Source organism: Camelus dromedarius, chromosome 2, assembly GCF_036321535.1.
Source record: "Camelus dromedarius isolate mCamDro1 chromosome 2, mCamDro1.pat, whole genome shotgun sequence".
NCBI lineage: Eukaryota > Metazoa > Chordata > Mammalia > Artiodactyla > Camelidae > Camelus > Camelus dromedarius.
Genome location: NC_087437.1, coordinates 31,455,118 through 31,527,206, shown reverse-complemented (window position 1 = coordinate 31,527,206; position 72,089 = coordinate 31,455,118). Strand labels below are relative to the sequence as shown.

Below are 72,089 nucleotides of genomic sequence, written 5' to 3'. Positions count from 1 at the left end.
TGATAGCCATTCTGACAGTTGTAAGGTGAAATCTTTTTGTTTTGTTTGGGGTGGGGGAGGTAATTAGGCTTATTTATTTATTTATTTAATGGAGGTGCTGGGGATTGAACCCAGGACCTCGTGCATGTTAAGCACACACTCTACCACTGAGCTATGCCCTCCCCCCTTAAAGTGATATCTTATTGTGATCTTTATGTCTTAACTTCACATGGAGTTCACCTTTGCATTTTTTATTACTATGAAAACAACATGGCTTTCTTTCATGCTTTCTGTTTTGAAGTTGCTTTATTCATTATAAATTGTCTCATCACAATATTTATAATTTCTCCGAGTGAAGAAAAACTGGATAAAGTGGGAGATACAAATTTAACCATTAACTTCCACCCCTCCCCCATATCTGCGAGTAGTCACAGGACCAAACACAGTGCCTCTTCCACGCCCTACTTAGCACAGCCAACATCACCGTATCAGAGAATTTGTTGGGGGTAATTCAGGTAATGGCAGCTTCCACTTGAAGTATCTGGACAAGTGCCCACAGCTGCTGGCTCCTCATGGCTTCTTGGAAAATAAATGCCTGCCGGGGTAACTTTGTTTTTTTCTGTGTGAATGAAACGCACCGATACTGGGAACTGTTTGCCCACATTTGGTAGGTCATTCCTCCCTTGAAGGGATTTGAATAAGGAGCCAGAGAAAAAGACTCCTTGTCTCCCAAAGCCTGCCCAAATGTCTCGCTTTTGGGCCACCTGGCCCTCCTCGACCCCGTGCCTTTGTTCAGCTAGTGTTGACATCAGGTTAATTACACGGTCCTGTGTTTACCGCAGATCTCCTGAAAGGCAGGGAGCAAGTTTGCTGCACGAAGTCAAGATGCAAAGCCCATTTACGTGTCCTTCAATCTAAGTGGACTTTCCAGTCTCTGACTGGTGGGTGATTCACACAAGTGTCTGGGAGGCAGGCAAATGGCATCATCCCTGCTTTGTCAGTGAAGATGGGCACACGGTGGGACCTCCGGTCCAGGGCCACTGTTCAGTTAGACCACTCAAGATGGCTATTTTCTTGCTGTCTGTATACCCCCAGCTTGAGTGGGTTCTGCTTCTCTCACATGACTATCCAATCCTCTTAATGATAGGGCTTAATTAGTTCCTCTTAACTGGGCCCACCTGATGACAGTTCCCCCTATAAATGGTAGCCTCCTCCTCCCCAGAGTAGTGAAGGCCGCTGTCATGTTCTGTCCGCTGTCTGCGGTACAGACGCTCCAGGGCCCTTTGTGTAAGATCTCCTGTCCAGTAAGCCACTGATGTCTCTGTCACTGTCTCCGGGCTCTTTCTTCTGTCTTGAGGCCGGGCAACTACAGGCTTGCAGGCCTGCAGGGTGCAGCCCGACAGTCAGACAGCAAGCGTGTCAGCCACAGAGCCAAGCAGCTCTCGTGGGGTGAGGCTCACGGTCCTCTGCTCCTACCCTGGGCAGCCCCGCTTCTGAACAGCATGTACTCCTGGAGTGTCTAAAACTTTACAAAGGGAGGAAACATTAAACAATGTTCGTTTAAAAAAACGCAGCACTGATAGAGTGCTCACACCTTAGCTTTTCAACACCTCTATTTCTGGGTCGGAATTATTGAGGGCCAGACTTGATGCGATACATAATTGGAAGCCTCTTAAGGGCAGGGAGTGTTGATGATTTTTCTTGGCTGCTGTGCTGCTTCTAGACCTGAGCCTGGCTTATGGTAGTGGCTCGGTAAATACTAGATGAATATAAAGGACTCTGGGCTGCATACGGTTAGCCTTCCGTGCTAACAGCTGGGCCCTACCTGGCTGGCGCCATCGTGAGCCTTGCGCCCTGCAGTCTGATGGTATTTGGAGAGTGGTCCTTGGGAGAGGTCCTCATGTTCTCTTTTCCTTCTCTCTCCCTCTGACACAGTAAGAGGATGGCCGGATGGCCAGGAAGAGTTGTCCCCAGAATCTGGCCAAGCTGGCACCGTGATCTTGGACTTCAAGCCTACAGAACAGTGAGAAAATAAGTTTCTATTGTTTAAGCCATCGAGCTGTGGTGTTTTGTTATGAGGACCCAGGCTGACTTAAGACAATATCCCATATTGGCTTTTCTAATACAAACTTGACTCAGGCTGAGGCTATAGTCACAACTGCACGGGTCACCCAGGGCATAGTCCTTGACAGACAGTTATGCAGAGGACTGAGAAACTACAGGGAAGGCCGTGTCCTCACTACTGTGCCCTCGGCTCTGAAAAACTGAGTGGAGACATGGGTTCTTATGAGATATTCATTCAAAGGCAGGCATTGTTAAGACACTTTAAAGCCGGGCTTGGCAAGATGAGCCTTTTCAAGGAACAGCCGTCTTAACTACAGGGCATTTTGCTTCAGAAACCACCCCAGTGGGTCATATGAGCTGGATTCATAACCTCATTCCTCATTCCACATACTGGGAAGTATTTGTCTCTCCCCACCCCCTTTCCCCCTATGCAACTAAGTTACTTGTGGGAAAATTCGTATTTCCTGGACAGAAAAATTTAAGGCAGGCAGATGGATGTTGGATAACCTGTAAGGAAATAAGTTGGAGAATCTTCAATGTGACCAGATTCTAGCATTACCTTTTTCCAAAATCTTGTATATTTCTTAAACACAAATATGTCCTTCATTTTTCTTAGAAGGGTGTTTTAGAAAAGGTCTGGAAAATATATGCTATGAAAAGGAGTTATCTTGACTCCTACCAGATAAACTTTGGTTCGTCCATCTTAGAAGTCATGTGATTGAAACAAAATCTGAATGCCTCTCTGCACCCCCCACCCACCTTCGTACAAGTTTCTTCCCAGCTTTGGAGAGGACACGCGCTCAAATGCCCCAGTCTAGAGGGATCAGGGCTTTGCACCCAGAGGAAGGGGCCCGTGTGACTTTCAGGCACCTTTGCTAAGTGTTAGTATTCTGAAATTTCCATGGGTAGAGCCTGGGCCTGAGAAGAAACCACTTGGCCAACTGGGCAGAGTTCTCCTGAACCTGGTGCCGCTGGTTCCGCCCCACACAGGATCACCCAGTCCCATCACATTCTTCCATGGAGTCAGAGGTTCACTTAGGTCCCTGGGTTTGCTAAGAGCAGAGCAGGGAACACTAGGAAAGGCTGCCTGAATGGGTCCCCTTGAGGCAGTCTAGCTGATGGGAGGAAGTAGAGAGCCGGCGAACGGGCCATCTTGGGACAGACGGCCTGTGATGGCTGATTTTCCCAGTGTCCTCAGATCCGGAGGCCCAGGGCTGACTTCAGAACTGCCGCCGGTGGAGTGGGCTCAGGGGCAGCCATGCAGCTGGAGGCAGGGGCCGGCTGGGAGACTTGTCTTAGATGCTACACTTTAAGCTTGAGAAAACACTCCTTGTCCAGCTAGAGAACTGGTGAAGGTGATTCTAATGATGATTAAGGGGGTCTAATCCGCCAAAGCCTTGGCACGGCACTGGCTCGCGAAAGCCCAGATGTAATTTCTATCTCAGCAATTGGGTAGCAGGCTTCCCCGAGAATTTTGAGAAATACAGTTTCTTTGGCAATGAAGATGAATCTACTTCCTGTAATTACTTAATCAAGGCTGAGAAATCTTTTCCAATGGGAAAATTCACATGGTATCGCCTGCATCTCCCAGAATACGTAACGCCCAGAAAGCTCAGATGACATTTTCATGTCTTCCTGGTGCCAAGCCAGTTAAAGAGCAGCAAGAAATGTTCATACTGACAGTCATTACTGAGGTTTCCCACACGACTGAATCCAATTAATTAGGCCTAGCCAAACCTGCCAGCCACACCCGGGACCCAGGCAAATACCCAGAGAGGACTTAGAAACACCCCTTCGACAAACACTCATTTATTACCACCTGTATTCAGTGAATCACCTCTCTAGCTGATACCGCCTGACAAAACTTCCTCAAAACAGGCGGCTTTGTGAACTGAAAGTCAAAGATCTCTGTGCTATTTTTCACTAAAGAATCTCTCTCTCTCTCAATAGTTTTAGCAGTGGTGCTTGACACTCTTCAAACTCCTTTACAAATACTAATTTCTATTCTACTTTGACCCATAGTTTGCTCAGAACTGAGGATAATGCGATTTATTTTTGTTCAGGCCCGAATCAGAGGACTGGATAGTCTCCACCAGCCCCCTTTGTTTTCCTCAAAATCGTGTGAGCCTTGTCTTTTCTCTGAAGCCTGGAAGATGTTCCCAGAATGGGTTAGAAACTCCTCTGAGACCCTTCTTAGCTCCCTTTTCTTGGAGGGCTCTGGAAGCTTATTCCAGAGTGAACTCACACCTTTGAAGCCAGAGTTTCTTTCAATACATGTACTGAGGGCCGATTCCGTACAGGTTGTGTTCCGAGTGCTGGGTGAACAACATACTTCACCATGCTTCCTGCTCTCCCAAGGCTTAGCGTCCAGTAGGGGTGGCAGAGGAGGGGGCGACGATAAACAAAGAGGCAATGTCACTTCTGTAGCCACAAGTGACGGTGAGACACACAAGGAGAGCTAGAGAGCAAGTGGTGGGGGGGGGTGTCGGGTGGTCTGGGAACTTTGCTGAGGGAACAGTATTTGAGTCGAGACCTGAATGATATGCTAACCGTGTCATGTTCTGAGATTCTTCACAGACATATAAACTCGAACAGAGCAAAGAGACTGATTAGGGAAGTGTTGTCCTTTCATACTTTTTTTTGAGTGGGGGGAGGTATGCAAGTCATGCTGGTTAATTGGTTCAGTTTCTAAAGAGGTCAAAACGGCAATACCTACCAAAATAAAACACACGTTATCCTTTGACCCAACAACCCCACTTGTAGGAATTTAATCTGTAGAAACAATGGCATATATGCAGGAAGATGTGTATGTATGTGTGTGTGTGTGTGTATATATACACACACACATATATATAAGGATATTTACCACAGCATTGTTGGTAGTAGCAAAAGATCAGGAACGGCCCAAAAGTTGATCACTAGGGGATTGGCTAAGTAAATTATGGAACATTCATATGAAAGAACACTTTGCAGTCATTAAGAAGAATGAGGTTGAGCTCCAAGGTAAATTAAGTGAAGAAAAAAACAAGATGCAAGAATGATGTTCAATATCCTATCATCTTTGAAAATATATATATGTACATAATATCTTTGCAAGGGTGCATAAAAAACCAGTAACAGTTTTTGCCTCAGCAGGGGTTAGGGGAGAATTAGGAAAACTCTATATATTTTGTAACTTTTGCATTTTTACCTTGTGCGTGCAGGAGCTGTTTGATGAACAGATATGTCAGAAAAAAACAGCATTGCAGTAAACTAATTATATATGTAGTTTTCATACAGAGTTCTTTTTACATGTACTTACACATCACAGTTCCGGCTGGAATGAATTTTAAGTGTTAAAAGTGGAAAAACTCCTAAAATCTGTGTGTAGTCGCTGCCTTGGCTGGCTCAACACGTGGGCGCTTCTCAGCCAGGGTTTGGATGTGGTCTCTGTATGAATGAGTTTAGGGAATGTTTCAGGAAAGGCATTTTCTCTTAGGGTGGACAACCTTTTGGGGAAGACAGTACACTCATTTCTATTCCACTTGAAGATTTGAACAACTGACCTGACCAATGTTCAGATAAAGAATTGGAAAAAAATCTTTTTCTTGAAAAATATTTTCTGGAACTTGGTCTTTTTTTTTTTTTTTTTTTTTTTTTTTTGAGGGGGAAGGTAATTAGGCTTGTTTATTATTTAAATGGAGATGCTGGGGATTGAACCCAGGACCTTGTGCATCCTAGGCACACACTCTACTGATAGCTATACCCTCCCCCTGAAAAATATTTTCTGATGCACATACAATATTTTAATTTTTCTCCTGAGTTGAAACAGGCCTTGGTTTCTAAGAATGAACTTGTTCTAGCAGGAATGTTTTTCTTCGCTCTCACAGCTATCTCATGTTCTGGTCCATTTATAATTATGGACTGATAAGAGTCTTCAGCTACCAGTAAAATTTTTGAGAAATATGATGGAAATCAAATGTTTTTCAGATGGTCAGTATTCAGAGCACAATCTCTGGTTTTCTACAATGCTGTGCCAGGGCAGGGCAGCAAATAATACTTTTAACCTCTATTTCTCATGGTACTAAAATCTGCCCCATGTTAAATAAATCATTTATGCATATAAAAGTTTTATTGAAAAGAAAATTTCCCATTGATAATCTGCAATAGCCATGGAAATGACATTCAGTATCTATTTTAAAAATGCATTAAATATGTATCCAGTAGAAGGGTGAGGAATTATCTTGCTCGCAGGCAAGGTTTTCATTTGCTGCGAGGTGGACGCGTGACTCCAGGCCGGGGCAGAGCCTGGAGAAATGGGTGGAGTGGCCTGAGGTTTGAGTCCCCGTGGGGCTGCAGGGCAGAAACATGGCTCATTAGAAAAACCCGTGGTACCATCCAGGCGGGCAGCTGCACGTGCAGCGGGGTCAGAGAGTACAGCCTGACCACGGAGGGCACACGGGACGGAAACTGCTCACCTTCAACACACGGCAGGGGCTTTGAATGCCCCATTCAAGAGACTGTCAGTTCTTGGCAGAGCTTCCCGCTCTGGGAAGCCGGTGTGGATGAAAGGTGTCCCCAGCTTGGGCTCACAGGCCATTGGGCTGTTATCTGTGTGGACGAACCTGATCTCAGGGAGGAAGTTACTAAATAGTGGGTCACTGGAGAGGTCGGGGCTAACTCGGGATAAGGGTTCCCTGTCCTCATGAGCAGGTTGCAGGAAAGGCTTTGGTGGCCCTTGAAGACACACACCCTCTGGTATTCTTGGAGGAGGGAGGGAAAGGGCTGTGGTGTGGACACTGGCTGGTGGAGATGGACAGAGAGAACCCTGAGAAAGAATAATTCAGAGAGACCTCTAGAAATCCAGCCTGAAATGGGCTCTGTCCCAAGGAGGGGCTGCTCTCTCATGGGCAGTAAGTGTGTCTGAGGGTCTGGTGGAGATGAGGGGTGACAAGTGTGAAGGATCGTGGTTTCCTCTTGTATTTCCCGCCTTCTATTTTGAGATCCCTCTTTGGAGACACTAGGCCTGGAATCAGATGACTTTCTTGATGCAGCCCTATTATGTCACTAAGGTCAAGGTCTTTAGGGTTAATGATGGACTTATTATTTCTTAATTTGTCTTAGGACCACAGAGTTGGAAGGGATAGTGGGGATCTGACATTGTACAGATGAGGAAACTGAGGCCTAGAAGGGTTAAGTAACTTGGATGCATCTATCAGAAAAGCTGGGGCTAGAATTTAGCTTTTCTTTCTCCAAGCGGAGTCCTTTGCTGCCTGAAAAGTAACATGAATTTCCTACCTTCACATTCTACTCACACCTCTATTCACTCTGTTTCAAAGTGTGTGGTCCATTTCCCTGTCCTAAAGAGAAGTGAATATGTTGATTCAGCAGGAATTTTCAGAGAGCTGAGCTGGGAGGGAGGGGAATAAAGAGAGAGAGCGAGCCTATATGTAAGGCCCACAAAGATTAGTGTGGCCAAAAGAATCTTAACTGACAGCTAAGGTCCAGGTTGAACAGCACGCGACATATAAAGTGACAGCAACTCAAACACGAAACACAGAAGATGGGAGTAGCCTTCGTTGGCAGGGGAAGCCATGCCTGCTTGAGGATAATAGGTCATCAGCTGGCTGGTATCTTGACCTGGTCTGGGATTCTGCTCTTAATCGTTGCAGGTAATATTGATGCAGTGCCAAGTGAAAAGGGATTTGGCATTTTCCAGTTCAGTAAGTCTAAACAAACCACATAATTTGGCATTAAGTCGATTGTGTTTTATCAGAATTTTCCAGTTCTGTAGTCTGTGTTGGTTAAATCAACTAAATTACTGCCACTCGGGCTAGCTGTGAAAAAACACAATTAAAACAACCGGGTGCCCTGCCTACACCTCCTCCTCATGCAGCACATCTCCTGGTGGTGGTGAAATGTCCCCTTCTGCCGAGTCATAGTAATTTCTGCCCTCCCTCGCTCGGGGTGGGTCTCTGATGCGCAGGGACACTTTGGAGACGTCTACCGCCTCATATTTTTATGTGTCTGTCTGATTTTAGCTAATCTTAAATTAGCCTTATTCCTAAAGAGTGGGTCCCAAATCTTGTGGTGGTTCTTCTGCATGTCTGCATTCACTCACCCAACAAACATTGTTCATTGAGTGTTCATGACACCTGGTCTCTTCAAAAAAAAAAAAGTTACCGAAGATACAAAGACACCCCCAGGAGCTCCTAGCCTAGTGGTAGAGACATACCTTTAATTGAATCATGACAATGGGGTGGGTGAGAGCATGATCAGCTCTGTCTGGATGTTGATTAGAAAGTCTGTCCAAAGCCCACAGCCTGTTCTGTTTCTTCTTCCATTAGTTCATCGTTACTCCTTGACCTTCTTTCTTCAAGGCAGTCATCACATTGCACCCCCGACCCACCCATCTGAAAGCGGGCTAGTGTTAGAGACAGCAGAGGCCCCACACTCCCTCTCCTTCACTTCACCTCCCACTGTATCCCAGAGACCTGCTTTCACAGGCAGATGTGCAGTAGCTTTGAGTCAATATCTTGAGAATATGGTGTAAACAGTGATCAACTGAGATGAAAGACAAAAATATAGGAACGTCTACTTACATTCTTTTTTATCTAAAAATAATTTAAGAAAAATCTTAAGTTTCCCCAACTTTGAGCTTTGGTGACACTGGCACCCTCATCAGGCCTGTCCATTAGAAGGACACGTATCACGCACAGTAGGTGCGGTACCCTCGGTCAGAAGTGAGAGGTTCCCAGAGCCGACAATGCTCAGCACTCTTCTCTTTTGGAAGAACATATGGCAGGTTATCTGTGCTGGGCTGAGTGGATTTAAGGATTATGTCATCCTAAATCTCGGGGGAGCAAACTACGATCACAGCCAAATCCCACGTGATACCTGTTTTTGTAAATAAAGTTTTACTTACACAGCCATATGCCTTGGTTTGCATATCATCTACGGATGTTTCCAGGTGACAATGGCTGAGTTGAGAAGTTGTAACACTGTATGGCCTGAAAAGCCTAAAACGTTTACTGTTGAGGCCTTCACAGAAAACACTTGCCAAACCCTATCTAAGTAGTTCAATTTTTATAAGATGTTTTGAGGTGGGTGTGGGAGGATTGTGGCCGTGAGAATCTGGCTCACACCTAGGTTCACTGGTTATCTCATGATGAAGTTCTTAAAAGAAAGGGATGTTGAAGATGAGTTATACATGTTTATTTTCTGAAAATGCTAATGTTTCAAAGTTGCTGACTCTTTCTGATGACAAGCAGTTGATGCTGGTGACCTAGAAAATATTTTTGGAAAAAAACCACAAAACAAAAAAATGCCCACACATTTAAATTATCTTTTCAAGTGAAACTGTCTTTTCACTTTTATTATTTATTTTTAAAATTGAAATGTAGTTGATTTACAATATTTGTTTCAGGTGTACAGCAAAGTGATTTGGTTATACATGTATATGTATATATCTATTTTTCGATTCTTTTTCATTATAGTTTATTCCAAGATACTGAATATAGTTCCCTGTGCTCTTTTCACTTTTAAACAATGGACGAGAAATGCTATGTATTTCACAAGAAGCCTACTATGGAGAGTACATTTCGAAAAAGAATATTTTGATATGTTTCCATTTTATATGATTCTGTTTCTTAAAAAAAAAGGTAAGTATGTCACATAAAAATATTCTCACATGCACTCTTGGAAACATTTGGAAGTGAAATTTTCCACTTAAAAGCCATTTAAGTGAAGCGTTTCAATGAAATTTGAAGCTGTATGTTAAAAGTGTAAAAATACAACACTTTTCTATTAGTTTCCAAGAATGACATCTGAAAATATGAACATTTGACTAGCTGAATATTTGACTAGCTAAATTTCAACAAATCTTTGTCTAAGGAGGTTACGAATAAAAAGATGAGTATCATGGTTTAGTAAACTCGGTCAGTGGTGGATGATTTCCATTTGGATATATTTGTGATACACTTTTTCCAGCTACTATTGTTTTTTTAGTTAGAACAAAAAATATTTTGTGCATTTAATAATTTCTTATTTTTAAAACTTAAATTTTTTGTTTTTAAAACTTAAAAAATTTACTTTTTGTTTGACTTCTATTTTTATGTCTTTTATAATGCACATAATTAGTGGAGAAGATATATACATATATAATTTATGAGTAAATAAATATACATAGATTGGGGTGCATGCCCCCAAAGTCTAATGGTAGGAATGCATCATCACAATGTTCGGAGACTTGTGAGTTTTCAGCGTGAGTTTGGAATTTAGCAGAGAGGTTTAAAACTCACTGGCTACATTCTCTTGATTTAAATAATTTGTTATAGGTCTTATTTTCTCAACTGTAAATTGAGATGAGGCCCGTAAGGCACTTAATACAGAGCCTAGCACATAGTAAATGTTCAATAAATATCAAATGTTCAATAAACATCAGTAAATATTATCATTATACCTAAAATATCTCCAAGTTCTCCAGCCCTCCAAGGTCACCTTTTAATATCCCAATAAAATGACTCAAGTCCTCCCATCTCATTTGTGAGAAGACAGGCATATGCCCCTGAGTTTCTGCAGAGGGTGTTTACATTCTTTTGGTGGTTGCATTTTCCTGCTGGTTGCCTGATGTCTGTTTCCCGGCCCAGTTGTCCATCACCTGTAGTCTTCCCAAAGTAGTTCATGATCTTCCCAGGTAGTTCATGATCACTACCTCCGTAGCATCACTGCCTCCTTGTTGGCTTTTCCGAGGCCCTGGGGCAATTCTATGAAAAGCCACCAAAACTCTCTAGAGTTCTTTATTTGGGGAAGTCTATAGGCATGTCTGTCAGCCGTCTGCTTCCAACGTTTTTTGCTCATCACTTTTTCCCCCCGTTTCTGGAAGAAGGATAGAATAAAACCCACATCCCAGTCCTGATCTCTCACAGATCTGACAGTGGCTCCTTCAGACTCGGGGCTGATCCTGATCCTGGTCAAACATGTGGTCATGGTTTTGTAATATCATTTCTACCTTTTCCAGCCTGTCATCTCCCTTTGTCTTTAGAGAAAATGCCCTGCTCTATTTCCTGGCTCTCGGGAACCATACCTCCACCCAGATACCTCTTGAAAAAGGGGATGGGAATTATTATAAGTGACTCTTTGCCTTTAGGAACTTCTTTAGGCCCTTGGCCATCCTATGACAGAAAACCCCAAAGTCAGACTTTTCCATCCACTTGGCACCCTGGTAAGAGACTATCTGCCACTATTAGATCCAGTTGGTTTATCATCTGCTCTGCCCTCTGAAGGGATGTTTCTGTTGAGCCAGAACAGCAAGGACAGGATTGCCTCTCAGCTGGTAGGTCTATCAGTGCAAGGATGGAAGTCTTCTCATAGCCGCCTCATGATCCATCACTGCCCCCAAAGTGGAAAACAGACCCTCAAAAATAATGTCAGGCACAAAGGCACAACCTTCCTAAGGGTTTTCAATTTTCTTTTCGAGCTGAATATGGCCTAATAGAGGAAGGGGAAAAAAATCAGATGTTAACAAGCAATGATAATGCTTTCCCTATAACTAGGAGCACAGCTAGTAGGAGCTAGAAGCAGAAATTTGATTCAGTACCTGGACATCTCAAGTGACAAATGAAATAAATGAACTTTGGTACAAATACTTAGGCTGAATGAAAAGTGGTACATAGGAGGGGTGGCAGAGGCTAGGAGTAAGGTTTTATTGGAACACAGCCATTCTCATTCACCTACACATTGTCTGTGGCTGTTTTTGCGCTACGGCGTCAGGGTTCAGTAGCTGTGAGGTTCTGTATGACTCACACAGTCTAAAATATTTATTATCAGGCTCTTTATAGAAGAAGTTTGTCAACCCTTGCTCTGAATAATGAATATTTTCGTCTTCTGGAGCTAGCAGGAAAGTGAGTTAAACCGGTCTCTATATCATAGAAGTAAAGGCTAATAATCCACTTAAGGCGTGAGAAGGAGGGGGTAGTTGAAGGGCGTTTGGTCCTAAGTAATAATAGACGAAGTAGCCTTCCACCTTCCAAACTTCAGTCCAGTTCATTGCATTAAAGGTTGGAGCCAAGACCTGGCTGATAATGAAGAGTCTCTTTGCTTTGCTCCCTTTGGGCAAATACCTCCTCAGAGATCTGGTGGGGAGAAGTGATGGATCCAGGGCGGAACCAGGCATACCCAGAATGGGGTTTGCCTGAGTTTCTTGATCAGATACTGCCACGTATAACCTGAATGCCATCAGATGTCTGTCTGCATTAACGGAGAGAGCTAGCTGAGTTTGCTTGCTGGTAACGAGTTAAATTAACTGTATCCTCTCCAAGTAGGTTTATCTCACCACCACAAGCTCAAGGCCCATGGTGTCCCAGCATATTCTGAAGGATGAGTGTCCATTTCTCCTGCTGCCCATTGCCAATCCTGCCTCCCATCCCAAATTCTGAGTGAGAAGCCCAGGCTTCCGTGGCACTTCCTTAAAGCTGAGGGGTTGGCTTTGATGCTAAGAGATGGGGTAGACAGACTTCATGTGTTCATTATATCCTGCTTAGCTGCGTTTTATTCATTTTTTTAGTTTGTAGTTTTAAAAATGTGACTTCAAGGAGGAATTCCCTGGGTTCTAGGAACTAGTCAACAAATGTTTTCTAAATAGTTGTATATTCTTCTATGTAAGAACAAAAATCACTCAAAGGATGCTAGAATCTTCAAAGTAAACCCACTATTAGACAACCTCAATGCTAAAAGTTTCGACTCCTACATCTTTTTCACCAGTCGTTTCTCGAAAGTAATTTGCTTTCTCTCCCTGCCTTTCATGAAGACTGGGCTATCCGACTAGTACAGTGCTTGTCTTTATTCAGTCTTTGCCCCGTAGAAGCAGACTTCTTTGAAGCGAGGTTTGTCTTTGGCATGTGTGTTTGCTACTCTTGGAAGCCACTGGTAGTCTGCTCTCTTGGGATTTCATATAATCTTTAAACATTTCCAGCAAGCCTTGGGATGTTTCATCTTTGTAGTGCTCTTTCTAATTACTAATCTACACTAGAGCATCCTCCTGATGACTCTCCAATGTAATTTCTGTTATATTTACTACCCGAGTTAGTTTCCTATTGCTGCTGTCACAAATTACCACAGACCTAGCAGCTTAAAACAACACAAATTTATTTTCTCACAGTTCTGGAGGTCAGAAGTCCTAAAATCAGGGTGTCCGTCAGACTGCATTCCCCTGGAGGCTTACCCTTCCTGTATCTAGAGCCACCCACGTTCTTTGGTTCATGGACTCACCCTCCATCTTCAGAATCAGCAGCAGAGCATCTTCCAGTCTCTTTCTGACCTTCTGCCTCACTCTTATAAGAACCCTCGAGACTCCACTGGGTCTCCTAGGATAATCCAGAACCATCACCCCATCTCAAGACTTTAATTTAATCACATCTGCGAAGCCTTGTTTGCCATATAAGGTAACATTCACAGGTTCCTGGGAATAGGACTTGAATATCTTTGGGGCCATTATTCAGCCTACTATACCACCACTTCTGTTATTACTACCACTGGCTAAAATTTGATTGTATACCATGAGCCGGGCACTGTGCTAACTGCTTTACGTTCTTTATCTTAATTAGTCCACGAGCCACATACTAAGATTGTGTTGATTTCTCAGACAGGCTTGTGACTAAGCCATTGCTTTCTGATGACAGTAATTCATTGCAAAATTGAGTAACAGTGATTCACAAAATCTGCATTCCCACTTCTATGTAGCACTGACTTATATGCCTACAAGTTAGTTATAAATAAAACTACAAACTTGTATTTTTAGAAAATGTAGTCATATGAGTAGAAATTTACATTTAGAAGAAATTCGGCTACATTTATGAGTGGTTGGAACTCAAGTTTGTAGTTACTAGGTTCAGCTGGCTTAGATCATTGAGAGTAATGCTAATTAGATTTATGGTTGCTACTCCTAACAGCAACAGTTCATTGCACTCAGCTTAGAAATTTTGACTTAAAACCTTGACCAAGATACTACGAAATGCAAACCTTCAAGTAGGACCTCTGTCAGGAAAGTATGAGTTAATGCCCCAAATCCATCAGAGCTACTCAGAAATCTTACAAACTGATGGTTGCACAAGAATTGAAGAGTCTTACATTATCAGGTAGTTGAATAGCATCTGTTTAGTGTACTCGTGCCACTCCAATCTGTCCATGCAACCCTTAATGTCCTGTGAAACACTCTGAAGTGCAGCCGATGTATCTAAACAAAAGACCCAAGTGACGGCAATTTGGTACCTAAAACTTGCTAAGTATTAGAAGGGTTAGAGGCTCTTGAACACTGGGTTGAGCCTCTTAGCTGGTTTGATTAAGGCTATTTTAGGACTGGATATTATTAAGGAAATATAGTTACAAAACTTGAATATAGAAATATAGTGGTTTCCACCTTGCTGTTGATAAACCTTAGCGGCATATGGAAGTTATTGTAAAGAGCCCATTAATCCATTTGAGCCCCAAATGCTGTCTGTAGGCTAAGTGTATCCTACGTATCAAACATAGATATGGTTGTGATGATAATACAAATTTGCTTTCAAAGATCACTGAATTCATAGCAGTTTTTGATCATTTTTCATTTTATTAGTCATTAGGTACTTAACAATTAAGTCCATGAAATTCTGACATTGTCAAAGTGGCTGGGCAGCCCTGCTTTAGTCTGGAGAATTTAGCATTCTTCATAAAATACTTCTAACACACAAACCTCCCATTCATGTAAGACTAAAGCCTTACAAGAACTGCCTGAGGGTTCTATTCAGGAGTTAGTCTCCCCCAAAATATGCTGAGGGAGTAAAGCAATAAAATAAAGACCAACTAATAATGTTGATGAAACTTTGATAGCATCTTTTTCTATGAAAACGTAAGGTTAGCAAGCTAAGGCAAAATGCTGTTTCATTTATTTTACTTGCCGAGAGTTCCTAAATGGATAAACTAGACGGGTCTGTTTTTAAAACCCAACACTATCGTTTTTAACGAACCTGTTTCTGGCTTTTAATTTTTAAATAAATGCTATCAGTTTGTACTTTACCCAAAAAAAAGTTTGCATTGTAGGGTCTCAAAGTCAGAACAGTCTTATCATTCATAGACTTTCATTAAAAAAAAGAAAACAAAACTCAAAGATGAGAACACTAACCAAATAAAGGTTAAGTAATTCGTCCAAGATTATAACACAGTTATGAGCTTAAGAAAAAAGGCACAAAATAGCACAACATAGGTGATCATAGGTGATGTGGATTAGATTTCAGAAAAGTGCCATACAGAACTTTCTAAACACATTTTGATGATCTTATCCCAATTAAGGAAAACGAGAAACCATCTTACCTTCCTTAAATAAGTGGGAAAAAGCCCTCTGATTTAAACTAACTGTACAGGACCTGTTTAGGTATTGAGTATTTCTTTTTTAAAAGTCATTTTCAGACCTTACATTGAAAAAAAATTTCGTCTTTAAAGATCAGTATTTCAGGCCCTAACGATTATTTTTACGCCCAAATAATCATTTAATATGAGGTCTGTAGCAAAAGGCAGAGTTGGGTTTTAGAATTTACAATGACAAAGGGCTCAATATTTATAAACTTTGTGCACACAAGAATCCTTCCTGTCTACAGAACTGAAAGACACTGGAATGTCTTAGGGCATTTGGAGACTTCCCCTGGAAATCTTAATTATAGTTTAAATTAAGAGTAAATTCCAGCTCTCTGAAATAGCGTAAGTACAGCTGTGCTGGTAGGGAGATAGATATGCTGAATGCCTTTCAGTATGTTGTAAATCCATGGAACCATTACAAAATTTAGTCTGACTCCAGAGTTCTTGCTTAGTTAAAACAACATACAATACTATACATGAATTTAAAAATCATCACACTGCAGGGAAGGCCGGTCTGAGACGCTTGTGTTCACCAATCTGGTGCTTTAAGTTACCTGAGAGCTAAGGCGCTTGAGAGCTGACAAGATTTCTACAAGATTTTTATATTTCCTTCAGCACCTGTTGAAGGGGACAGCCTGGTTATACTATTTTTTTTTTTTTTACTACAGCTGTTTGCTGATATAAAACTTGTCCCTTTCCCTTAAACATTTACAAGAGAATAGTGAATATTTTGTAGGTGACTTACAGTCGACTGCTAGATAATGTGCTTTCTGCTGATTCTCAAAGCACAAGCGTCTAGGCAGCAGTTTCTGGTTAGGTCCGTTCATTCAGTCCCTCAATCCCACATTCATTCCATCACCCGACCATCATTCACAGATCATCCACTATGTGTTGAATTCTGTTGTATTAAATGGAACCAAGACAACAAGAAGTTTTAAAGAATTACCAGAACTTTTATTTTTGCTTAGTTTTATTAAAAAAATAAATATGTCATAAAGCTTTTTTCCTTTAGGGAGAAAAAAAGGAACAAGTTTCATAAAATCAAATAAGCAATGGTAAGGTGTCTTAACTTGAAAAGGTTGGGAATCACTGGTTTACAATTCGTAACTGAATGAAAGGACAGCTGTACCAGCCACAATTGGCTGTTTCATGCCAATGGCAGCAAACAACAGGACCAACTAGGGCAAAATAAATAACTGTGGAAGCCCCGACAAGTGCTTGAACAGGCTGATTCACTGAGACATCAGTATAGATATATCTTGCTCTAAACAACACTAGTTCCTGAAGAGTTGTGTGTGAATGAAATAACCACAGACATACTAGGAGAGCTTGGTATCTGAGAGAATTCTGTGGTGAATTCTCTTGTGAACAACTACTTCCACTTTTGTAAATCCCGGGTATCTGCTGAGGGCGAAGCGCACGGGGCCACGAGGCTCCGAGCTGAGGTGTCGGCACGCTCACCTAACGCCATCCCTGCGGGGCCAGGGCCTCACTTTCCAAACTTGTGTTTCTGTGAAGCAGTGTAAGACAGAGCTGGCTGGGGAACCCAGCTGCCTCTGGCTAAGCAGGTGTAGGAGTGGGCTCACCTCCTTTAACAGCATTTCCATGTCAGTGAGTGCGTTCTGGAGGGTCTGCCTTGTGCAAAGCACAGTAATAAACCTGATCAATCCAGTTACAGATGGACTCCCTTCCTCTAAAGCCTTCGGTCAGGGCCTGAGTCTGCAACCCTCATCAGAAGTAATACTTCTAATTCTCAAGACTGGCTTTAACCAAATAAGGTGCCCACCTCCTTCAAGCTGGGGAGGATGGCAATGAAAGAGACTTGAGTTTTCCGAGGCTGAAGTTTAACAACACAAGAATCACATTTCATATAACCAGTTAATGAAAAATTTTGCTGGTGACAAAAATTTTCCACATGTTTCCTTTTTTCTTACTTCCTCTAAAAAGAACCCGAGTTCTCAGGCAAACTCTGCAGAACAGTGAAAGTCATGGATGCTCTCTGGTGGGGTGACACGTTTCAGTCCTACTGACAGAAGCTTCTTTCCACCCACCAGGATGCCATGAACTCATCCTACCCCACAGCACTGGTGCTCTGGACAAGGAGTCAGTGTGGTAGTACTAGTTCCAGGCAGTTTTATCTTTGTAAATAAACAGAATCCGCACTTAGCTCGCAGCCTCCATGTCATCTGGCCAAACTCCTACCAGACTTGAGTCACATGTAATTAGTTAGGCTGCTCGGTTTCTTTAAAATGCTCCTAATAACATTGCTGCCTATATGTACAAGTGTGAGTGAAAAGAGTGTGCAATATGTAGTCTTTTCCACACTGAGTACACTAACAACAATTAGTAAATAATTAAAGAATAAGTGGTCATTTTAAAACCTGTGTTTTTCTTAAAAATCTCACTTTCTAGCACTTAAAAAAATAGCTCTTAAAAGTGCCCTATTAATGTCCAATGCTGTTCCCCCGCTCTGTCCCACCCGTCCAAAACCTGCTACAAATGCTGGATTGAGTTCATACAAATAATTTAGCAGTACCAAGGTTTTTCAAATGGAAACAGTGTTACTGACTTCTTCATACTGGATAACAAAATAAGGGTAACTCTGGTCATCATTAAAAATGACAAAAATCTGAGGCTCAAAGAAATTATCCACACAAGAGTCATACAGGTCGCTGGTGACACTGCCGGGGTTGACGGGCGGGGGCCTCCTCATGCCATGGCTGCCCATCGTGTACCTGCCAGTCAGCACTTTGGCCAGAAACATGAAATGGACTCCTTTGGAGGACTTCTTAGAAAAGTTATGAGAGTAGCTTGCCTTCTTTGCAAAGTAACTGCCTTGTCCAAACATCGTAGCGTGCTTTCCACAGACTCGAGGGTCAAAGTTGTGCTTACAGATTCCGTCGACCACATCCTGGGATGTTCCATGAAATAAATGTCTCTCATTTATTATTCTGTCACGGCCAAACATTTTCCTGTTCATATATTCCTTTTTCCTAATGCAAAGAGTGGTCAGGAAATTCAGAAAAAGGGAAGTATAGGTCAGTTCAATAGGCATGATGCAGTCATAAACGTCTCTATGGTTTCAGCGGAGGTATCGAGGGCAAAATACCATCAAAGATCATACTAAAAATTTAGACTTTTCCACCACAGACAAGAAAAGCCCTTTTCCTTTTTTCTCCACCAGCCGTTTGTTCACTTGTTTTCTCTCTTGCATTTCAAATCTAGTTCATTCTCACATCTTACCTTCTCAGGATGACTTCCCTGTCTAATTACACCTTAATTCTGAAGTTTCTCAGAACGACCTGCATCCCCTTTGAATTCCATTAATTTGTTGGGGACTTGAGAGGCCACACAGTAAAGTGATTAAGAACAAGGCCTCTGGTGCTAGACTGCCGGGGTTCAAATGCCAGCACCGTATCTTCTCAGCCATGTGACGTGTGGCAGGCTACCCAACCTTCCTGTGACTGTTTCCTCTCTGTAAAATGGAGACTGTAAGAATCCTACTTACAGGTGTGTTATGAGAATTACATGAGTTAATATTAAAAAGATGACATATTAAGTTCTGTGTAAGTCTTGACTACTGTGTCACTTGTCATCAGCTACATGAAGAAAAGCTCTCTTGAACTTTTCATACTGCTGACTCACCTTTTATATTTCTCCCAAAGAAATTGGTTTTGGACTCTCAATATTTGCAAAATTCTATATTTAAATTCAGGCACAGTCTTATGAAAAAGATTATAAATGATTCGATAACTTTTGTCCTCTGCAGAAACAGGCACTTGGATGAAGTCCTGAGATGGATGCATATAAACCCAAGTTTCAGGGTAAAAGTTTGCTGAGGTGACTCCATCAGGGCATATGATCTGTGATGAGGAGGTTGCTTCAAGTGGCGGAGGAGCCTGTGTGGGAACACCACCAAGTGTCCTAGAAGGGAAAGGGAGGAATGGCAATGTCAAACACTCAGCAGTGAGTACACCTCACATTAGAGCACTCCATCGCAGTGTCTAATGTTACAATTTGCATAGGCCAAATGCTTTTTAAAAAACAATATAGAAAATGATATCTATTAAAAAAATCTTACAGCAAACACTGATTGTACAGAGATAACCTATTATTTATTGGCTTTCCCTGGCCTCCTCCTTATGGAGAAAACTCTGGAATGTAATGCTGCAAGGCTAGCAAGCAAGAACTAATTTATAAATAACTTCACATTCTGATTCCTGGATTCCTCTTTTGCCTATAGATTTAAACTCTGTTTCAAGGGAGGAACGATAATCTGCATGCATTCTTCAAACTGCTGTACTAAGCAAAAAACACATCATTACTGAAGGCTACGTAGATGGGGGTGCATAGTGAGCGGAGACAAAGTGAGGCAGGTGGGCAAGAGAGAGCTTCCAGGGAGATGAGAGAAAATATTAAAAATAAAAAGCTTACACTGTAGGCTTTGTATGAAAACAAACAAAAACCATAGAGCAGGTATTAAAAGGTGACATTTGGCATTTGCTTTTTTTTTTTTTTTTTTTTTAAGTGAAAGCAAGTTTAGAAAGCTACACACTCCATAGATAGAGTGCAGGCTGTCTCAGAAGGCAAGAGAGCGAGCAACTGCTTCATTTTAAAATACCACATATAACAACAAAACCATCAATACTATTCAAATTTTATAACTTCAGATATGCTTAAGATGGAGCTAATTACTTTAAGCTCTAGACACCAGAATATCCTTGAACCATAAATTCAGGTCTGTTACTTTGAAGGATCAGTTTAGACAAGCAGCAGCTTTGTTACTTATTCCTCCCTGATTAAATGATTTAAATCATATTTCTTGGCCATTTTCAAATCAGAGCAAAAGGGAAGAAGCAGAGAGAAAGGAAATCCTGCCCCTGAGACCCATCAGCATGCAGTAGTCACAAGGAAGCAGTAAGTCTGCCAAATGGATTAGGAAACTGAAATTTTCAAAAGAGCTTTGTGACACAGAGGTTACAACTGTGGGTGAACATGCATCTAATCTCTGAGAGCATATCTTACCATCAGCCTCCTCATAATTACAGCCACCTGATACTAAGCACATACTATGGAGCAAGCATTTTACACAGAGTATTGCTACATATAGCAACCCTGTAAGATGGCTTGGTTATCCACACCTTTCAAAAAACTGCCTGCCTCACTAGTAAAGAACAGACAGGATTTGAGTGCAAGCTTATCTAGTTTCTAAGTGCATACTCTGCATTTCCATATACTTTACAATTCATATACACATATATTTCTTTCTTTCTTTGTGATGGACAGATACTAGGAATGCAACTCAGGTCTGCCTGACCCCCACTACCATTACCACTACCTCACGGTCTTTTGATTTTTAAGAGATGGCTTGATTAGAAGCTAAAAGCTGTAAAGGCGCAACTGCCTTCTCTAGCCCCTACCCCCTTCAAGTAGCTGTGCCTCCGATTTATTCTGCCTCCAAATACTTTTGTGAGGAAGAGACATCTCTGGGTGGATCCAGGGCTTACAGCAGAATTCCCCTGCGGTGCTTTTAAATTCAGGAGCAGACCTAAAAGGATGCTGGTTTCTCCAACCTTCACAACAGAAGGCACAAGAGCTCTGTCTTCTGGAGCATTTTCACAAAGCCCTGACAGATTCCTCCAGAGCCTTCCTTTCGCTGGTACATTTTTCTGAGAGGCCCAACTGCTTTAATCAGATTCTGAAAGGTCTGTGACTCCTTAAAAAGCCATCACTATTCTGAAGGAATGGCAGGAAGTAGAATATAATCTCTTTATTTTAGCTGTTCTCTCTACCCCTGCTCTGCAAAGAGAGTATGTCCTAGCCCGCCAGGCCTTCCAGTCCTGTTAGGGGGTGAAGTTATCAACAAAAGTTTCTGGGTTGAAGGAGGAAGGTAAGATTCTCCCAACCACTCTGCCCAAAATAGGTTTCACGCTGTCATTGCTCCTTTTCTTTCTGATACCACTCCTGCCTAGAAATCAGTTTCACAAAATGTATCCTTTCCTTTTTCAGGGAAATGGGGCTCCGTTATTTCCTTACATATGCTTGAAAATGTGCCTGCGAAAATAAATCCTGTCCATCCCATGAAATTAAATTAGGTTTCTTATATATTTGGTTAAGCATCCATTCCTACCCCTTGATGCTTTTTAATAAGCTAGCATCCTAGTTGGGCTAAAACATAAAAATGCATGTGGACATCTATCTGATGAACTTCTACACTCTTGTTGCCAGGGGTTAAAAATCCATATTCTAAAGACAGTTTCACACGCGGCTTTGTTTTCGGAGGCTGCGGGGCCAGCGCTCAGCCCGCGGGCACTCGGGTAACGCTCCACGTGCGCGCCGGCCTGCTTTAGACCCGCAGAGTCGAAGGCTACGGAGCCTGTACTCAGGGCCTCTGATGAATGAATTTTCAGAATCCAAGGTCACCTTTTATCACTCTCCTTCCCTCCCCTGGCCATTCTGAAAGGCTTCCTAACCTATTTCAGTGATGAGGGAAAAATTAATTCATTTTATCCTATTTGGGGACAAGTCAAAGAAATCCTTTCAGGCCTCCTCCTGACCAAGAGGTGACTGCACAAGGTAGAAGTCCTTTCAGCTGAAATGGACTTCCAAACCTCTAAGTCGAATATTTGTTTTATGCAGCCTCAGCTCAAGTATTCTAATACTAAGGAATAAGATGCTTTTTATCAGCCCTACTAGAAATTGGCAAACACACAGGAAATTTTTTAACCATTAGGAATATTAGCGAAACTTGACTGTGGTAGTAATTTTACTATATTATATATATTTATATGTTACATCACTATGCTGTATACCTTAAATTTATAGAATGTTTGATGTCAATTATATCTCAATAAAACTGGAAGGGGAAAAACAGCAGCAGGGAAACACTCATTTAAAAAGAGCCACATCTGCAGGAAATTCATGAATTAAGCCAGTGCTCCTCAACCTCCTCCCAAGTCTAGCATTCCCAATTCTTAGGTGTCTCTGATTCCCTGATAATTGTGGCCTTTGGGACACCTATGTTTTTCTTTGACCCTTTGCATTTACTCACATTTAAGAACAAAATTTTCTTCCTGGCTAAGATCACGGTCTCTCTAGAAATTTGCTTCTGAAAGCTGCTTTTGGGAACTAGTCTCCCTCCTCCTCCTCCTCCCCACTAGGCCGGCCCAAGTGCCCCCTCAGTCCCAGACTCTAGGGCAGATAGGAACTGAATGGCTGCGTTTTCCCATTCCACCCTGGTGAACTTTCTGCTGCTCTGCTCTTTTCCCGTTGAAATGTCTGCATAATCTTTTTGATTTGCTAAGCTCTTACTTTATGCCCAATTATCAGTGTTCCAGACAAGACGACTAAAATAGGAAATTTTAAAAAGAATAAGGAAAAGAACAGAGTGACTTTCTTTGTTCTCTTGTAAGCCCATGTTATAAATAGTAAGGCCCTATTTGTGGCATTAATTCTACTACCTGCTTATCTTATTTTCATAGTTCATACTTTTACAAAACAAGCCTAAGTTTAAAAACAAAGATAGGGAGAGAGGGTATTCCATAATTACTTGTTTCAATCCTAAGACAAATCAATTTTCACCATTCTGTAAAACTCCCCAACGGTACAGCACTTGAATGAGCATTCTTCCTTTCACATAGAAGCTGCATCTTGCTTGATTGGCTCAGCATGCCAGGCTGCTGGTCTCACTAATGAGTCCTACTGTCTCACTAGGAGGACAGTATGTTCCTAACTACTGGACGCTGACGCTATCTCCAGCTGTGATAGTGAAATCACAGAATGGCATTTTTATTAGTTTCTAATAAAAAAAACCCTACAAGGTAAAATTTTTCACACTTGGACTAGGAAGAAAGCACACATTTACCTCAAATCAGTATCTATTTCTAAATCTGGCCTTTTAACAAACTGTTTTTGGATACTGAGCGTTTCAGGGAATGTTCTCTTTGCAATCTCAGAATTAGAATCATTAAGATTCTGCCATAATTATCTGGGAAAAACACTTTGGGCTTGAAATAAAAAACTACTAATAAGAATATTAAAAAATTATCTTCACCTCAAAGATCAGAAGAGACCAACCAGTATTAATGTAGACCTCCCCAATTCATAAAACCAAGTAAATCTACTATCATTTAAAAAAATCAAGCTCAAATATGGTATATCTGACTAGAGTATGTAATGGCTTCCCTAGAATACTTTCAAAAGATGGCCATGCTAATTGTAAAGTGCCCACCTTTTGGCATCTACTGAGATGTGCCAGTGGGCTCTCCAGAGAGGGAAAGGAAAAATGGCACTTGGGAAAGTAGAAGGAGAGTTCATCTATAACTCAGAAGGATGAGTTCAGTCTCAACGTAAAAGTCTGACAGGTAATTTTAGTGAGTATTACAGGAAGATGGGCCTTAATTAGCAAATGAGGATGCAAATTCTTTGAAAAGGTGATGACTTCTCATACAAACTCACTCAAGGAAGAAGAATGGAGGACTCCATCTTGAGGGACTCTCTCTACTCGCCAAGACGGCCTGCCAGGGCTGGGAAACTCCCGTAACACGGAAGGGAATCTCAATCTTTCATGAAGGAGGCAAATGCAAACTCTGCCTCATTCTAGACATAATTACTTTTAGTTGTGGAAGAATGTTTACTTTTTCAGTTCAAAAAATCCAATAGGGTACTCACTCCTTTAGAGTTCAGATAAGCTACAACTAACCCGATACTATTATTTGAAGAATTGAAGAATAACTCAGAATTTCACATTCTAGAGGTAATAAAAAAGTTAGTGTCAGTCTTTTTCTCTTTGGTATTCAGCTGTACATTTACATAAAATGAGAGTAAAGATGCGACTTCCACTGGACACTTACTGTAAATATGGAAGCAGTATAAAACAGGAGCGGAAGAGGGGTCTCCTTTTTATTTCTCTCCTGAAGAATGAGTTGTGAAGAATGTAGTGGTTGTTCCACATCATAAACCGGACTTCTTTCAGACCCCGAGAGTTGGCTTCTTCAATCAATCGAATAACAGACTATGGAGTAGAAAACAAGGTAAAGGGGAAAAAAAGTTTAAAATACAATAAATGTAATCACTGTAAAATATGAAGAATGTTAATATAACTAAAGGTAAGAACAATTAACCACACTGTTAACATCAGAAGAGTTTCAATAAAGTACAGTTAGTCAAATTATTTCCCATTATATGTAGGAAATTTTATTTATTCATTTTTTTCAAAGATGCAGAATAGAAAGATGCTTCCTGTTCAGAAGAACATGGACTTCAACTTACGAAATATGTGGGGCACAGGGAACTAGTCTATTTTATTTTGAGGCCTTAACAATGTCCTGGAGATCTTTTTGTTTATATTTCTTAAAGAAATTTCAGAAGAGGATTAAAGATGGTAGTGTATGCAGTTCAAATGAACCAGCTGAGTTCAAATCCCAAGAAACCTCTCAGAGGAGAAACACAGGGACAGTCCAGCTATTCTGAAAATACATTTTAAACAGCCTCTTAATCTCTTTGGAAGGTATCAGATACTAATGATTACTTAAGAGAGTCAGAAATTTTTATTCAATATTGTGTTTTATACTAATGAACATACTAGATCATTTTCTTTTGCTATTGTCTTAAAAGAAAACCTGTGGTAGATAAGTCAGTTCTCCCTTTTTGTAATGCTGGGAATGAATTTAATCAAATTGAAGAAGGCAGATCTTTGAAATGTGAAATTAATCTCTAAAGTCCATTTCAGGGTGTTTAAACGTGACTTAGAATTCTCATTCAGAGGCAAAGTAGCCACCATAATTTTAAAACCTTGCTTTGTGACTGATAAGCTATTCTTACCATCTCAGGCTAAGGATGCATGTGCACATGTGATAGAATTTTAAATGACCGATTTGCCTGACCACAGCTCAATAAACATTTTCAAGTACTTCTTCCAGGGGCTTAAGAGGGATTGTTTCCCACTAGACTTCTGAAATGCCAAGTGTAACACATGATCTAATCACTAGGAGCCAGACACAGCCAAAAGTTACACCAGTGCTCATCTCATTAAATTACTCCAAAGGCGGCACCGAGTCTGAGTACTTACCACTGTAAGTACTTAGTCTCTACAGTATAAGATACTGGGAAAAGCATTTTCTGATAATATTAGTATTCTATTTATGGATTCCAGGAGATTAATCAAAAGAATTACATTTTCAGAAAAATTGAGGAAAAATAAGTGTTACTTATATCAACGAGACTCAGTTTTACATCTATTTAAGCTCTTTGATTTGTGGTTCTGTCTAGTCATTGTTGGAAATGAACAGTGAAACACAAAAAAATTTAAATGCACTTTGGGGAAAAAGAACCTGTAAATACCTCAGGATACTCTCTCCATCCAAAGTGGTCCCTGCAGAAGAATTTCCAGACTGTGTGGTAAACAGAGTTGACATTGCTAGAAGGTGGTGTGGACAGCCTTCGTAGTTGGTCAAATTCAGCTGTTTCGTATACATTCATGGCATTCAAATCTGCCCAAAACTCTTGTCCTCTAAAAGACCCAAGAAAAAATGAATTGTTAGTATCAATATATTTGCAAAATAGAAATATCTAAACATTTCATCAGACATTAAAAGTATCTAGTATAGCATATTACAGAATTTTCAAAACTTGTCTTATTTGGAGTGAAAGGACATCATTACTGGTGGCTTCTCCATTTCCTAGGTGCCTTTACTTAACAAGACCAAAACTTCCAGGTCATGCATCATTACACGATTGATTCTATCTCACAGCATCACTGGCCTAAACCAATCAACATAATCTCATGCTCGCCACCAAAAGTGGGATGAGCCAAGCCTGGCCTCAGCCAATCAGGGAATCAGTTTTAGGATGAAGCTGACAGAAAGCAGACAGAGAAACAAAAGAAACTTCACTTGAGGCTTGTCTTTTTTCCAGAGGCATCAGTTTACCTAAGCCAACAGGAATACACAATATTGCCTGATGAAAGACAGGAGAACTAAAGATGGGAAAAATAAAATGATCCCAGATGAGGCGAGTACTGCTAATCTACCCAACATCAATATTATCTTTTATCCTGTGGGTGGAAAAAATTGACAAAACATGATGAAATAGTGTAGATTATTATGAAGTTTAGCTATGAGAAAATTTTAGTCATTATTTGGTCTGCTGCTCCTGAACCAGCACTTTACAAACACCTCAATACACTTGGGGGTGGGGTAGGGTGGAGTCCCCCTATATAAATCAGAACCATTTGAAAAATTAACTTATAGTGGTCCAAAAATTTTGTGCTTCTTTTTTAATGGAACTTCATCTAGTGTTTGAAACATCTGAACCATTATTTTAAGTAACTGGCAAAATGTTCACTGCATTCTCTTTGTGTATATTTCAAAATTTCCTTAAGAAAACATAAAAAAAAATCATAAAACAACATCACAAGTATCAGCAGAGTGACCAAGTTTCCAAATACATTTTTCCGGCTTTCCCACAGATTTCTAAGTGAATATCTGTAACACATAACCACATACTCCAGATCCAGTGGCACTCAGAACAACTGGTTCTTGTGCAATTAGGTGTTTGGACAGATAGTCCCAATAATTAACTTACTTCCTTGCTGTAAATTACGATTTCGAAAAGGGTGTTAATTCAGACCTATGGGTTTTGCTGGTTAGTGTGACACCCTAGACTCTATTCTTGGAACACTTTTTTCAAGGACTGTTAATAGGTACTCTATGCAAAAAGCATTCTGTGATCAAGTTTGTTTAACTTTGTGTAACCAAGATTTTCAATTTACTTACTGTAGACACTCCCCAGTCCCTTTAATATGCTAAGGTCGATAATGAAGTACCATGATGAGGACTATAAATATTCTAAAAGCTATAACAACGCTTCCCTTTTACCCATGAATACCTATTAACATCTCTCACTAAACACCCCTGGCAAATATGAAGGAAAGAAAGTATTTCCCACCCTCCATCCCAATGTTCATAATTTGTGAATCAGGTTCTATTTGGAAAAACAACAAAAACAAACCCCTCAAGTCATACACCAATTAATGGTGCCACGGAGCACATAAGTTACTGTAAAAATTTACATTCCTTTAAAAATTCCTAAAGAGCTGCCAAAAATCCTAATTTCTTGCATAACTTCAAGTTAGGATTAGGATGCCTAATTTCATCCCATTAGGATGTAGTATTAAAAGGAACATACAGTTTTAATTAAGTGTGAAATGGGAACAAGACAATAAAATGTAGTTTAAATCATATCTGAGCATCGCTTTGTTTAAAATTACTTATGGTAAATAGGAATATTTAATTAAAAAAAAGGTCTGGAAAATTCTTCAAAAAAGATAAACAATGAAAACTGGAACTCCTATGCCTAAATTAAACTTCACATCAAGTTGCTTTAAATAATTTTTCTTTACCCTTAGGAGAATCTGATGCTATCAATGAGTAGACAGATATTAACCTCTTTCTCCCTCTTAACATCATTTCCAGTTTCTAAACAGATTTTCCCATTTTAAATTTATTTCCCAGTAACTGTTCCCAATTATGAGTTAACAAATCTCACTATTTTCTTTAAGGAGTTCTAAGAAGAACAGTCATTATGTTAGCATACATTATAATATAAACACCAACGCTTTTTGCTATTAAAGTATCAGATTTTATTCTGGACATCGCTCTAACAATTTCTGTTTATGCCTGTATTATTAAGACTTCATAGATAATGATTTGCATGAGAAAGACATCTAAAGCTGCAGCCTGTGCTACATTCTCAGTGCATTTCAGTCCTTCGGGCATTATGAAACTTCCACGACAAATCCTAATTTACTACAATGAACTGTTCTGTGGATTGATGTATCAAAGTACTGTTTTAACTCTGATTTTCAATATGCTTTTCTAGACTCAACAGAGACAAAACAAAAAATCTGAAAAACATTAAATTATCTTTTTATAAGATTAATTTTACCACCTGCTCTCCCTTAAACAAGAAATGCTTACAACATCCAAAGCCAAGAGTGTCTATTCTCCTCAATCTGCATCAGTATAAAATTCATGCAATGTGAATGCCAAATGTTCAACATCCACTACTCTTATCAAACCATTGTTTCATATTATCAGAAAGCAGTCAGGAGCTGTGTGTGTGGAAATGGTGATGGTGGGCTGTATTAGGCAACACAAAGAACTAAACAGATGTAGTCCCTGGCTCCAGAGGCTTCAAGAGAGAAATAACAAAATGTAAAACCAAAGAAGTGGTACATCTGCCTCTCTAAACTCGTTGGTGGCAAGTAAATTCTGGGAATGAGAGGACAAAGAATAGGCATGCAGCATTATGGGAGAGGAGGTGGTTACTCCTCCAGGAATGGACAAAGGTCAGGAAAAGTAAGAGGCTTTAGAGTATCAATCCAAGATATTTTTCTGTGAGAGAAAGAATTTTAGGAGCAGTTTAATAGGAAATATCACCAGTAAGTAAAGGTTGTGTGGAAGAACAAGAAGAAAAGAGTTCTTCAAGCACTTTGCTTCTTGGAAGAAGAGTGGGGACAGGGAAGGACAGGAGCAGAACAGAAAGTTGGAGAAGGAAACCTTCTGAACAGGGGGCACACAAGAGATGAGAGTATGTGTAAGAGGGTATAACAGGCACTGTGAGAGGTGCCAGGCCATGAGCTAAGGGGGTAAGTTCAGGGTCTCAGAGCCTCAAATATGGGTAGGAATTTAGAGTATTGAGCAGATGGTGATAAAGGGTCAAAGTAGTAAACTTTAAAAAAAAAAAGTAGTAAAACAACAAAAAACAACCCCAGGATATTAAAAACAGAGCAAAAGAGACAGTACTAGAGATAGGGGTTGGGGTAGAGGGGAGCACAGGGCTCTGTAAAGGCAGGGTGCAATCATCCTGGCAGATGGGAACCTGATCTGACTTAAGGGCAGCCCTACAGAGGGATGGCCAGAAAAGAGTGAGTAATGGGAGACAGCCACTCTGGAGAAGGGTTTAGATTTGGTTAAATATATCATGTGGCTATACCAATCAACCTTGATTTACCCAAAATATAACCCTATCATGATGAATTAGAAAAAAAATCTTGTGACAGACTGCTGATTTTTGCTTCAAAGGGAAGAATGAACTTGAACTGCTGAAATATTAACAATTCTGTTTCTATTTGCTTCACCAACAAACACACCACCACATACCAATATAAGAATCCTAATATAAAACTAATTTAAAATTCTGAAAAGGACAGCCATTCTCATAATTTAGATGCTTTAAAACAATGGTTCTCTTCCTACTCAACAAATAGCTTGACATACCAACATTTCCAACATACATTATCAACGCACAGAGCACCAACACCCACACTAAGTCAGACAGTAAGCCCCATACACCATCATTTCATTTATGTATATTTCAGATACTAAAAAGGTCCTACAATATGATACAGCTGTAATAAAAACCAAAACTATTAAAGGAAATATTTGCTGTATGTAACAAATTAGTAAGAAAATGATTTCTTTGCTAGATAAATAGTTCCTGGGATTCTGCATTTGGGAGCTCAGTAGACTGTAACCATTTTAGGCAGTTTTTCTATTTGTAAATTGCTTGAAGCCAAGACAAAAATGTGACATGAAAACAAATAACAGTAATCTTAAGTAGACATATTGATTAGGCACTGGGCTACGTGTTGGGGATAAGAAGATGAAAAAGGCAAAATGCCAGAGTCAGTGGAAGAAAGCAAGAGAGACAAGAAAACCCTGTGGCACTGTGTGAAATGCGGCACTAATGTGGTCTGAGAACAATCCAGAGGCAAAGGGTCTACCTCTCCTGGGAAAGGGGTCACGAAAAGTGGTCAAGGAAGGTGTCTCAGAGTGGATGAAATGAGAGCCAAGTTTGGCTGGCCACCAGACAGACAGTGGGAGGCAGGACACTACACGCAGAGTGACTGACGTGTAAAAGTGAACTAAGTGAGGAACAAGACATTCAAGAAGGAGCAGCACATGCAATTTGTGTGGTAAGTCAGGATGCATGTGTGTGTGAACAGGATGACAAGACTGGACTGGGTAGGTTGGCTCGGGCCAGATGCTAAAGAGCTTTGTATGGGGTTAAGAGGTTAGGACTTGATTCTGTGGGCAGCAGGGATCACTGGAAAAGTTTCGGCAAGGTTCAGACTTGCCTTTTATAAAGGTCACTTCAACAGTAGTAGTATGGAGGACTGGTTGATTTATTTTTGGTGGTGAAAGGTGGTGAAAGGTGGGGGAAGAGTGGAGACAGGCTAAATACTTATCAGCATATTTATTTATCATTAATATTTATTATTTTATGGTTAGCCATCTATAGCTACCAGAATTGCACGTGAGACAAATGATGGTAGAGAACTAAGGAGGCAACAGTGGAGATGATTTGAGAGGTATTTAAGAGTGAGAATCTAACTGCATGGAGGATGATTACATGTGGGGCTGAAGGGAGTGAGAAGAGTCCAGGATGTGTCCCATGTTCTGATGTGGGTGACTGGATAATGGTGCCATTAAGTGAGACAGGAAATGCAGGAGATGAAACACATTTAAGAGGGAAGATGATGCAAACAAAATATAGAATTCAGACTTTAGCAAAGGTCAGTGAAATATAAAGTTTTCTGGACATTAGTTTGTACAGTTTTAACCAGATGGGTTAGACTTCGAAACCTTGGCTTCCTGCCTGTAAGAGTTAACTAGTTTCTACAAGGATAAATCTGTGACCTCAAACTAATTAACACCCCCTGCAATCAGGTGGATTAACCATACATAATTATTTATTACTATGATGTAAAGTGAAAATATCTCCCCAAAATGAGGGTCACAATGACAGAAGGATAAAGATCAAATGCAGTACGGAGAGTATTTAGGCTCTTCTGCTACAGACTTGAGACAGGCATGACAGATGGGGTATCTTTGCTGCTGCTAAAGAAATTTCACAGGCGCACAAAATATAGCTGGCTTTTGATACCTGGCTTTGATGTTTCCAGGAACTCATTTAGCAATGCTAGAATATCTGGCAGCTTATATAGCCCTTCAAATACATTACAAGGTGTTGAGAATCAAAGCCACAGCATACATAATACCAACATATTTTGTGAAAGCAGTGTAGTTATTAAACTTCAGAGGACTATGTACTCTTAACTTTCTGCTCTAGAAGCATAGTAACTGTCATTTATTCTGTTACTAATTAAGATTTTTTTGCTAACATCAACTCAAATAAATAGCACAAAGCTGTTGGGGAAGGCAATAAGATTTATCTTTGTATGTTGCTTGCAAGCAAAGCAACACCTTTCAGTATTTACCAGAGGTTAAAATTGTCTTCTTAACTTTTAGACTATGATATTGGATCCTGGTAATACTGGGTTTTCCCCTTTGTATCCAAAAGTAGCTATAGACACAGACATACCTACAAATCAAAATTGGGAGTTTACACTCTGTAGTTATGTGCAGGCTAAGAATCAAATGTTGACTCTCAATTATATCTGCCCCCCTCTAAGAAGACCTTGACTTAACCAGGGCAGGATCACTGAGACTTAGATTGTTCTGTAAAACAATTAATACCAAACTTGGATCACAGATTTACCTCAAAAGACTTTTGGTTAGGAAAAACAATTCCCCACTCTAAGATACAATGAGCTCCTGGGGACCAGCTTTCTTAGGGCAAACTTCTGTGTATGCTGCTCTCTCGGTCCCTCCTAGGATCCCTTGGACACAGGTGAATGAGAAGCAGTAAGTTATTGAGTGGATGCTGGTGCAATCACATTTACTTGTATGCTAAATCCCATATTTGATTTATAAATTGTTAGACATCTAATGTCTGGTGTTACATTGATTCTAGAAGTGAACACAGTGAAATATAAATGAGAGGCTAAGAATAGGAAAAAAAAAAAAAAGGCAGGCAGGTAGGTTTTATAAGTGAAAGGATATACCTTGTTTTTAAGCTTTTGTAATTCTGTAGTCTCCAAAAGCACATGGGGAACTAAACAGACACATAATACTGTTTATTTTCAAAAAACTTTGTACTAAGACATGGCCATTTGAGTAAATCTAAATGTTTCCTGAACCCCTAAGAAATCATATCATACACTGATGTCCCCACCACCCCATGCAATCACTTAAAGCAAATTACCATATCCACTTGACGAAGAGAACCTACTAAAATACTGTTATGTTGGGCTTTTTTTTTTTAACTACAAAACTATTGGATCAAAGCAGAGAATACAGAAGAACTTTTTAATAAGATGTGGATAAGCCTAAAATCTTTCATAAATAAAAATTATAAGATCAGAAGACCTCACTGGTATCTATTTATGGAGGTGCAGGATTAAATTTTGCACCCTGAAGACATGAGAAATGTCATACAGCCTTAACTTTTATCCAAGTTCAGTCACATGTCCTGAGACTCCTAGAAGGTAACTTAAATGAGACATACTTCTCAACCATAGCCTGAAGAGGAAGTGAAACTTAATTTCTACAAGAACAGCTGGGATAGAAAGTGCACAACAGATTTAAAAAATGTGTATCATGCCTTATACTACCTTAAATTATGCAGTTATTGCTTTTTATGAAGATGAGTAAATCCCTTTGTTAAGTGAAATATTTTTAAAACCGACAGGTTTCTATCTTCCCTCAAAGTAGACAATAAAAAAAGTCTGCCATATACTTGCTGATTAATTAAATTTTGTGGATATAGAATTTGACAATATTTAAAGAGGGCTGAAATATATGTTTATAAAACTCTTCTACATAATTATAAAATCAGTTGTATGCAAATGCTAAGATTAATTAAAAGTAATTGTTTTTAAATAACCTCAAACAATTCAGAACTCATTACACATAAATTAAATACTAATTATAAATAATTATCATAAAATATATCCTCTAATAACCCCTAGTAAGATACAACCTATTAGCTTAATTTATTTCTGGGTTGGCTTTTTAAATTATAAACATCTCCTTTTAAAAAGTTTTTATTTAGAATTTTCTCAGTTTTGTCTTGTCTTTTCCCCCAATTAGCACAAATAAACTAACTGATAAATGACCAAGTTAAAAATATACTTATAAGAAGTTCCTTATATCTGGGTTCTCATAATAAGCATGAAAGATCTGAATGTATACAAACTATATAAAGAATTATCACTCCCTAAAAGTTTTTGAAACAAAGTTCTGAAAGAAAAAAAAGACTTTCTACAAAAAATATATTGAGATAATTTTTTTTATTGTCTAGTTTTTGTAAACTATGACCACAAAACCTTCCAACAGTGTCTTAAGCCAATAACTATTCCTACAGGAGATGGATTCTGCAAAACGAAGTTTCTCTTCCAACTTTATCAATTAGTTAAGATAGCCTACATTATTTTTTAGTAACAAATTAATTGTAGAACACTTTATATAGTGCTTCTGATGTGTGGCAGCCTTTGGACAATCTGAACATCAGAAAGCAAGCAAGCAAAGTTCCTTCTGTTTCACATACTCTACCCCCATTCAAGGATGTCTTTTATTACCTTGGAAGGCAAACTGAGTATTTCTCCTGTGCTTATTTTATTCTCACAACGCCTGGAAATGAAAGAGCGAAGCCAGGTGACAGTAAGAAACCAAAGACCAACCGCAGCAGGAAATTATTTAGAGTATTTTGTGCCATTTGCCCTCACTACGCCCTGATCAGCTGCAGAAGCTGTGAAGATCACAAGGTGCAGGCCAGATTCTGAAAGCACATGCACTAAAACTGCAAGCAAAGTTCACCCTTGGGCCCCTACTCCTGCCATTTTTCACTGACTATTCAACGCTGGTAAAAACTTAAGAGCAAAGGATGTCACACAAAACTCTATGGCTGTATGTCAAATGAGAAGGAACAGTTTAAGAATCTCTTAATCCAAAAAGAGAAAAAAATTAATGTAATAGAGAAATTCCTGTAAATGTGGCCTAAAAATATTTTCCAATCATTGTTAAGTGCAGTTTCAACACAAGACTATTCATAAATCCTTCCCTATGCTCAAAAGCAACAGCACCAAAACAAAGGATATCCATTTGCATGAAGAATTCAAATTTCCCGAACTCTTTCTCAAACTTAAGTCACGTGGGATTCTAATACACTTCTTACATGATATTTTGTGGCACACACATTCACAAATCCCTGTTTTCTGCAGAATGTGAAAAACAGTCCCTCTAGCATTCTCACTTGCATACAGGCTTATCCTCTCATTGTGAAGACCATGCAGAGGTTCTTTACTGGTCAAGTGGGTGTTACCAGAAGTAAACAACACATAGCAGAGAAAGATCAAGGAGACAGGCAATATTTTGTTGTGTAGACATGGCAAATACGAATGCTTAGTTAACTCCCTTCTATGCTTGTCTTAGCAACAGTAACTGGCTAAGTCAGCAAGGAAAATTGGAAGTTTCACAATGAGAAGTTTATTAATGTAATCAACTTCTAATATTTGAGTTCTTGATCACAGATTTGGTTATACTATCACAAGATTGTGATACTATCTTTTGCAAAACCTGAGTATAAATCTTTCAAACTACCAAGTTGAATAAGTGGAATTTATTTTTACATAAAATTCTTTATTTTCAAAGATTTCAAAATGTATTTTAGAACCTATCCCTTGTAATTTCAAATCCCCCTATTAACAAGGAATTCGTCTACACTAGAAATTCAAGGCTTTCAGTTAATGTGTTAGGGATTGGGCTGGATTAGGTTTAACACTTACAGGGATTTTAAACAGAGGTGAGTCTGTGCAGTATGATCCCTGGTCCCTAGAAAGCACTGCCATAAGTAATCTATAAATATAAAAGTACTATCTGATTTTGTTAAAGGAGTTCCTTCGTATCTAAAAATGTGACTTGTTTGCTCCTAGAAATGGTGAACTTTAATAGAAGTATTTTATTCTTTTGTACAGTTTCTGTTTACGGCCTTGCAAAGTACAGTTCACCGTAAGATCTTAAGCTATTACCTAATGATTTTAAGCCCAGAATGAAACACAAAATGGCTCAACCCTCAGCACTTTGATATCTTCCAAGGATACAAAAATCACTCAAATTCACTTCATTTTGACTTAAAGCTTCCAGATTTATTTTAAAAGAGAAACTCTACTGCTTTTACAAAGGGAGTTTCTTGCAAAACTTGCCAGTGTCCAAATTGAACCAACCTTATAGAAAGTTGTTCTAGAATAATCAAGAATCATCCTGTGACTCAAAAATATTTATGCTTTCCTTCCACAAAAAGACAACTGCAACTCACAAACAGGATACTGGCAATTATCAAAGACTGCTAACCTAGGTTAAGAGGACCTCAGAGGTCCTAATGAAAATATGACCAAAATTATTACCAGGTTAAAGTATGATCAGACAAAGGATGCAGAATCTGGTGGTCTCAGATCAGAGGATAAGATACAAAAGAGACCATAAGAAAATAGTCACAATCTGGAATGGCTGGATTTTATTATTCCTTGAGTAGTCAAGGTTTGCGAAGGGCTACATACTGCTTCGCACCCTTTAGAAATAGCCCCCAAATACCAATATGAAACTAAGGATCACTAACATCAAAGATGCACAGATGGAATTTATGAATTTAGAATGCAAATCTAGAAATTCTAGTGTAACAATAGGAAATAATTTTACAGGGACACAATAATCGGTCAAAAGTTGCATTTTTTGCATGTTCACATATGAAGAATGAAGTTTTAAATGTTGAACAGAGTTATTACTTTTCCCTCTGTTTATTTACAATAGAAAGTAAAAGCTGTATTGTCGACTCAATGAGAAAATGCATAAGTCAGGCAATTATTTTTAGGAACTGCCAGATAACCTGATAAGCTGTTTCCTCCAACTGTCTTGATTTAAAAGTTATACATCTTTGCTTTCTACAAGGTTCATTTTCATTACCATGAATACATCAGGAACAGACTGACCCCAACCTGAAGCCAGGTGACAGCTGCTTCAAAAAGTCTAATCTGCTTATTGACAAAATCAGAAGGGAAATAAATGAATGATTGCTATTGATTCTGATGACAGCTTTACACAGCCCCACTAACTTCTCTGGATTAGTACAGACAGAAGCCAATTAGTTTTATTTCATATGTAAATAGCATCATAAAGAGGTACAAAAAATAATTCATTGGATTGCTTTATCCTAAAACACAAGGCACACATTTTGAAAGTCACTTCAAACACAGTTCTTGCTTATGGAGCTCTCTCTTTCTCTTAGGCAGGAATTTTTTAAATAAATTCAAACTCATCCAGCTGTGTATATTCAAGAAATACCAAAAGTCACAAGGCATAGTAAGCTTCAGCTGTTCTCCTCTCTCCAGCATTATCAATAACACATAATGAGTTAGTTCATACATCATCACAGCTGTGCAAGCCAGAGCTAACTTGGCTAATTTAACTATTCCAGTAGAGTTCAGTCAGGAGCTTGCTCTGCTTTAGATAATCCACTCTGCAAGTCATAGAGAATAACATATGCTCTTTATTATCATTAATATGCAATTCTCCTTGTCTTCTTTTACAGAGTTCCTGTGAAGTCTTCTAATGGTACTGTCCCTTGGACAGATTAAAAAAACAAAAACAAAAACTTCTAAGGGCAGTTAGCAATCAAAATCACTCAACACTAATGAACTAAGGCTATGACAACATGCTAAGCTTAAGCTTTAGTAAGTAAAATTCCTTCTTTAATCAACCAGTTTTAATTCTAAAGAGGAGACAAGAACACCGTCTTCTGAGAAAAATTAATCCCTCCTTTATGCTCCCTCCTTTCTAGGAAATTCAGAATTGGACATATCACTGGTCATATTTTCACCTGCAGATTAACTCCAAAATAAGATCAGCACAGTGCCTCTTTCTTACGGGTGATAACTAGACTATTCTGGCACATTTTAAAATGAATGTAATGTGAAAACCAGTGGTGATCTCAGCTGCTAAAGGGAGATTTGCACATCCTCCACAATTTCAATTATCCATAACTGTATTCTGCACAGTGAGACCCTTTAAAAACTGCTTAGTCCTGCCACTCAGTATCATTTTCTACTAAGGATGAGCGCCTAAACTGTCAGAGACTATGTTTGCTTAATCGAAAACACAACATTTGATGTTGTTTTCTTAACTGCATATTTGGAATTTGGAAATTCTCCAAAGCCTTGGCATCTAAATATGGGGAGTTCATACATACAACTAGTTTCCAGTTGATGTTGGCAATAAAGGTTTGCAGATGTATAAATGCACTGAGAAAGAAAAATGGGATGACATCATAATTTGGGATGAAGGCAAAATTGGAAAAGAATAATTAAAATAATTTCATTATAATAAACCAATTAAGCATTTTTATTATTGAAATCCTCTTTTATATGTTTTTAGAATCTAAGTATTTTGACTAAAAGAGTTGGAAGGGACCTGTGAACTTATGCAGATCAACTTTTCCTCCCAATCATTCTTGAGAATAAAATGAACACTGACACATCTAATTTGAATAAACTTTGGTGTTAAATCCAACACATTTGCAAACACAAATTTTATCTACACAGTTTCAAACTATGAACTTCTGTCTCTGCTAGAGACTCAGAACTATGAACTTTCCCCAAGTTCCACACACAATGAACTATTATTGGTGTAGTATATAATAATGATATACCAAGTCATATAAACTGCTGAAAACAAGTGGGATAAACAACTGCCATTCGTTATTCCTGAATCCAAAGACTGCTGGGTTTGACTTGGACATATACACAGCTGAACACACACTTCCTGGTTATGTGCAATCTGCACAGATAGACCAGCTTTACAGGCCTGACCACAGAGATTAATAGCTTTAGCCAAATAATGTGGTAACCATGTGAACCTGGGCTGCTCCAGCTTGTTTGTGAATCTCTCAGCAAGGCTCAACATGCCGTTATCTGCATCTTGTTGCCAGGAAACACAACATCGCTTTGGAATACAAGGAAAACCAGGTTGCAATGACCACAGGTCAACTTCCTAAAAGCCTAATTTTTGACACTTAGCTATCTACAATCTTATAACATTTCTTACTGTAGTCATCCATGGAGTACTTCACTTTAATAGTAATTAACAGTTAATATTTTTTGCTATTTTTATCAGGGCAGGACCACTTACTACCATTAACAGTGTAGCAGCAGCAATAGTAATTATAATAATAACTCACTCATACCTTTCCTCTCAAGTGTCAAAAAAAAATACGTTTACTTCATTAAAACTGATTTGGAAATTAAGCGCCCACTGCAATAACTTTATAACTGATCCAGCAATGCATGTAAATAGGCTTTTATCTATGTCTACTATTCAGCAAAGAAATTTCACCAAAGGATAAAATATTCAATATGCTGCTGACCTCAGAGTTCCTGAATTTTCTGGGATCAAAATACCTGTCTTGCCTTGCTCATGGTAACAACATTATGTGTTGGGCAATAATCCTACGAGTTTCCTCCTGACCAATTCAAACAGATAGAAACTTAATGTACCAAGATGCTAAAGTACTCAGCAAACTGGGAATTTGCTTCATAAGAGTGAAATGGGAGGTCACTGTTCAGCACAGTTCTGCAATCTGGAGATGGAAGGATTAGAGTGGCTTTGAGAGTATATAAAATTAATTACCCTTGACATACCAATCAGAATGGCTAGCTCATGGGCAACAGAGATTTTGGACAATACCTTATTAAAAAGATTTTTAAGATAAAATGGAAAACACTTTTCTCTCTTCCAATGCTGGCTTAAAAAAATAAGTCAAAAGTACTTAGCTTTATTATACGATCTGAGAATTTTGCTACCCAAGTACTTGAATGCATTATATTATCAAGAGAACACATTTATGATCAGGAAAACTACATTCCTGATATAATCTTTACTTTCATCCCAAGGGGTCTTCTATATAATACTGCTTTAAACGTGGGCTTTATATTGTTTCCTGATCCTGTTCTACAAGTCCCTTCTGAAACACAAGATGCAAAGTTTTAGTTTCATGATAATTAAGTTGCTAAAAAGACACACAGATCTGTGTACTATATAATGGAAATATTCAAAGAAAATCACTTACCTAATACTAAGTGGGAGAAAGCAAAGTTAAAAAACAAAGACCAGGTTTCTGTAATGCCAACAACATTCTGGCACTGTGTTAGAACACGGAAGGTTAACATCAAAACTAATAGAATTAGACAACACGGGAATGGTTCACTGCCACCATTCGCCTTGCTGACTCTCCAGACACTTGGGTAGTGTAACCCAACTTTTCTGTGAACAAAGATGACTCTCAAGAAAGTTCTTCTCCTGACCTTCTGGGCTAGGATAGTTAGTCTCTTATTTAAGTCCTTTTACACTAAGAAGAAACAACTTAGGAAAACAAAGATTAATGCTTATGATAGAGCCATTTTTGCACTAGCAACTTTATATGTGGCAACTATCATTTTCTCCACTTTCAAGTGCATTAAAGAAGAATTCAAATGTGGAAATTTCAGTTCCTTATCAGTGAATAATGCTTGGACATCCATACTAAAAGAGCCAAATTATTTATATACAGTCTTTCCTACAAAAAAAATGAGGATAACTTTTTTTATGTAAATGACAAATAAACATATCCATTAACATAAATCTTCCCTTCACTCGCTGTTAAAACTGACTCTTTTAAAGGTTTAAAAAAACACCGAGTTGTGGAACAATTTATTTTATGTATAAGATAAACAGAATAATAAAATTAATGGTAAAAAGCTTTAAGGGAAGTAAAAAAAAGAGATTTAACATGTTTGGGCATGTTTAAGTTCCTCTCAAACTTCTGAATCATTCACAGAAAAAAACAGCTTGGACCATTCAAAATGAAAAGAGGGCCACAAAAATCTCCATACAATACTATTTTCCTTTAAAAAAAAATAGCAGCTACTTAATATGCAAAACTTTACAATTAGATAAATTAGGCATTCATTTTTTTATAAGATTCTCCATGGATTTTCTTTCAAAAGCAAGCTCTCCTGTGTGATTAAAATAGTATTTGACTCACAACATTCAATGTATATCCAACTTCTCAGTCACACACATATTGCACAGAGTGACATCTGAATTGTTCAAATCATAAAAGCTTCATTGTCTGCTTAGATAAATAGCCTGCATTCAACTGCCATGAAAAAGTCAGGATAGCATACAGCCAAAAGAATAACAGTAGAAAAAAGAATAAAACCTGTTAGGTTACTCCTGAAAAAAACCACCCTACTAAGGTTTTAGGCTCTTTACCTTCTCTGCAGGATTTAACAACAGCTTTAAAGCAGTGATAAATACATACCCATACTTCATTCTCATTCTATCATTCTCTGGGTTACAGTAAAATCTTTCCAAGTGTTCCTGGGAATCATTGGATACACTCTGCCACTTCTGAGTAGTTGTCCTCTTGACCTGCCAATGATATGGCAAGACTGTGTGGTGCTTCAAACAATCCCTGCCATAAATACAAGTGCCTTGCAAAAAGTCCATGCAAATTTCAATTCCATTCTCTTGGTGAGTGTGGTACTGTAGCTGGTTCACCAGCTCAAACACAAGGTCAAGGGAAGCCTCCTCACTTTTGTCCTGAAAGAGCTCGGTACTCAACTTATCACTGGTGTCCAAAATGTACTGGATTGTAAAACTGTTGTCTTGGAAAACCCCTGGAACATAATCCATGACTTTGTCTATGCAGTCAGGACTAGCAGGAACATCACCTGAAACTGGATGCAAAAGGTCAGTCTGAAAGTGTCCTGCTGTAGAATCTGCCACTGTCCCACTGATGGTTTCTGGTGGAAAGCTGTGATCCTGGATTGGAACCACTTGTTCTGGAGCATCAGTGGGAGGATGGGCTTCTGATATTTGGCCCCCAACATTTGTCCCATCAGGAATCAGGACAGACATATTGTTTTCTGCTGGTGGACATGATGGATTGATTTCCAACGGTTTTTTCACCAAAGGTTCATGTAAGCTGCTCTCATCTGCACTCTGGTTTCTAGATCTAAAAACCCCATCAAGTGAGCCAGATTCTAGCAAAGTGTTTAATATTGGCCTCAAAGACCTCAGGGTTCCGGTTCCCAATCTCTTCTGATCCTTTTTCTTAAAGCAGGTCTTCAATGGAGTGATCTTCTCAGAGAGTCTCATTTGGCATGAAAAGTCATCAGGAGGAGAGGGAGGCTGCACTATACAGCCTGGCTCAGGTTCGGTGGTTTCCATTTCCATAGTGTGGATTAGCTCCAATTGCCCCTCAGTCTAAAAATCCTACCAGGAAAGGAAAGAAGATGATTATTTACAAGCTGACAACAACCAAATCCTATTCATTCATCAGCATGTTTTGTTTTAGTCTCTAAGTCCCTGAAATCATTCCTCTTATACTATATTTCATTTTTACAGGTCAATTTTAAATTTTATTGAGAAATCAAGGTTCCAAAGCAGCCAAAGTTATTTAAAAGTCCACAACAAGTAAAGGTGAAAGACAGTTAGTATCTTCCAATAGGCTCTTGACATTGATTTGTGAACTTAATACATAACGATTTGTAACTATGCCGGGGTGTGAATTTTTACAGTAAGTCTAGGGTACAGTGGGGGTGAAGGGTAGAAATAAGTGTGTCTGATGACAGCAGGGAAACCACATCTCCACTGCTTTGTGGTTCTCTTCACAGTTGTTTATGTATCACTTATCTCTTGAGGTGACAAAAACTGTTTCTTTGTTAAAAAAAAAAATTCATCAAATGCAGGAAAAATTTCAAAGTTAACCAGTGAATTTGGTGTGTGAGGATATACTCAGGAAACGGGCTCTCAATTAAAATGTTATATGGGAGAAAGCCAGGACCCTGTTGAAGCATTTCTAGATTCAGAAAGTTCCAATATATTCCCCAAGGATGTTAAGAGTCTACTTTTGCAATCCCCAAAACATTACCACTACTGGAGGGAGAATACCAGGACTTGTTTAGCAACAGAAGCTACATCAGCAACAACCACCGCATATTGTTTTAAAAACCAAACGCAACTTCGTAATACAGAAAGGGGCCTCCTTGTCCTCAGAAACATACATATTTTTCAAAAGACAAATGAAGCATATTATAGAAAAATAACAAAAAAACAAGACACATCAAATTTAAGATTCCTAATGAACTACTCAGAGAATAAAAAAGTGCTTTCTTCAAAGAATCAGATCCCTTGAAAAAAAACTGGATCTTAGAGTAAAAAGCAAAGAAAACTTTGTAAAATGACAAATGGTGTCTCCTCCACAATCTAGCATTCATTAACTAATTCTGAATATATTTACTGAATATTGTGCCAGGTGGAAAAGGGGTGGCGATGAGCAACTAATCCTCTTCTCTCTTGTCCAGTAGACTGAAAGAAATCCTTGATGCAAAGGCCCATGACTTCATCAAGTATGCATCCCAGGTACTCAGTACAGTGCCTAGCACAATACACACAGTGGATGCTCCATATTTTGGAGCTGAATTACTGAAGAAAAAGCACCTATTAAATACCTAGTTCTGTGAGCCTCTACGGTTCAACAATACCAACAAAATGAGAAAATTAAGTCCCCATTAAAATGGATATTAGACATCTAACTGGAGAGATTCATAAATCTACCTGTGTAAAATGCATAATAATCAAATTCAGGAAAAATTTTAAAAAATTATATAACGAGGTGTTAGCGCACATGGCAAGTACAAAAGAAAAGGTAGAAAAAGGAGAGTTCAATGTGAGCTGGCATTGTTAGGAGAAGCTTCATGAAGAAGGAGGGACTTGACATAAGACATAAATCAACTGGAAAGCAGCCAAGCCAGGAATTATTATTCATCATTTGGTGCTCTTGCCTCAAGGCACAATTGGCACAGATTGTGGTATTCCCTCTCCACCACACCAAACCAGCCTGTGCCTTCCCCCACGCACGCACGCAAGCACGCGCGCACACACACCATTCCTATCACACCCAATCAAGGCAAAACAGAGTCGAAACCCAGTTCATTTACACGGGTGCAAACACACACGCTACAACTTTCCCTATTTTTGCCCTCTGTCAAACTCAGAAATAAAACCGAAGAAAGGGCAGAGAACTGGAGGAGTGGCTGGAGTGGGGAAGTCACTAGAACCTAGTTCCTCAATGAGTTTGCATAACAGAAAAATAAAGATTGGAAGGACACTTCCTCCAGTCCCTGCTGCAGGCGACCTACCGCCCCACCCTTCACCTCGTGATGCCCCCGGGTTCTCGGGCACTCCCGGCCCATCGCACGGTCCCTGGAAACCGCCCCCTCCCAACTCAGGACTCCGGGGACCTAGCCAGGGTCCGAGCGACGCCTCCTGCTGGCGGCGGCGGTTTGTGCAGCTGGGCGCCGTGGGGGTCGCACCAACTCCTGCGCAGCGCGGCCAGTTCCGGGTGTTCCAGGGCAACCCGCCTGCCCCTCAGCCAGGGCGCCCCCGCTAAACCCTCGGGCCAGCCCCTCTCAACCAGCGACCCCTGCCCGGCTGCCCTCTCTTCCAGAGGCCACTCGCAGCGCCTTGCACAGTTAATTTCTTTTCCTCCTCCACCGACCTCCCCGAGAAGATCGTCCCGCGAGTCTCCGACCCGAGAAGAGCAGGGAAAACGCGGCGGGCGCTTCTCAGGCTGGCGAGAAGGAAGGCGAAGACTTCGAAGTTAATCTGAAAACAGTCTGCAAACTTCTGGCTGCAGCCGGAACGCGGGTCCGCTGGAAGGCTCCCCTCAGCGGCCGTGCCCTCCCCCTCAATCGCCCTCCCCCTCCCCCTCAGAGAGCGGGGGTCTGCCTGACGGAGGCTACCGCGTAGACGCGCCCCCGAACCGCCCTGACCCAGTGGGAATCGGGAGACGCCGGCGCCCCTGACTAAACCCTTCGATGTCTTACTCTGATTTATACACCTGCCAGAGGCCCAAAGTGACTGAGAACTGTAAACCGATGCCACTCCGGTATTGACGAGATCCGAGTAAATTTAAACATCAATCACCTCAGATCCGTGAAAGCAGGCAGCGAGGCCGGCGCCCCCTTCCGTGCCCGCCATCCCAGCTACTGTCCTTCATTGACCCCTCGGAGCCCACCCGGAGCCCTTTACCTGAACGGGCAGCCTGAGGGACCGGACCAAAGGGGGCGAGTCGCGGCGCCGCCGGCTAGCGGGCAGTGTCCGCGCCAGGAGGTCGGCGGGGAGGACTGACTCGGGCGTCTAGGGGTCGCAGGCCGAAGACGCGGCGAGCGGCGCTCTGGCCATTCCGCCGCCGGGAGCGCAGAAAGCCGCGACTGCACTCCCGCTCCAGCTCGCTCGCCTGTCACCCCGAGCTCTGCTTTTAAGTGGCTTCCGGTCGCCTCCTCTCAGCAGCCCAGTCGCGGAGGCGGAGCCTGAGCAGCAGAGGGGTGGGGTGGGGTGAGGGGACCGGGAGCTCAGTGGGTGCCGGGAAGGAGGCCCGCCCCCGCGTGCGCGTGCGCGCTCCCGGGCGGGGAGGCGCGCGCGAGGTGTGCGTGCGGCGGCCGCGTGCTCCCTGAAGGGGGCGTGTCCTTCCCCCACCAGCTGGGACCCAGAGGGTCCGTGTCTGCACGCGTATAGGATTGTGCGGCTGGGAGGAGGGGATGTGCGCCGTGTGGGACGGGCTCCACCTGCCTGCGGACAGATGGAGGGTCACTTTGTTCGGAGGAAACCCAGGGAGGATGTGAAATGGAACAACCCGTTTCTGTGCGGTTGGCTTTTGTTTATTTGCCTCCTCACAGAAGGCCTCCTGCTCCTGACGCCGCCCACCCGGAAAGGAGGCGATCGGCTGCTAGAGCTGCTGCGGCCAGACGGGGTCGCCCGCCCCGTACTGGACGGGCAGGCCCGGCGATGTACCAGGGCCAGCGCTTGCCGGACCTGGTTGCGGGCATTCCTGTTTCATGGGAAACATTCGCAGCATTGCAGGAGGGAAACGTAGCTTTGGGGTTCTGACGATAAAAGCGCGTCTGTGTGTTTTAAAGCCCACAAACACGTAGTGACTTATTTATTCATCAAATATTTGTCCAATGCCTGTTGCATGCCAGGGGGTGCAATAGAGACTTAAGACTACAGTCCTGATCAGCCCAGACATGGAGCTTGCAGAGCACCATGTACTTACTTCTGAAATACACATCGCATGTGAATTTGCCATATTTTCTGGTAAAATGCCCTGGATGGTAGGTCCTATCTAGTGAATAGCTTTTCAGTGGTGGAGGAAGAAACACTATGCTAAACTCGTATAATTGCTATATGGGGTGCGGGGGCAGGCCCTGATCATAATCAAAGAAAATTAATCGTGGCTGTATTCCCAACAGCTGACAGGAAGGGAACACAGATTGCAAAGAGATACTCTCTTCCTGTGTCCTGAAATCTAAAGTGACTTAATACCGTAACTGTAGAGCCATTCTGGGTTGAAAAAGGCCAGCCATTACCTTACCAAACATGGGAGCCTGTAAAAAAAATAAGAGGTGGTAGTAATAAATATTATTCTAAGCCTTTCTTAAAAGTGTTCTAAACCAAGCTGGGTGACACAACAGCAAAGAATAGATTAAAGGTAGTATCCGCCCAGCAGACTTATTTCAAGTGGCACAAGGAGGGGGGTCTTGACAAGGTGGGAATGACATGGGCATAATTCAGAGACTAATAAGTAAAATAATTTCCAGGCTTTAAAAATTGTGTTGCAACAAAATCTTGGTCTGTGCCTAAACATTTATGGAGTTTCCCAGAAGCAAGTATCTGAGTTTAAATCTACCATTTTACTGTTTGCTATTTGTCTCACTGTCCTATGTTCTTTTTCTTCCCTTTTATGCCTTCTTTTGGATTTAGTATTTTAAATTCTATTCTCTCTCAACAATAGGTTATTTGTTATACACATTTTTTATTCTTTTAGTAGTGTTTCAGTTATTTATTCCTGTGTAGAAATGACTCCAAAACTTACAACTTAAAACAACAACTCTTAGATGCTCATAATTCTGGATTCTCTGGCTCAGGAATTCAGTCAGGGAGTGGTGCAGGTGGCTTATCTCTGCTCCATGATGTCTGGGGTCTCAACTGAGGTGGTTCAGATGGCTGGGGCCTGGCTGTTGGCTGAGTTCTCTGGTTTTTCTCTACATGGCTTCTTCGTATGGCTAACTTGGGCTTCCTTAAAGCATGGAACCCTCTCAGGGTTCTAAGAGGGAGCATTCCAAGAGGACAAGCCTCAGTGTGCAAGCTTTTGTTTGCATCATGCTTAATAATGCTATTGTCCAAAGCAAGTCACAGGACCAAGCTCAGAGTCTATGTGGGAGGGGATTGCCCAAGGCCGTGAATAATGGAAGATGCTTAGATTAAGAGCAGATCACCTTAATCCAATCAAGGATTAATAATTAAAAGTTACTCCCAGGGTGTAGCCCTTTGGAATTCCAATTTATTTTTCACCCTCCACTCCCCCCAGTAACTCTCCTTGAGGAGTAACTCAACCTCTCTACTATTGCTTTCAGGGTGTCAGTTGGCTCAAAGTGAAAAATGACACCAGATTCTGGACTCACCACTCTTGGATGTAGGCTCCTCAGACTGCTAAAATTTTACTGCTCCAGAAAATGTATCCTCCACAATGTCTGCCTCAGATGTGACCTCTGGAATATAATGGAGTAGTAAGATCCTCCTACAGAAGAGAAACAGGAACTGACAGATTAACCAAGGGCATTGATTCTTTGCTTTAATTATCCAACAGGATTTGAGATGTCCTTTGGACTAGTGACCACTATGTGTTTCCATTTTCTGCTTTCTGAATAGGAATTTTACCAACATCTAGTACCTTGTCTATCCACCATTACTTTTTAGTATTGAGGCAGATACATATATATATTGGTGCCAGCGTACGAGGAATGACACACTTGCTGGGGAGTACCCAACATCATCAGGATTTCTGGATCTTGGACTCTAAGTTTCTTGCAGAGATGTTGGGATTTTTTTTTTCTTTTAGGGAGGGGATGAGTATTCCTTACATGAGAAAGAGGGGCAGACACTGCTTGTTGCCCCTTTCTTATTAGAAAGATCTAACACTGTTATGGGGTTTTTGTTTTTTGTTTTTGTTTTTGCAGATAAGGGCTAGCAATATGCTTAGCCCCCAAACACATTTCCCTAGATCCTGTACATTATGGGTGGCCATGGGATATAGTTCTAGACATGGTGAAGGTTTCTAAAAAAGAACTTTTTTCCCTAATATAGAGATACCACAATTCATTTCTTCCTTTTTTTTTTTTCTTCCTCTTAGAATACTAATGTGAAGATGGAGATGGAACCTCATGACAAAACTGAAGGTGAACATGATGTGGAAAATATGAGGATGGAATCCACAAGCTAAGGATCCTGGCACAGGATGATGGGAGGAGTCTGGGTCATTCATGATATCTTAAAACTGCTGCAGCAGTCCCAGAGTGGCTACCCTTAGACTTATCGTTAAGTCTGAAAAATAAACCCGTATTTGGTTAAACCGTTTTCTGTTATGTGTAGCTAAACATGTTCTTGGCTAATACATCAACTATCATAAGCTATCTACTAACTAGTCTTCCTGCTTGTAGGCTCTACCAATTGGACAGCAGCAGCATGACCTAGCATATAAGAGCTATCCCAAAGCAGCACATCTACTCCTATAGCATTTCCTGCCAATTCCCCACATACCAAAGTATATAGTTAAGAAATACATGTTTATGAAAGAAAAAATAGAAAGTAGAGAGAAGACATAAGAATACCCATAGTTGAAACTTCTCGTCCCACTGTAACATTTTGCTATACTTATGCACTCTTATTTTATTCAAAGGTTTTTAATGATAACATTACAGTGTATTCATATTTTACCTAACACTATATTATAAACAGCTTTTTATGTTAACAAAGGGAAACAAATAGCTTTTAAACAAATAGCTGTTTAATATTCCAAGTAACTATAACAAGTTTACTTAACTGGTTTCTTGTCACTGAACTTAATTCACTTAAAAAAATCATTTATTCACTGAGTATCTACTACATTAAAGTCACTGGATTAATGATTATTAGTGCATGTACGTCACTAAGTGGCTTCTCTTTGAATGCTTTTACATTCAAAAGACACAAACACACATACAACATATAAGGCATATGCACACTTTCTGTGATGTGGCCCTAAGCCAGCCATTTAATTCTTTTCAAATATACTTATACAATTGAAATATTCTAAGTTCCTTTCCATGTATCCCTTTTATGGCTAATTTCCATTATCCTTGTCTGCTGGATTTGCTTTAGCATGACTGATAAGTTTCATATAGTACTTCCAATGAACAACTCATTCATGTAAAAGCTGAGACTACTTGAAATTTCAAGTGACCCAAGATCTCCTGTTCTCATCTTTATTAACAGAGTGCTTGCTACAAAGGTTAAGTATTAATATCTGTTTCTTTTTGTTTTCACAATTATTAGTAATAGTTAATTCCCCAACATCCTTTTGGTGGAAAGATAATCATTTCTGGTTACCACATCGAGAAGGAAACAGTGACTAGCATGACTCAGAGAGCATAATGAAAGACTTGAGATTTGAAAACAGAGGCCGTAGCTCTCAGCTATGCTGTTCTGAGATTAAATAGAGAACACTGCCAATTTGCATAAATGGCACATTGACAATTCCTTATCTGTGAGTGCTAAGTCCAAGCTATAATTTTTTCTATGTACATAAGGACAATTTATTCTCCACCTCAAAGTGCATGTATCTAATATAGTCAAAGTGAAAGAAAAGTCAAACTTGCTCCCCAACTGAATTACTGATATTTTTAAACATACAAAACCTATTATTGAAAATTGTCTTGATATTTTTACCAATGTGCCAACTCCTGGAACTTATCTAAAGGAGGGTTTCCTATTTTCCTGAGAAGGAGTTCTACACTGTTGGATCCTTGAGTAAGAAGAGAGTTGGGCTGAAATTTATTTACCTCAAGTGGGCCTTAAATATGGTGTTGGTAGAAGACTGGAAAATGCTACTAGAGAATATGTCACAGCAATGAAAAACAGAATTTCATCAGCAAGAATTAAGGGTGAGTGAATTCAAAGCTCAGAGGTAGGTCGGTGTCGAGCTTGACATGAACATGCTCTGGTGAATGTGAACTTAAGATTCATATTTTCAAAAAGTGATAGAATATTCACGTTGCAGACCACTTCCAAGTTTTAAAAATATTTCTCACTTATAATCTCTTTCTTGAAACTCATTTCTTTTCTCCACCTCTGATGAGGCAACAAGGTACCTCTATCTGGGAAAGGTGAGAGTACAAGGATGAATTCTCAAATGCTTATGCCAGGTCACAAACTATTCTGTTTATCTAAGATTTGCATTTGTAACTGCCTAACCATCTGCTGGACTGTTCTTATCTTCACAGGATTCATGACAGTCAAGTGTGCTCTTTAATCCCCTTCATTTTGGACCTGTTGAGTAATTCACACAGCACATAATCAAAGTATCATCTGATCTAACTGGCTTTGGAAATGCTTCATGAAATGCTTCCTTCAGAGAAGTCCCCACATGTTTTCCAGGCCATTCATTCAGTTTATTCAATTCATATTTATTGGCTGCGTATGTGCCAGGCACTAGTTATACAATGATGACTAAGTAATCTCTATTCTCTGTCAGTTTCTTACAGTGAAGTTTGTGAACTGATCACACAGATCACCTGGGAAAGTCCGCTGCAGATCCCCCAGCCCCACCCTAGACCTCCTGAATCGAAATCTCAGAAGGCAGAGGACTCTGCATTTTGAAGATATTCTAGATACTGCTGCTTTGAGAGCTCAGTCTTTTAAAACACTCTAGGGTAGGGCATTTGAAACCTGGGGAGGTGATGGGGAGCAGAGTGGAGGGGATAGTGCTGGGAGGAAAGGAGACTTGGAGAGTGTAGCCAACCAGAAAACAAACCAATACCCTATAGTGTGGTAAGTACTATAATAGAGCTATACCTGCAAAGTGCTAAGATTATATAGTGAGGAGGAACTAAGCCTAACTATATATTGTCAGAGGAGAGAATTACCAGATTTCTTGAGGTATCCAGAATTATTATCCCTTAGCATGTTAAGCAACTCAGTTGTTTCTACTTGGAGTACGCCTAAATTTAATACGAAAAAGTTTACTTAAAAAAAAAGTGAATTCCTAAGTAATTAAAGATGATCTTGAAAATTGTATGCAGCAATCATCTGAGTTAATAGCATTTCTACTGTGTGAATTAATCCTCAGGATATAATTAGGGTATGTGCACAGGTTTGGTTACAAAGTTATTCCCTGCAGCAAATAAATGGTGTCCAAGTGCTCATTTTCATCAAGTCCCAGAATCAGTTCTCCATTGACAACTTCCCTGTCCCCACTTTTTATATTGTCATAAGACATTCTGGGCCATAAATAGTTCCCATTTTTGCTCCTCAGGCTTTGCAAAGTCAATATGCTATAGAGATAGTAAAGACTTTTTCCAATGACAAAAATAGAATTTAGGAATTTAATTCATCAGTAGCTCTGGCCAGCCGTACTGGGCAGGATCATGTACATAGCATATATTTTAATGCTGATGTCCAAACTCAATATGATGACTTTGGCAGATTGGACATCCTAGCCTTTCACTGAGGAGAGATGATTCTGACACCTAGCTGCCTTTCATCTTTGACTCCTCTAGGCATATAGTTCCTAGACAGCAGGTTTTCAGCTTGGCCCATACATGAGAATCACTTGAGCCATTTACTATATATATGCATACACACATATACGTATATGTGTGTATCTGTTTCTAGTCTCTATACAAGAGCGATCAAATCAGAATCTCTGAGGTGGGGCTTGTGCATTGAATATGAATTATGTCTTATTTATCTTTTCCTCCCTGGTTCCTAGGAGAGCAATTGACATTATCAGGTACTTAATGACCTAGTCATTCAACACATATTTGTTGAGTATTTGTGTTCTAGGCGTTTCTAAGTGCTAGAGATACTAGAGAATAGAACAAATGGTCAACTCTTATCAATATTCTAATGGGAGGAGACAGATAGGAGGTATTGGGTAGTGATGAAAGCTACAAAAATCACATGTGGTTAAAAAAAGGAAAAGCGAAACAACAACAAAAAAAGACATGGTAAAGGTAAACAACCACATAATATATCAAACAAGGACACATTAAAAATAATTATTTATAATTATGTTAAGACAATACAAATGAAATAGGACTGTCCCGGATAAATCAAAATGTACAGTCACTCTGCATAAGGTGTGAAAGAATACTGTGGTAAGAAACAAGGTGTTTAAAAGTGATGTGCTGTTCAGGAAAGGCATTTCCTAAAAGGAAACATTTAAGCAGAAACTTGAAGATACAGGAACTAAATTTGATATTAGGGGAAGAGCATTCTGGGTAGATGGAATAGCATCTGAGGTAGAGGCGAACTTGGCATATTAGGAAAAAAAAAAAATCACAGAAGCCAGTTTGATTCGAGTGGAATGAACACAAAGAAGTTCTGCTGAAGAGGTCAAAGGGCTGGCCAGAGACCAGATCTCAAAGCTTTTAGGCCCATGGTAAGGACTCTGGATTCCACCTTGAGACAGGAATCTAAATAATTTACATTTTAAAAGGATAACCCTGACTGCTGGGTGAAGAAGAGCCTTGTTGGATGGTAAGAGTAAAAGCAGGAAGATCAGTTATTAGTGTAGGCAAGAGATTATGGTGGCTTGGACCAGTGTAGTAATTGTGGCGGTGATGAGATGTGGTTGGATTCTGGATGCATCATGGGTAGAGCCGAGAGGGTTTGCTGTCGAATTGGATATGGTGTAGAAGGGAAACTGAAGAGCCAGGGATGACCCCTCAGTTTTTGAGCAGTTAGAAGAATGGAGTTGTCATTTATTGAGATGGGGAAGACTATGGGAACCAGGCTTTGGGGGAACAAAGGGAAATAAGAGTGTCATTTTGGACATGTTGAGATTGAGATGTTAAACAAGTTAATACTGTATAGCACAGGGAACTATATTCAATATCTTGTAATAACCTATGGTGAAAAAGAATATGAAAACAAATACATGTATGTTCATATATGACTGAAACATTATGCTATACACCAGAAATTGATACAACATTGTAAACTGACTATGCTTCAATAAAATTTTTTAAAAAGTGAGATATATTAGATATCCAAGAGGTGATGGTTAGTAGGCAGTTAGATAATGAAGACTAGAGTTTAGGGGAAAAGTTGGGACAGCTTTGCTGTCATACTTAAGAATACCCCATTTCTAAACCTATGTAGTGAACATACTGGATCCTCCATTTGATGTGACGCTTAATTAGGAGGGCTTAAATGTGTGCCTTTTACAAAGAGTACTGGGCTGTATTCTGCATTTGTAGAGAAGGAAGCTTTATTTTTCACAAAGCTTGAAAGTGAGGTGTTGCCCAGTGTGTTCATTCATTTCATATTTCTCCAGCAGAGGCAAGGTGTAATCCCTATAAAAACTAAGCTAATTTACAATTCCTATTACCTAACCTGGTCAATGAAGACCCCATTTGGGGAAGCTGACTGAATGAAAAATTAATTTGAGGTTAAAGAAACAGTTGACATTTGTAAGTTCTATGTGTTTAAAGAAAGAAAAATAGCCAAGTCCAAGTTGGGCATATTACAATATGAAAATTAAAAACTGGTACAAGCACATGCAAGTTTCTAGTAATGTAAGCCCAGTCTGGTTTTAAAACAAAAACCTATAGTACCAATTAGAGTTCCCATTATTTATTGACTTCTTGCCTACAAACTTTAAAAAAGCAGCTGTTTTTTATTTTCAAATGCAAAACAGATGGAAATTTACTCTACCATGGAAATCTATATTAAACAAAATATTTGCAACATGATTTGCTGTATTATTTTGGCTTTACCTACCTGAGACTCTGACTTTTATTTTTCACTTTCTGAAGAGTTAACTAAATTGGAAATCAAAGATCTGAATTGGCTTTTTCTCAATGATCAGTGTGTTTATATTGAAACCAAAGAAACCTCTTAGTTTCAAAGTTTTGCAATGTTGCCAAAAAACAATGTTCCTTTGGTTAAAGATAACATTCTATGGACATGAAATTAATGTGACTGTAAGAGAAATGGAAACCGAAACTGTTTATCAGACTTTGAAGTTAAAAGCTAGGAAGTTTTAGCTGCATCAACAAAACCCTAGATGCAGACCTGTTGGTGGAAATAAATGGGCTAACTGCATAGATAAGTGACCCAGAAAAGGACTGGTTGATTGACAGTTGTTTTTTATTCATTCTTCTATTTTATTGAATACCTGCTATAAGACGTTGCTGAGCATGTAGTGAGGAACAAAAAAGACATGATCCCTGCCTCCATATAATATATGAAAGATGACAAATAATACTCAAATAATCATTCAAATGGACATAGAATTACAAACTTTAATAAATGCTTTGAAGAAGAGCAGAGTGCCAGGACTGAGACCTACCTAGGCTGGGGGAGCCAGGGAAGGCTTCCTTGTTGAAGAAACGCTAGACTGAGCTCTGATAATTGAGCATCAGCTAGCTCAGAGGGTAATGGGTGGGAGAACTGAACAGTGGTCAGGAGACAGGCACCACAAGTACAAAGCCAGAGTTGTGAAAGTGTGGCTTGCAAAAGAAGAGCAAATGGGTCTAGAAAGTAGAAACTGAAAGGCAGAGAGGCGGGAGATGATTTGGGGATGTAGACCTTCAGACCTCATTAAGAATTCTGAAGAAAAATAGGCAGTCACTAAAGTGTTTTAATGAGGAAAACGATGTGACCACATTTTTATTTTTAAAAGTCAACCTGGGGTGGAACTTTCGCTTCCAGTAATGAATTAGGTAATTCAGTCTAACACTCTTACCCAGAAAACCCACAAAAGTTGGGAAAAAAATATTTAAAAAATCAGTCCAAGAGCTAACATGAAGAATTAAGGTAATAAGATCTGAAGAGAAAACAGAGAGGTAAGAACATTTCAAGCCATTTTTCCCAAAGAGGTGGCTGAGAAGCTGAACAGAACTTTTAACAGACTAATAGGGATAAGGGTATAAAAACTGAAATTCCAGGAGGGTCAAGGGGAATGACACCAGGCTTTGGGTTGGGACCCAAAGACTACATTGGGAATAAGGGTAAACCAGAAATAGACCAGTCCTCCCAGCTTTAAATCCTCTCAAGTTCTCCAATTGGATTAAAATGATCTAGGATTGCCAGTGGCCTTAACCTCTTGCCAGAAGCAAATGTAAATCCTCCTCAGAGAAAGATAGTATTACTCCAAGCCTCAAACTGTTTTTACAATTATCCAAATGCAATATCTGGCATTCAATTAAAAGCAACCAGATAAGCATTCCAAACTAATGGGATATGTCAAAGGATGCAGAAGCCAGATTAAAAGTCCTCCTACTGGCCAAAACAGGGCAATTTGAATGATAAAAATAATAATGGCAATTCATTATAACATATTGTATTGAAAAAGAATCCATGAGTTAATTAAAATACTCAAAAAGTGGTGGAGGGGGTGCAAGAGAGGAGGTAAATCTCTTCTTTAGAGAAGAATGCCAGGTAATAAATGTAGATGGATTGACAGGATTAGGAAATTACCATTTTGTAACCACTTAAAATAATAATTGATAAGGAAAGGATTATCAATAGATGCTAACACCACTGGGTGAAAGTTTGGAAAATAAAACATTCACATAGTCTCCCAGTATCTTCTTATACATTACTCATTCGTAACAAAAGGAAAGAGGTAATCTGACAACAGAGAAATCTGACATACCACCTTAACCCAATGATCAAACTCAAATGACTGTTAACAGACGTTATATTCCTTTCAATATGATGAACAGAAGAGGAAAAGCATCATCTATGTAGTGTTCTTGTTAAATATGTGTGTGTGTGTGTGTGTGTGTGTGTGTGTGTGTGTGTGTGTGTATGTTTATTGAATTCAGCAATCATCTGTTGAACTCTGATATGGCTAAGGCATTTGTTAGGAGTCACAGGAGAATAAGACCTTAAGATATCATAACTTTGTCTTCTCTGAATTCAAGTTTATAAACTAGTTTGTGAGGTAAGCCATCAAGAAAAATTACATTACAAGAATTATTTTATCTGCCAAGACTAAAACAACAATATTTCAAAGATTTTTTTTCAAATGCCCACCTGATTATCCAAGACTCCAGCATTCTCCTATGGGAAATTTTATCAACAGAAAGAGTTATCACTATGAAAGCAGTGCTTTAATGAAGACAGAATTTGATTTGGAAATGTTTAATTTTGTCCACTGAACTATATGGCAATTTAATTCAACAAAAAAAATTAGAGATTCTCTTATGTCCTGGGCATCTCCACAGAACTTTGCTAAATGGCAAATCCTCCCCTGGGAGATGTGTCTTTTTTAACTGTTATTCATTTCAATTGTAGCATAAGGGTTTTTAACCTTCTCTTGAGAGTAGATTTTGATTGGGATAGAATGTGCAACCATTTGAACAACCAAGGAGCAGGAAGAGGGACTCCTCTAGAGACAACAGAGTGAAGGAAATGGAGGATGGAATTTCAGTCATTCTTAAGAATGTAGGGGTAGGGCGGGTGTTGAGGGAGTTAGTTGTAGAGTAGTTTGGTTTTGTTTTTTGGAGAGAAGAGGAATGGTTCGTTACTTATTGGTTGATTGGTGAAGGGAAGAGAAAGGAATAAAAGGGAGAGAAGGGCATTACAGAAATGTCACCAAACCTTACTAAAGCTACCTGGGCCCTGTTTGGCAAGTGGGAGTAGGACAGGTAGAGGAAATGAGTTCTAGGACATAAATATCTAAATCTAAGCATAAGAGAACAATCAGACAAATCCAAATGGTGGGACATTCTATAGAACTCATTAAAGAATATCAATGTCATGAGAGGAAAATCTTTTTAAAAAGCAGCAGAACTATTCTAGGTTAAAGGAAATTAAAGGCTATGCCTGATCTTTATGCAGATATTGGATATTAAAAATGATATAAAGGATATTATTCAGACAATTGGAAAAATTTGAATATATATTGAACATTAGATGTATTATAGTATCAATGTTAAACTTCTTGAGAGTGGTAAGGGAGGTATTGTGATTACACAGAAGAATGTTCTGTTCTTAAGAGATAGAGATATATGTGAAATGTTTTGGGGGTGAAGCATCATGATACCTGTAGAGTATTTTCAAATGTTTCAAGCAAAAAAAAATGTGTGTATATATATGCCGTCCTCACTTTGCATGGTAGTGAAAGACTCAAAAATGACCATGTAAAGTGAAACTGTGGGAAATTATTTTTAATAATCAGTGGGGAAAATTACCATTGTTCCATGACCTTTAAACATTTTCGTCAAAACATGAACTCTTATGGTCAGTTATAAATGTAGGAAAATGAAAAACTAGTGAAACCCATTTTCATTTAGTGCACTGTAATTTAAAACATTAGAAACATTGCAGATTATTTTATTTCACTGTAAGAACCTTAAAGAATAGTTTAAACAGTTTTTCTTCTGACCATGTAAGTAACTATATGGAATCTCCTCTATGCCTTTCTAAGTACGAATCAGCTTTGTATCATTTGCACTTACAATATGGTGAAATATCTCCAAAAGTTTTTTTAATGTCAAGTTTTTGCCAATGTCACTTCCTCTGGGACTTTTTCATCTTTTCATCACAACCATTTTCTCATTAGTCTTGATACGTTTGCCCTCATTCAGTTCCCCTGGCTGCATATCTAGAATGTTTTTAGTGGTGGCAGTGTCAATATTCCCAGTTACGTCTTCTAATGACTCTGTTTATGTTTGACTCGAATTTCAACTTCTCTGAATCTGTTTCCTCTTTTAAAAAATGGAGATAAAAATACTACCTACTTCATAGGGTAATATGATGATTAAATAAGTTGCATATATGAAGTATTTAGCATAATAGTGGTACACATTAATTACTTCGTAATATTACTTTATAAGTGTAAGCTATTACAGGTTTGTTAAGCTAGGGGAAACTTTAATTTGTTTAGATACCAATAGGAATCCAGATGGAAGAAGGGATAATTAATGGTGCATGGTTCCTAAGAGGGTGGGAGGGGAAGGGATCCGAAGGAGAAACAGGGGCATTGGTCTTAGACCAAAGGAGGAATATTCCTATTCTAACCGGAGGGAAAGAGAATAGGATGAGTGCAGATGTAGGCTGGGTAGTAAGTTTGCTAGGGAGAAGGTATTACAGTATGATGACTTCTGTGTTCTCCAAGAAATAAAAGATGAGGCATATTCTGAGAATGAGCACCAAGGTAGGGGATTAGAGGTTGAGAAGAGTGAAAAAGACTTGAAATGGCCCTTGTAGATAGAAAGAGAGCCAGCTGGCCAAAGAAATATAACAAAATTGTTGGCAGCATTAAGGGTCCAGAGTTAGTGACCTTAAAATTATGGTCATATCAACCTGCCCTTTTGTTTCTAAACTGTGGTGCACAGCTGCCTGGATGCAGGCACAGAAGATGTAGGCTGTTGAATTCATCCAAGTTGGAGGTTTTTCCAGATCAGTGTGAGGAAAAGATAAGGAGACAAGGGAATTAATGGTCTTGGCAAGAGGATTACTGGGAGTATGAACCATGAAGTCTAACCTGGGATGAAGGGAGGCAGGAGGATGCTAGTGATGAGAGAAAGTAAGTGGGACCATGAATTGGAGAAGAGTCCCCTTAAGATCAAGAAATGGTCCTAGGAAGAATTGTTTAACAAACAAACTAGCCATTTCCTAAGTTGGGGGGTGGTGTTCTGTGTAAACAGGATGTTCAGTTGGGGCTTTTTCTGTTTTAGTTTTGGCTGAAGCCCTAAAGACTGAGAAGAAAACAATAGATAATGTCATGAGGGGGCTATATCACTGATGCAGGACTTGCAAAGAAGGGTCAGACTGGTTTTGTGACCTTTAATCCACCCACCTGGAGTGTGTACAAGCATTAGAGTTGAAACACCGAGACAAGTTTTCTTCGGAGAATTGTTGGAGTACGTTGGCTTTTTCTTCCCCCCTCTCCTTAAACCAAGTGAGAGAGATACTTTAAGGGAACAACTTGAGTAGCTCAAATGTGCCTCCGTAAGTTTGAAAAGTGTAAGGACTGGTAAGAGAAGCTCTGACCAAATGGGAAGGTGGAGGGGGGCAGGGGTAGTGATGGTGTAAGTCTGCACTGGGAGCAAGCAGTGCATCTAGCGGCAGTGGGACAGGGGTGGATGAGTATTTCTCCTGGGCCAGATGTGGGCCTGAGGGAAGCTAGCTCAGATTTCAAGACTAGCTAGAGGGAGTGGCCACCAGATGGCCAGGGGCTGAGAAAGGAAGCCAGGAGAAGGCAAGAGACATTGCCTTCCCACATTAGTGAAATAATGCTGACAAGGTCCAGAGTGTGGCTGTGGAAGTGGCTGGCTCTGATGGAGTGGAGGAGAAGGTCACTGAGTGTGAAGAGGTCAAGATATGAGAGGTCTGGTGTTGGCTGAGTCATCTTTGTGGATGATAACATAGCCATGACATTGGCAAAGGTTGGGGTAGAAAGACTGCAAACAATGTACCCAAGGCCAGTGGTTCTCAAACTCTAGGGAGCCATTAGAAGATACAGAGACAATCTTGTCCAAGTAGGATAGGGCTTGGACTTCTGTATATTTTGACAAGTTCCCAGGTAACCTGGAATATACAGCAGAATTTGAGAACCACCGCCCAATATTTAGAGGAGAGAAGTAACTGTTCAGTACAAAACAGTATCTCCCAGAAGAAAGGAAGAGAGGGTAGTTTAACCAAATAGCAGGGGCCCCTGGAAACAATTTTTTGTTATAAGAGGGTAGGGAAGTAGTGGTCTGGAAACAGTAGTGGGGACAACTGGCCTACCAACTCATTATCCATCACTATCACTTTTCCTTCCCCCACCCTTCTTCCCCTGTGAACATGAGTGTTATGGGCTGAATCGTGTCTCCTCAAAAAAAGATACGTTGAAGTCCTAATCGCTAGTACTTTAGACTGTGAACTTGGAAATAGGGTGACAGAAATTTGGAAATAGATGTAATTAGTTAAGATGAGATCACACTGGAGGAGGGCATGTTCATGGCAGCCATATGCAGACACAGAATGCCTCGTGCGGGATGAGGAGGGCAGAGACTAGAGCTATGTAGCTGCAAACCAACGAATGCCAGAGGCTGCTAGCCAACCACCAGAAGCTAGAAAGAGGTGAAAAAGGAAGGAGTTCCCCTGCAGGTTTCAGAAGAAGCATGGCCCTGCTAACACCTTGATTTGAGGCTCCTAGCCTTCAGAACCAGCAGACAATACATCCCCATTGTTTTAAGCCACTCATTTTGGGTACTTTGTTATGACAGCCCTAGGAAACTAATACAACAATGAGTACAACGAGGTATCCTTTCTCGGTGTACCATAAACCTTCTCTATTGTGTTCTGCTCACGCTGTGTCCCTGTTCCCTTTGTACCAAACTTACAGTCTCTCTCGGGATACAGAAAAACCACAGGTAAGTCAGTGGATGTCATAAGAACAAGAAAAAGTTCACTGCTTCTTGACATGCTTAAGCTGAAATACAATACATTTTGTGTTCTTGATGGAATAGTCAGCCCCCACACTGGCTTCTGCACTTATTATTGACAAATGAGTCAGTTTATATAAGATGGGTAGCTTATTTGAGTAGGTGTATGTTAAAGTTATTTTGGAAAAAAAAAAAAAAAAAGGAAAAGAAGCCTGTGAAATATACCTGCATGCTAACTCTCACAGGAAAGCATTCCCATGAGGAATCTTAAGTCTTCACCAAAGTGCTGAGAAAACTTCCCAGCAATCATACATAATGGGTTCCACTTCCCCAAGTCCTCCCACTTCCTCTGATTTTCATAGCTATTCTCTTCTTCCCAATATTGAAAGGAAGTCTTGGGCCATTCCATGGCTCAAGAGACCACACTAACTGTCCCCAGGAAAGATTAACATCCTGATTTATTTAGCAAAGGCTACAGAAACCAAGCAGAAATAAGGTACCACTCAGAGCAGGAACAGAGACAGCATACATTCAGCTTTCTCCGACCTCCTACAATCCTTTAGAGGCTGCACAGCTGCCTCTGACATGTTGGATCAAGACACATCTTGCGGCCCAGAAATGCTACTTAGAAATTTAGCTTACAGAAACAAAACCAAGGGGCCATGTAAGGGGCTACTAAGGTGGCTTGTAGATTCCAGAGGATGAAGTCAGTGGTTACTGGCTGAGGTGAGTAGTCCAAAACTTACGTCTGGAAGAGAGATGATATGCTAACTCTCCCCTTTCACATCAGGACCTTGTACGTGGACTGAGTGAGTGGGCAGGCTGTGTTAAAAGGGCGTCTGGGCCAGAGATTCCTGTCCCAGCTTTGGCTACATACACATGGTTCCAAACTGTATTCTCAAATAGTAATCCATCTGCAAGATATTTTCACTCAAATGTTCTGCAGCTACCTGAAACTCACTGTATCTAAAATCTTAGTTCATCTCTATCCCATCTCCCATCCCCAAATCTATCTCCTCCTCTTGAAATTCCTTTTTATATGCTCTCCTAATCTCCCAAAACAGTTATCTACTTGTACTGTCTCACATTGCTCACCTCTGTCATGCTCTCCCAAACTTCTTGTTGTCTGAACTAATGGGCACTTTATTCTCTGCAGGCTCACTTCTCAGTAGCACTCAAGCAGCCCACTCCTCAGCTGACCATTTTCTTCTCTTGACCTCTGGTACATTATATATTTCTTTCTACTTCCCTTCCCTGTTCCTTCATCTTCTTACACTCTCCTCTTCAATCTCGAAAATATGGAGTTCTTCTGATATATCTTTAAATACCATTAATATACACTGATCAACCACACACCCAGTAGGCTCCAGGTGAGTAAATGTAATTACTAACTTACTATCTCTCCCTCAATGCTTCTCAGGCATCTCCAACACAACATAACCCCAATCAAACTCCTGGTTCCCTTTCAAAGTCTCCAAGCTCAACCTGTCCTTCCCCGGTCTTCCTGTCTCAGTAAGTACCATTCAATTTCGTGTAATTGCACAAGCCAGAAACTTCTCCCTTTCCCTCATCAACTACATCTAATCCATCAGTAAGCCCTGTCATTTCTACCTTCACAAAAACCTCAAACATACTTCTCTTCTACCACTTTGGTCTAAGCCAACACCTGGCCTCTATACTGATTTCTCTGATATACCTCTTGCCATCGTCACCCTCACGCCAACCACATCACCCAAACAGTAAATTTTTAACAACTTCTTACTATGGTCTACAAGGCCACGCATGATTTGGTTTTTGCTAGCCTCTCCAAGCTCATCTCATTCCGTTCTCTTCTTAGCCACAGAGCTTAAACTCCTTGTCCTTTCAGTTCTTTCCCCCTCAGGGCTTTTGCATAAACTGTTCCCTTTGCCTTGAACACACACTGCCTACTTTTTATGTGTATTCCCGTCACCTGATTACACTTGACATTAAGTACAGTAATTGACACATAGCAGGCTCTCACTAAGTCTTCTTGAATGAGGGCAACAAATGGATCTGACTAGAAAATTCTACCAAGAACCCATTGGTCAATGAGTAGGACAAGCGGAAACCACTCAGTCTAGGCCAGAAAATGCCTATTAGAAAACCAGAATGACGTTCATAAGGATACCTAAGACTGCTGCTGCTTTTCCTTAAGGATGCTACAGTCTCACTGGGCAGGTAAGAATAATATTTAGATAGCACGAGACACTTTAAATTCTTTCAGAAAAAGGTATGGTATAAATCATGAATAAATAATAAATACTCACAAAAGCAGCAGCAGTATGGAAAGATGATTAATTGCTAAATGATTAGTTTAGACTTGTGGTTCCCAACATTTTCATCACCAAGTATTTGTTTCATTATATTTTTCCCTCAAGGACCTCATATTTTTTTAATTGTCTAGTAAACAAACTACATGTATCATATGCAATAATTTACTCTTCCATTTTTAATCATATGTATTCCCTTAATTAGACTATACAACACCTAATTAGATTATTTAATCAGCAAACTATAAAAATGCAAGCCAAAAGTAGGGTCAGGTAGCTTTTATTGACTGAATTTTCACTAGGCTTTTTGAAATATTTCAAATATCTTACAAACTCCCTTCAGGTATTCCATTCAAAGTTTTAGCACATGTATTTAGCAAAGAAAATAATACATGTTTTATGTATCTTTTTTCTTCATAAAAGTCTCCCTGAGACTCTTTGCTGTTTAGTAACTGTAGGGTGAATCAGATTCCTTGGGGAAGAGAAACTCTTACCATTGTGGCATTTTGATAATAAAATAATCAAGGTTTTGATAGTCTACCAGCGCCAAAATACGTAAGAGACATAGCTGTACATCATGGCAGATGCCACCACAAAATCTAACACACCTCCTCGTTTTCCAATGGTTGCCATGCAACATTATAGAGAGAAATCGAGAAGAAATGACTAAAACTTTTGTTTTTCATGGAACTACTGGATATCTCTTAATTCTGTCTTTATGATAGGAAGTAACACTACATACTAGTCAAAACTAATTTGATGACTAAAACTGTTTTTCTTCCGTACTTGTTATGTAATTTTAATCATTTTAGGCGCCATGAGTTCTTAAGCAATTTCCACCAAGGGAAGGAAGAACATGTAAGTATTTTATATCCATAAAATGAACATTTATTCATATACTTTAAAAGTGCCTATGATAAACTAATGATATTTTTCAAGCTGTCATTTTGAGAACATTTCCTAAAAACTGACCACATCAACAAAATCAGTATTTTTATAGAGGTGTTCAAGATATGAAAGCAAATCATGTTACAAAAGTTCTGAAGAAGAGGAATGTTGATTATAAAATTATTGAGCAAGTTAACACCGAAACTCAAGATATTTCAATTCATAATTTTGCTAACAGGTGCTGATACTTCTGTATTTTTATAGCTTTTGTTAGTAGGTGGAAATTTTATCTTACTAGACAAATGGTTGATAGAGCAAGCTTTTTTGGTTCTTAATACACCTTTTTTCCTATCAAGAAGTTCACAAACATCCCCATCTTAAGACTTTAAAGAACTTTACAAGTGAATATTTTCCTCCACATTTTAGCCACAGACAAAACAACTGTAGTGACTCTTCTGTGGTTATATGTAGCTTCTGCAAAGCTGGAGTCCAAAGCTGTAAGTATTTCATTAGACATTAAAAGTTTCTTTTTTTATTGTGGTAATACACACAACATGAAATATGCCATCTTAACCATAAAATTCGGTGGCATTAACTACATTCACAATGTTGTATAACCATCACCACTATCTATTTTCAAAATGTTTTCATTACTCTAAACAGAAAACCTGTATCACTAGGTATATTTTATGCAACATGTTGAATAACTGCTTATTCATTAAATAAATAGTTCATCCACTAAAAAAAAATATTTATCAGGTACCCACCATGTTTATCGCCCCATGCTTGATATTTGAGATGAACAATGAACAGCAGATGATGAACAAAAGTGAATGGAGGGAGTGGCTCATTTTTGAATATTTATGCCTTTCTGTGGATGGACAAGTGACCAATGAAAACATCAGTAATAATACTAATACGTGCCCTCTGATCTAAGAGCTTTAGGTATGTTAATTCACTTAACCCCTACAACAATCCTATGAGGTAGGTACTATCATCCCGATGCTATGGATGATAAAACTGAGGCAAAGGGAGATTAAGTAGCTTGGCCAAGGTTACACTGCTAGTAAGAGTTGGAGCTGGGTTTCCAACCCAGGCTGAATAGTTTCAGTGTGTGTTCCCCTAAAGCACTATCTGTAACTTTTTTAGAAAAAGTTTTATTGAGGTATAATTTCCGTAAAATAAAATGCACTCAAATTAAGGTATGGCTTCATGAGTTTAAACAAGTGAATACAACCATGCTACAACCATACAAGAAACAGCACATTTCATCACCCTAAAATGTTCACTTGTACCCTTTTGCAGTCTATGTATGCTTCCTAGAGCACCCACAATCTCTAGTCTTAAGGCAACCACAAATGTGCTTTCTGTAACTAGGTTCTGCCTTTCTAGAATTCCATGTAAATAGAATCATACAGTATGTACTCTTTTACATTTAGTTTATTTTGCTCAGTATACTACTTGAAGATCATTGATATTGTTGCATTAGTAGCTCCTTTTAATAGCTGAGTAATATTTCATTGTATGGATATTCCATGATTTATCATTTCCTATGTTGATGGACATTTGGTTTATTTGCAGCTTTGACAACTATGAATAAATCTGCTGCAAACATTCATGTATAGATACATACCCATACATATTTTCATTTGTCCTGGGTAAATACTTACAAATGGCATTGGTGGACTGTATGGTAAGTGTATGTTTAACTTTTAAAGAAACTACCCAATTAATTTTCAAAGCAGTTGTAGCATTTTATGGTTCCACCAGCAAGTATAACAGCTCTGGTTGCTCAACATCCTTGCCAACAGTCGGTGTTGTCGGTCTTATTAATTTTAGCCTTTCTAATGGATATGTTGTGATTCATTGTGGTTTTACTTTTCACTTCCCTGAAGACTAATGATATGAAGCATCTTTTCATGTGTTTACTAGCCATTCTTATATCATCTTTTGTGAAGTTCAGATCATTTGCCCCTTGTTTTTTGGGACTGTTTTATCTTCACCTACTGAGCTATAGGGTACTTTACATATTCTGGATACTAGCCTTTTTTGTTGTTGTTCATTTCACTTAAGCTGTCAAATTTATTGACGAAGGTGTTTTTATTAATTTATTATGCTTTAAATATTTATAGAATCTGTTGTGATGTCCCCTCTTTGGTTCCTAATATTGGTGTCTTTCTTCTTTATTGATTTTATTAATCTTTAAAAAAAAAAACAGCTTTTGGTTTACTTGATTCTACTGATTTATGCTCTTATTCTTATTATTTCTTTCTTTCTGCTGACTTTGGTTTAAACTCTCCTCTTTCATAGTTTAAGTCGAAAGCTTTGTTGATACTGTTGTACTTCTCTCATTTTCTAATATAAGCCTTTAAAGGTATAAACCTCTAAGAATTGCTTTTGCTGCATCCCACAAATTTTGATTGTTGTGCTTTCACTTTCATTCTGTTTAAGACGTTTTCTAACTTCCCTGTGTTTCTTCTTTGATGCATAGGTTTAGACACGTGCATTGTAATTTCCAAATATTTAGGGATTTTCCAGTTACCTTTCTATTACTGACCTCTAATTAATTTACCTTATAGTCAGAGAATATCCTCTGATTTCAACTTAAGACTTGTTTAATGATCTATATGGTCTAGCTTGATGATTATTCTGTGTGCACTTGAAAGAATGTGTATTCTGCTACTGTTGGGTGGAACAGTCTACAGATTCAATTAGGTCAAGTTGGTGGTGTTCAGGTATTCTATGTCCTTAATTTCCTGTCTTCTTGACCAGTTGATTATTGAGCTAAAAGTATTGAAATTTCTGACCATAATTATGGCTTTGTCTATTTTCCCTTGCAGTTCTGTTAGTTTTCACTTCATATATTTTGAAGCTGTTACTAGGTGTCATCAAGGACACTCCACTCTGATCAGAACTCAAATGTCTTCCAGGCCTATAGGAGGACTGGAAATTGACCTAGAGCTCCTGGTCATTATATAAGTCTTACAATAAGCCAGATACTGTGTTCATCCATCAGAATGGGCTAGGCTATGTTGTATTAACAGGCAACCCCCAAAGCTTAGTGGCTTATAACTTACAACAAAGTTTTCTTTCTTGCTTATGATACATGTCCACTGCATGTTGGCTGTGACTGTCTCCTACATCTTCTTTGCTTTGAAACTCAGAGTGATGGAGCAGCTGCTGTCTAGAACATCGTTGGTCATTATGGAAGAAGGAAAAGAACATGGCAAATGGTGTACTGGCTCTTAAATTGTCTTTCTCAAAGTGTTATATGTCACCTCCATTCATATTTTTTTGGTCTAAATCAACCCTTGTGGCCAAGGCTTACATCACTAGGATTGGGAAGTCTAATCTTTTCCCAGGAAAGAGCACTGAGTATTTGTGAACAATAAAATAGCCTACCATACTGGGCTATGCATTCAAGCACTTTCTCCTTTAGTTTTCTTAACAGCCTTCTAGAAATAGGTAATATTATTGTCTCCATTTCACAGATGAGGAAACTGAGGCTCAGAGAGTAACCTGGCAAAAGTCAAACAATAATTAAGTGGCAGGACCTGGACCCAGCTTGTTTGACCCCAATGTAATTGTGCTATCCTGCTAGAAGAGAAAAGGAAGGGGAAGGAGTGGAGGAGTCCAGGAAAGAGTATAGCAGAGAGGCAACAAACAGAGACACTAAAAATAATTGCAAACAATTTCCTGAAGAACTCCACTCCGGTGATCAGAAAGGGTAATGAGAAGAGAATGGGGAGAGCCAGAGACAAGAGAAACTCCTCTCCCCAGTTCTTCCCAGTCCACCCCCATCCTATGTCCATCCCATTCTACTTGCACTTATCCCACACCATCCCTCCAAAGGCCCTAACCCTATTACCTACACTGAGATGCCCCTAAATCCCAGTCTATTTTAATTGATTATTCTGTTTATGGAGTACCAAAAAAATTAGTTACTACATAAATTTAGCGTTCACCAAAGATATTTCCATTATTTATTCCTAGTATATTATAAAAATCCCAAGATTTGACAATTTTGTATTATTGTCTATGGAAACATGTATGTTAATGATTTGTGCCTGCCCTTTAAACTAAAACCAGCATCCAAAGCTTTCTGAAATAATTCTATGAGAATTGGAGGTGGACATAGTTCATTAGCACAACTTTAGAATTACATTAAAAAGAAAAAATAAACTGGAAAATACTATTAGCATATATTTAAAAGGCTTAAAATCCACATTCTATAAAATGCTCATACAAAAATATTAATTCCTCATTATAGTAAATGAGCTGGGGAAAGAAACAGACATTACATTCAAAAGGAAATAACTAGTAAATACATGGAAATGAATTCAATCTCACTAATGTAAAAGAAATACAAATTAAAATGACAATGAGGGCCACTTGTTAAAGGGGCATACAACTCTTTAAATGTCAGTACTTGGTCAGAGAGGTTTTTTTCCTTCAGTGAAATTGTTCTAATCTTAAAAGTGCTGGTGATATTCCTTATTGAGAACCATGTAATAGCACATAACATATAATAAGCTCATATGGGCTAAAGGTCATATTATTTAAGCCTGTATTTTCCGGAAATGGACCCTGACTTAGTCCCAGCATTCTAGTCGGGGCACAGCAGCACCCCCAGTAAACCTCTGATGGAGAATTGTCTCTCTGATGGAAAAGTTGGGACGATGGGCAGGGCCCTCACAGCCCCTTAAACACAGACTGAAATAAAACTCCCTTCATATCCAGTCCTATCTCTTAGAATGTATTCTGAAGAAATAACCCGTAAGGAGAAAAAGTGAAATAAACAAAGATTAGCTGCAGTGTTAATTATTATAGAAAAGGCTACAAAATAGATGCCCGATAGCAGGGGAATAATTTAAAATATGGTATTGCAAGTAAAATGTAAACTGGAAAGCCCGCCCAGCAACATGGAGCATGTCTGAGGCGGGATTAACTGAAAACAGGAGAACGAACTCACGGCAGGTTCTCACAAGGGCTGGAGGGGAGCAGGGTCGAAGGAAAAGTCAGCTCTGCGGAGGCGACAAGACTCTGAGCAAAAGTTCTCTCACACTTATTTAGATTTCTTGTGTAATACAGATAGAATATTTACGTAGTAAGAGATCTATTTTTAGAGAAAAGGAGAAATAGGACACTATGACCCTTTTCTACTCTGCTTCTCATTAGAAGCTCCAGAATTTCATTAAAATGCAAAACTCAAAATCATCCTCGTTTTTGGTACATTCTGATAAATATGTTATAAACTTACTCTGAAATTTGAATTGGTCATTCTTGTGGGAGGGTTTGTGTGTAGATAAATAGCTCTTATATTAATCCAATTAATATAAGTTTGGAAGACTGTAGGGGAATGTACACAGATTATATTGTCCACTTGTTAAGGTTTTAAATTACAGGGCATGATGCACAGTTTGTAAAGTCAAAAGGCAGAGGAGAAACTTACTTTTTAAAGCATAGTATTTACATTTTAAAAAAGGCTCAATGTGTTTTTGTTTTTGACTGTATTTCAGGTAAGGAATGTCTCCATTTAAAACAGTGGGTTTAATTGTTAAGCTCAGAAAAGTACAATAAATACAATTTTATCTGTGTTTCCAGACTTTTGGATACTCCTGTAGTGTTTTTGTTGTGCTTTTCAGATGAACAGTGGGCCTACTGCATGATATTTAAAGATATTTCACCTGGAAAGGGGTTTGGAGGTTGAAGAAAAATACTCAGCAAATTACTTGGAAATGTAACTGAAATACCATTTACAAACAAATTTATCCAACATTTTGAATACCCCGTGGTGTCTCATCCATAGAATTGTATCTTATCAATGGAAGAAATAGAAAAGCCAGACACAATCTCCCAAACTGGGAGGATGGGAGGGCAGAGGAGGGGTGGGGGCAACAAGAGGTGTAGGTTCTTGTGGCTGTCGTTAGGTTTGAACGGAAGCCTTGAAATGACTTATGGGCTTACCGATTAACAAGCATGAGATTGAGGGGAGTGAACAGGGAGCAGAAAAAGAGCAATGTGCCCTTGATACCCCTGGGAACAGCTTTCTTAGTCCCACCTTAAGGCTGGGATACAGTTTCCAGGTAGAGAAAACTCTCAATGCCCCCTTTCTTCTCAGTAGCTCTCCCAACCCTCAGAGATGACAGTGGGCTCTCTCTCTGTCTCTGTCTTTGTCTCTGTGTGTGTGTGTGTGTGTTTGGGAGTGGGGGTAGAAGCAGAGGCAGTGGGATGAGGAAGGAGAAAAAAAATCTCCTAGAAGATAATGAGGCTGTTGAGTGTGGGAGCCCAGAGCAGAAACTATTCTGGTGCTTGAGAGAACAGGAAGTCGTGTGTATAAATGTGCCTGCGTGTGGGTCTCTTTTTAGATTCTTTCATTCAGGAGGCATCTCCCTGGAGACTGAGGAGATGGTAGGAGTCCCCTGGGGTGCTGTCAGCTCCATTTGCTGAACTGGTGGAGAAAGAGTGAAACGCATGAGGTAAAGGAAGTGCCTCCAGCCAGCTGCCAGGGAGAGAGAGGCAGGAAGGGGAGAAAGGAGCTGGATGGTGCGAGGGACCTCAGACCTGAATAAGTTGGCGACGTTTCCAGATGTGGGTCCCTGCTCATTCTCCCAATCTCTCAGCACTAGTGCCCTGGTCAGGAAGGAAAACGGCACTGTCCCATGGTGCCCTCCGGCTCTAGGACAGCTGGAGGGATGCCCCCAAATTCATGTGCTCCCCTTCCTTACTTCTGGCCAAACCCCAAGACCCCTAGCCTCAAAGGAGAGCCACTCCCAGGCTGGAGCTAATGACAAATCCAGGGAGTGTGGTTGGAGGGCCAATACTTTTCCTCCAGGGCTTCAAGAACTCTACACTCTGTCAAACACTCTCCACCACCACGCCACCCCATCCTTCTGTCTGTCCTGACTCCCAGAAGTTTATATCTGACCAGGAGCCACTAGGGCAGAGGAAGTTTGTGGAGTTGAAACGTCACACTGCACATTTGCAACAGCCTCCTTTGCTATTCTTTTTCATTGCAAATGTAAAGTAACCCATCTGCGGTGTTGCTTCTGTGGTCCTATTTATATCCCAGTTTCTGGGGAAAGTGTGCTCTATGTTGGGGGGGTGGGGAATCCTGATAAACATTTGGAGCACAGACTCTTTAAAGAATGTTGTCTTAAAGCCTCTGGAAATGCCACTTATCTACTACAACAAGCATCTTTTGTGTACCTTATGCCAGGGTTGGAGCCACTGCATCTGTGCTCTCATAAACTGGGCAGGTGCCATGGGATGGCTTTAGGTTGTACTCAGACAGGGCAGCAAATGCCATTGACTCACATAGTGAGAAAGTTATCACCACTCTAGTTCTGTTTGCTTCTGATTACACCAACGACAAGGTCTCAGTTGGGAGCTACTGGATTTTTAACACTGTTCTAACACTAGCTTATTGCTATTATTACTATTTCCACAGGTGTAGGCTCAGAGCTTTTGGCTGGTTTGGTTGGTACTGAGGGCAGAATTCCAAAGTGGTGTCTCTGCAGCTGGATCCAGCCTGCACATATGATTTGCACTGCCCCCCAAAATTGTGTAAGCCAACATTTAAAAACTCAGGAAAATGTGCCTAAAAATCCAGATTTCTAACATAGATCAATGGAACAGGATAGAAAGTCCAGAAATAAACCCATGCACTTATGGTCAATTAATCTATGACAATGAAGGTAAGAATATACAATGGAGAAAAGACAGTCTCTTCAACAAGTGGTGCTGGGGAAACTGGACAGCTACATGTAAAAGACTGAGATTAGAACATTCTCTAACACCACATACAAAAATAAACTCAAAATGGATTAAAGACTTAAATGTAAGACCAGATACTGTAAAACGCTGAGAGTAAAACAAAGGCAGAACACTCTTGGACATAAATCACAGCAATTTCTTTTTTTTTTTGAACCAGCTCCTAGAGCAATGGAAATAAAAGCAAAAATAAACAAGTGGAATCTAATTAAACTTAAAAGCTTTTGCACAGCTAAGGATACCATCAACAAAATGAAAAGACAACCTACAGAATGGGAGAAAATATTTGCAAATGATGCGACTGACAAGGGACTAATTTCCCAAATACACAAACAGCTCATACAGCTTAATATCAAACAAAACAAAACAACCAAGCAACCCAATCAAAAAATGGGCAGAAGACCTAAACAAGCAGTTCTCTAATGAAGACATATAAATAGCCAATAGGCCCATGAAAAAATGCTCAATATCACTAATTATCAGAGCAATGCAAATCAAAACTACAATGAGCTACCACCTCACACCAGTCAGAATGGCCATCATTAAAAAGTCCACAAACAATAAATGCTAGAGAGGGTAAGGAGAAAAGGGAATCCTCCTACACTGCTGGCAGGAATGTAAATTGGTGTAGCTACTATGGAGGACAATATGGAGAGTCCTCAAAAAACTAAAAATAGACTTACCATATGATCCAGCAATCTCATTGCTGGGCATATATCTATCTGGAAGAAAATATAATTCAAAAAGATACATGCACCCCAATGTTCACAGCAGCACTATCCACAACAGCCAAGATACAGAAACAACCCAAATGTCCATTGACAGATGAATGGATAAAGAAGATGTAGTAAATATACATAAAATGGAATACTACTCAGCCATAAAAAAGCATAATAAAATAATACCATTTGCAGCAACGTGGATGGAGCTGGAGATTGTCATTCTAAGTGAAGTAAGTCAGAAAGAGAAAGAAATATATCATATGATACTGCTTATATGTGGAATCTAAAAAAAGGACACAAATGAACCTATCTATAAAACAGAAACAAACTCACAAACATAGAGAACAAATTTATGGTTACCAGAGGGGTAAAGCAAGTATGAAGGGATAAATTGGGAGTTTAAGATTTGTACCTCTTGGGGAGTGATTCAAATATTAGCTATCTTGATTGTGGTGGTGGTCTCACTGGTGTACACATTTATCAAAATTCATCAAATTATACATCTAAAATATGTGTAGTTTACTATATAGGCATCAAACCACAATAAAGGTGTTAAAAAAAATACATTCTGACAAAAAGAAA

The 72,089-nt window shown here is 39.6% G+C and overlaps 1 protein-coding gene across 1 annotated transcript; it reads right to left on the bottom strand.

Moving 5' to 3' along the window:
• Positions 1 to 16,340: 16,340 nt before the first annotated feature.
• TIPARP (TCDD inducible poly(ADP-ribose) polymerase) lies at positions 16,341 to 44,675 on the bottom strand. The gene is made up of 6 exons (XM_010986425.3): positions 44,439 to 44,675; positions 40,663 to 41,618; positions 25,750 to 25,918; positions 24,261 to 24,421; positions 19,054 to 19,332; positions 16,341 to 18,401 (listed from the first exon to the last, which is right to left on the bottom strand). Exons 2-6 carry the CDS (start codon positions 41,577 to 41,579, stop codon positions 17,954 to 17,956), a joined length of 1,974 nt encoding a protein of 657 aa, XP_010984727.1. The 5' UTR covers positions 41,580 to 41,618; positions 44,439 to 44,675; the 3' UTR covers positions 16,341 to 17,953.
• Positions 44,676 to 72,089: the final 27,414 nt, after the last annotated feature.

What these genes read in the sequence shown, in the direction of transcription:
- TIPARP (XM_010986425.3), bottom strand. Translation starts at nt 41,579, where the DNA reads ATGGAAATGGAAACCACCGAACCTGAGCCAGGCTGTATAGTGCAGCCT. An exon ending in AGAATGAGAATGAAGTATGG is followed by an intron (nt 25,919 to 40,662) that starts GTATGTATTTAT and finishes TGGGTCTTTTAG; the next exon opens with AGGACAAGAGTTTTGGGCAG. An exon ending in CTTTGGGAGAAATATAAAAG is followed by an intron (nt 18,402 to 19,053) that starts GTGAGTCAGCAG and finishes TCTTTGCATTAG; the next exon opens with GAAAAAGGAATATATGAACA.